The sequence below is a fragment of the Silene latifolia genome, chromosome 4 (genome assembly GCF_048544455.1).
Source record: "Silene latifolia isolate original U9 population chromosome 4, ASM4854445v1, whole genome shotgun sequence".
Lineage (NCBI taxonomy): Eukaryota > Viridiplantae > Streptophyta > Magnoliopsida > Caryophyllales > Caryophyllaceae > Silene > Silene latifolia.
Genome location: NC_133529.1, coordinates 88920031 through 88992119, shown reverse-complemented (window position 1 = coordinate 88992119; position 72089 = coordinate 88920031). Strand labels below are relative to the sequence as shown.

Sequence of the window (72089 nt, the reverse complement as noted above, 5' to 3'; positions counted from 1 at the left end):
GCCCATAGTTACTTACATGAGGTGACGTCTCGAAGTGACTAGAGTGTGATGCGATTGATGGCAAGTTCAAGTGCCATAGAGTCATGTGAGATGACTAGTCGATCATATAGGCAGACTGTTAGGAATATTTTGTCGGGCTTTATGACCGCTTATAGAGTTCTGGCAAATTTATATAGCCTGGTCGTGGCAAGAGCTGCTATAGTATTCAAATGAGTCGATTCTTTTGACTAAAGACTATTCGCCTAAAATGGCACAGTTTCAGATTAACTTTGATTTGTGTTACTACGACCTTCGTAAATGGGGTCAAATGGGCATATTTTGGGTTATGATGGCTGTGGCTAGTTGAAGGGAATGAGTGCGATAAGAATTGTCCACCCCTAGTCAGGGTTATAACAATATCTCAGGGCCACTCGAGGAGTAATGAACTGAAAATGCGTGGCCACGCTCGGAATGTATCCATGGTGGATAAATCCGGTCAATCAGTTGTTCTCCAGATCGAGAAAACCACTCTCGATATGATCACTTGCAAGTACGACCTGAAAGACACCTTGCATTGAGTGGGAGATAGTAATAGGACAAGAGAATTGGTGACGCACACTTGTCGAGGACAAGTGGGAGATTGTTGGAATATGTGTCCTCCGACAATAATGCGATCACGACTGTTGATCATGATGATCACATGTTTAAGTCCCATTATAAAGAATACAATTGGGAAGTAATATTTTACTGTCAACTGGTCCACACATATCGGTAATGATTGGCTTACTAGAGTTTGACATTACTGTTGTGCGACGGTGGTGATCAGTTGATCCCCTAGGTCATACCTATATGGCAACACTCTTAATTGAACATTTAATTGATCGTATAAAGTTACGAGTCAATTAAATTATTTAAAATTGACGGACGATTTTGGAAGTAATATTTATGTATCTCATTGAAATTTGATTAAATGAGATACGGTCTGAGTAATCGAATTGTATCATTACTCAGATGAAATTATTGTTTAAGGAAACAATTGAATTTGAATGAATTATTATAAATACAATTTGTTGTGATTTATAATTGGTAAAATATTTTGCTACAAGTAATTCCGAATTACTAAGTCGATTTTTGTATATGACGTATTTTTATTAATACGTTGATTTTTAATATGTTAAAAATACATAACAAATTTATGTAACATATGACATGTGACATAAGACAAATTGACATTTTGACAAAGATAATATAGAGTCCATATTATCTAAGTGGACCAAAATTAAGGGAGAATTAGGATAATATTGTGTTTATTGTTTGAGTGGTAAACATGATGATTGCCCTAATTGTCTAGCCATGCACACCTAGTGTTCATTGTGAAGAACAACTCAAGCATGCATTGGCTCCCTTTGCCCCCCTCTTCCATCTGGTTTTTGGAGAGGAAAAACCACTTTGGTTTTTCCTCCTATTTTACCTAATATACACAAAATGCATTTTGTTGTATCATTCATTCATTCATTCACCAAAAATATTTTAGAGAGATAAAATATTTCTCCTTTCTTCCTCTCTTCCTCCTAACCGGTTTTGGGAGATAAAACCAAATTATTTTGGGTCAATTTTTCCTACAAAATTAATATTGTCTAGTATACATAATATTAATTTTATTAAGAGTGTGTCTTGGGTATAAATCCTTGGGAGAGATCCTATACTTGGGTCTTTGTTCATCCATTGAGGAAAGCACAAGAACAAGAGAGAAGGAGATCTCTCTTGTGCCCTAAGTAAACCGAAAATCCAATGTAAGATAAAGATTTCTTCTTTATATTGTTTATTGTTTGCATGCATAAGATCACCAATTAATTTTATGATTAAATTAACATAAAACATATATGAATATGTTGAGTATATAGATCTACTTTTCCTTCAAATCCAATGGGTAAAGTAATTATTCACATGGAGCCACTAAACCATCATCTAACCATCAAATCTCCGTTCCCCATTACCCATGTCCCTAGAGCCGTCTATACACCCAAAACCGGCTACACCCACCTTCCTCTCAACCAATCAAATAAAAAAGCCTAAAACATTATTCACTCACCTCATTTACTACATGTACAATTTTTCAACTCTTAAATGGTGACCTCCTTACTCACTTTCAAAATATTCAAAAAATTACATCTTCCCCAAATATTCTCCGAAACCGTCCTACATATCCCTCTACCAACTGCCACTTTTACTTTCACTATAAAAATCATACCTCCAAAATCAACTAAACCGAAAACCTTGAAGGAAATCTGAGACTCCTACAAGCCGAAAACTGCATCGGTTAAACCACAAATCGAAAGTCTTGGATCAAAAACTGCCCAAATTCAAAAACCACCAAAGAAACCTAGAGTTTTTGTGTCTAACACCCCAATGACAAGAAAGAAATCAGTTGCTAATCGTCCAAAAACAGTTGCCGAGGCTAGGAGATTCTCAAGTCGGGTGTTCAATCAAAAATTCGATTTGAATATGCCGCATGCAACCGAAACCGAGGGTGAAGAAGGAAGCTCAAAGGTTGTTGGTGAGGTTGATGATGATGGAAATCCAATCATTCAATAAGTTGAGGAAGTTGATGTTGGTGTTGGTAAGAAAAGTGAAAAAGATGAGGAGATTGTTGATGAGGATGTCGAGAAGGAAGGAGAGAAAAACAGTGAGGAAAAGAAAAATGAAAGTGAAGAGGAGAATGAAGAAAACAATGAGAATGAAAAAGAAAAGAGTGTGGAAAAATCAATTGAAAAAAGTGAGGAAAAAGAAAAGAGTGTTGAGAAAAGTGTGGAGGAATCGGTTGAGAAGAGCAATGGGAAATCGAAATCAAAATCGAAATCGAAGGGAAGTGTTGGTAGTGATGAAATTTTGAAAGATATGGTTGGAAATAAAAGGCGAAAAAGAAAAGGCAAAACCGTGAGTAAGGCAACGGTTGTGGAAACGGAAATTGACACGGAGAAATTGAATGCCGTCTTCAATGATGACGAGTTATTCAAGGAGGAAACCGTTCTCAAAACGAAAGGCAAAGCTAAGAGAGTGTCCACTCGGTTGAACTCAAAGAAAAGGAAAGTGGAGGAAATGGCAAAGGAGGTTGATGAATCGAATAGTGATATGATTGCTATTGAGCAACCTCTTGATGAGAACAAGTCCAAGGCACTCGAGATTCTTTATGGGTATCGCTTTCCAAAGGAAATATTTGATTGTTGCAAGCATGTCATTCAAGGAAACTTTAAGTCGGGCCGTCGCTATGAACTCGAATGGTATGATTCGTCTCCCGCTTATAAATTAATTAAAGATGCAATTCATGCACAAAAGTGGGAGAGTCTTCTTAATCTCTATAACCGAGTTTATTTAGTGGAGATTGTTCAATTTTATACTACGGTCAAAGTCGATGTCCAATCGGGTAGTCTTACCGCCGTTATCAATAACAAACCCTTGTGTCTCAATGTTGAAATTGTTGGAAATTTACTCGGTATTCCTACAACCGGGTTATCCTCATTTCCTAAGGGTGGTTGTCCGACTATTGATGGTATAAGTTCCTTGACCGTAACAAATTTTCTAAGTCCCAAAACTACGTCCCCTATCACACTCAAACCCAGAGAAATCAAAATAAACCACCGGTTCTTTTTCAATTTCATTTATCGAACCTTGATTCCATGTAATGAGAGCCGTGGTGTGTGTGGTGTGCTAGACATGTGGTTGATTTATTATCTTGCTAAACACCTTCAAATTAACCTACCCGCTTTGATGTTCTTTCACATTGATCATCTTGCTAAGATAGTAGAGAAGCGTAAGGTTGATAGTTCCACCGTGTTAGCATATGGGATGTGGTTATCGGTCATTTTCGAGAAAATGGATATTGTGGACTCGACTAGTTTCGGTGTGGATCACATGTGTGACACTCTGACCTCGGGAGTTTTATCACAAATGTACTTGAAAATTGATGGTGATAAACTTGCTCGTATTTGGTCGGGTATGAAGGCTACGGATGTCGCCTCCTCCTCTATGCAATCGTCTTCTATGACACGTCTCACTAAGGATGTTAAAGCTTTGTTGGATATCCAACATGCTCAAATGAGTGAGATTGCGGGTCTTCGTTTAGAAGTGTCGGGTTTGCGTAAGGAACTCAAGGAGGTTAAGGGTCAAAATGAAGAGCTTATGGAGATGGTTCACGGGTTGGTTTGAGAAGATGAAACCGAAGAAGCCGATGATTGATCTCTTGCTCTATGTCGTACCTAGCCTATGCCGTATGTCGTACCAAACCTTTTGCCATAACCCTGCCTAATGCCTAATCAAAACAAAAGCCTTTCTAATCCCTTTTTACCTTGGCTTTGTGTTTGTGATTTATTTTACTAATATTGGTTATGTTGTTAGTTGTTGAACAATTTGTTTTGTATAACTCTAATCCTTATTTAGACTTGTGTTCTTCCTACTTGATGATGTCAAGAGGGGGAAGTTGTTTAAAATTGCAGGTGGTGATTCAATGACTCTTAGGCTTGCGTACACCGTATCTATGTTAACTTGGCGATTAAATGTTCTACCTAGGCTAACGAAAAATTTGAATAATTTTCAATGACCATGTATTTATGCATCTTATTTTGATCATGTTTTGACTTGTTAACCTTGACCATGGATTAAGGGGGAATTGCACACTGAATTTTATTTGTCTTGCCATCATCAAAGGGGGAAATTGAAGAGACCCAATTTTATTAAGCTAGTGTTGATGATGCCTTAAGACAAATTAATCTCATTTGTTATTTAATTGTGTGCCTCTTAAGTTTAACCATGTAGCATGAAGCTCCAATTGTCAATTCAAGGTTATCAAGAATGTCATCATGAAGATCAAAGATGAAGATTGTCATTAGTGCTAATGTCATGTGTTGTAAGGTGATCGTTTAACACGAATTTACGTTTAGGTGCAAAAACAACAGTTGAGTCAACAGTTAATTAAGGCTCGTCTTTGAAAGAAATATTTCGAAAATATTTGAATCTTTGTTAAAATGCTTTCAATGTTCACAAATGTTTTCTGGAAATATTTTGAAGTCTTTTAAAGAAAATTGAGCTTTCAATTACTTGCTAAGGAGTTTGCTTGCACAATAAGACACTTACTATAAATGGGTTGTTTGCTTTTACATTTATGGAAATGTTTATGGTTCCCATAAACACAACCATTTATGCTTGTTTCTTGTTGAAAAACCCAGCCTATTTTTGTGTGTGTGCACAACTTGATTTCTTCCAATCTTAGGCACCGATTTCTTGAGGAAGAATACTCGGTTGCTTGGTGAAGAATTCGGATGGCTTGTGCATGTTGCCCAAGCAAACTACTTACATTATTTTATTCACTTGTGCTTATGAGTGTAAGATATTTTAATGTGTAAAGTATACTACTTGGACATTATAAATAGCTTGCTTAATTCATTTTTACTAGTGTGCAACAAACGAGTTTTAAACTGAAAAAGACATAAGCTTTCAATCGAGTAAATTAACTTTGCAAAACCGTTTATCATTTCAAAATCTTTGAATCTTTTGCAAGTTTGTTTATTTATCTTTTGAGTCTTTTACTTGAGTTTGTTGTTGCACCTAGTCGTTTTAGTCGTGTTCAAGGATCCCGTGTTTTGTACTTAAACTTTATCTCCTCCGTTCAATTGAGTGAACAACATTGAGATAAGTGGTCTTGTAACAAACGGGTAGAACCAAAAAGTCTTAGGATAGAGTTATCCTTAAGCACGAAGTCTTCGAAGCGGAGTAGCTTTTGAGCATGAAGTCTTTCGGTGGAGTAGCCCAAAGCAAAAGTCTTATTGCGGAGTAGCTTTAAGCAAGGAGTCTTTCGGCGGATTAGCCCAAAGCAAAAGTCTTGGAAGCGGAGTAGCTTTTAAACATTAGCAACCGGAGTAGGTTGGGGAGTTTTTTTATTATAAGGGGTGGTCTTAGTTTGTATGAGTTTACTTCTGAGACGTTTAATAAAATAGCGCTGGACGTAGGTCGCGGAGTAGTGACCGAACCAGTTTTTAAAAATATCGTTATTCGTGTCTATTTCGTTTTATTTCCGCTGCACACTCTACTCACGTTTTTATCTACAGAATCAATCGTTGAGTACATCAGAACTTTCTCGCTTGAATCATTGTTGAATACTTCTAACTCTCTAGTTCTAAGTTTCGACTTCTCCTTTCATCTAAGCATTGTTTAAAGTGTTTAAGAGTTTTAAAAGAAGCTTTCATTAAGCTTAAATTTTTAAATAGACACCTAATTCACCCCTTAGGTGCCCTCGTCCGTGACTCTTCATTACGCATCACGGCTGGCGAGTCCTCCTCTTGTACGCGCCATGGCTGGCGAGCATTGCTACTTATCACGGCTGGCGAGCCCTCCTCAGGTATGCACCATGGCTGGCGAGCCTTACTACGCATCGCGGCTGGCGAGCCCTCCTCAGGTACGCACCATGGCTGGCGAGCCTTATTACGCATCGCGGCTGTCGAGCCCTCCCCTTGTACGCACCATGGCTGGCAAGCCTTACTACACATCGCGGCTGGCGAGACCTCCTCACATACGCACCACAGTTAGCGAGCCTTTATCCGCAAACGTGCAAGGACGTATCCGAAGATGCCTCAGGTATGACTCCTTCTTATGGTTGGCAAGCCTTTGTACGTAGTCTAACGGACTTTAAACGACCCGCACGGATAGTCGACAGACTCTAAACTGTTCCCGACGACAGGTCCTTGACTCGTACCCTCGAGTCGCCCTTCCCAACGGCAGGTCCTTGGCCCGAATCCTTTCGAGCCGCCTCGACGTCGCTTGGGTCTCCAGGTTGTAATCTTCGATTGACCTGGGGGCTCTACTTTGACTTTCGCCTTGTCCAAGCCTCAGTCAAAGTGGGGCTCAGAGATACCCAAGATCTGGCCGAGACTCCAACAAACACCCGATGATTATCGGACTATAACATACTTTGGAATCGCGACGTTTGATCGACAGTTTGTGTACAACTTTACGTCGGAAAACTTAAAACGATTTCAAAAATAAAACATTTCAAAACGTTTCGAAAGTACCTGGAGTATTTAATGCACGACGACGGGGTCGCAATGACACTAACTAGAGTCAAAACCGACACCGGACCAAAAACCGACTCAAAAATTCAAATCCCGACTCCAACAACGGGTCAAACCGAGTCAACCACAAAAAACAAACCATTTCAAACCTTCTATACTAAGATTTCCCGGATTCATGAATGGTCAAGTACCAAACATGTGACTACAAATCCTAGGATAGAACAAATCATGATTGCACTTGTGTGAAAGTGACAGGACAATTCGAAGACCCGCGACGTGGCTCGCGCCTCTTTGAGCAACCCAGGTGGCCACGTCGCTCAAAACTCACGCAACCACTCATTTTCCTATAAATACCCCTCAAATGCCCCCATTTGAGAACTCACGCGAGTGTCCGCCCCCTCTTTTCTCCCCTAAAATTCTCGACTCGACTTCTTAAGTCACAATCCGACGCGTATTTACGACCTACCGATCGTAAATACAAGCCTTACACATTGTTTGGTACCGTCATCGTGCATTAATTCACTTGACCGACCATTTCGACCACTACACCGCCACTAATCTTAATAAAACACTCTTTTTACTTACCAAAACGTACGGTTTTAAACCGAGTCTTTTTCCGACCAAACGAATTGTTACACTTACATCGGTTTCCCGCCATAACCAAACATGTAAGTATGAGGGTGTAAAAATCCTTCTTTTATCATGTCTTTGCTTATTTTATGACCATAACATGCTAAAACATGCATAACACGATCCAAAACATAGGATAGACGAGCCAAAACTGAGTTTTGGCCTGAGGCAGAAGCCCCTTATTGTGCACATAGGCTCGCGCCTCAATGGGGTGCCCAGGTCAGAACTCAACCGTGTTTGTTCTCGTCTTTCCCCTTTAATGAATTTTCATATTTGTAATCGGTTTTTACCCTTTCAAATATTTTCAAACCCTTTTTTACTTTATTTTATTTGTTTTTAACCATAAAACATTTTTCACCCTTGGTTCTTAATACCATAACGATTAAATCTGTGTTTCGGTGATAATATTTGGTTAATAACATTTAAAAGGTATTTTAAAGCCTTTTATTTCATTTCGTTACATTTTGGAAGGTACTTTAAAGGCTTTCATCATTCCTTTACATTTTCAAAACAAGTATATTAGTCACCAACACAAAGTCATCCTTGGTTCTACATACCATGCCGGATTTTAACCCGGGTACGATGATGAGCATCGACTAATTATATTCAAATGAACTTAAATAAACAATTAGTTCAAAATTATTTTCAAAACTATTCATGTCAAGCTTGTCAAGTCGAACTCGACACCGAATATCATCAAAATAATGATGATTATTCGAGTCTCGTTCTTCAAATCAACAAATACGGTCTAGATGACCCTTTCAAACCAAATCGGGTCAAATACCCATTTTCAATACGTTTTATAAACGTTTTCCAAATGGCCAGAACACGGCATATAACCGTTGGTTGACCCGCGCCTGAACATGCCCCTTTTTCTCTTATTTCCAAAACCAGGGGAGGCCCCCTTACACCGCCGGCATGCTCGCGCCTCATATGGCCGCCTGGCACAGGGCCTGTTCCCTTTCCAGCATTAGTCTAGGACGATCCCGACTCCAGTTAGCTCGGATATAGGACGGATCAGATGACTATTTGCTCATTCAAAAATCATATTTGCAAAATGCTTTACTAAGACAAATGGATCACGTTATGCACCATAAACCTAACACGGTAAACGGATGATTAACTTCCGTCTTGCATGCAAATCAACCAATAATTCAACTCAACATCTTATACTTGATACTTGGATTAAATCAACCGACTTAGAAAGCTCTCACATGTTAGATTTAAATTATTGGATGCGCATTCATGCATTTAAACCGTTTTATCAACTTTTGCATTCAACCAACCAAGATCGATCAAGAGAAGCGCTACTACCGCGGCGGGATTGGGTGTCTGATTAAAAGGCTTCCCAATACGTACCTTCACCTCTTACTCAGAAACTTTGGATAGTGGACGACCTTATCCAGGGCGTACGAGAGTCATTCTAGAGATAGAATGCTAAAGAGGGACGATTCCTTATCTTTAGTACCTATGTCAAACCCTGCTTTGTGCTTCGTTTGACCGAGGTATAAAGTGGATTCGAACGGGTTCCAAGCATCCCAAAAATGCTTGGTGGCGACTCTGAACAACTCTAATCGTTTCGAGACCCTCACAGAGACGAAACCGACCGATCTAAAATGATCCGGTCGAAAGCATTTTTACGCCGCCGAGCGTGGCTTTCAAAAGACCGCTGCCATTGTCCACAGATCGGCTGGGAATATACAGGTGGGCTATGTCCACAACTATGTTAATCCAGTTCACTTAAATAGGGTTCAATATTGTCTCGACAACCTATTTGGAAAATAAAGTATTATAAGAAAAGAGTTTTGAATAAAACTCAAACGATGAATGTATTATCACATATGTAAAATTGATACAATATCAATTACTACATAATCTATAATCCATACTTAATATTGTATACAACTATACATCTCAACTCAATTGAAATGGCATGACTTATCATGCTAAGCCTATGAGAAGGCTTTGGTTAGTAAGTCTTGGCAACACATTGCACTTTCCCTAACCTTATACTTTTTCCCTTGTTATGTATAATCTTTATTATAAAACTTTTGAGTACGTGTCTAAATCCAATCTAGACATAGGCTTCTGAGCCTTGAATAGCTCCCACTGATCTCACAGTGAGTAGGGATAGGACCTTTGGTTATTGGAACGAACTACCATAGTTCCTCCAATTCACAAAACCGAATCCTAATATCATCCCCTCCTTCTTGCATATCTCATTATTGCAAGTGTACTCAATTTATGTTGTATATATCTCATTGTTCAACTGCCTAGGATGTTTCTAGCAGATATCCTCCTTAAATAATATAGCCAAGATGGTTCTCTAACCATCCTTATGTGTTTAGAATATGGTATTTGTGTAACTTCTTGCATACAAATCCATTAATTATTTCTACACACTTATCCTCTCTTATGTATCACTATAGATTTGGAGACTAAAGATGTCTTGCATCTCTTCCTAGTCTCCCAATCACTTCTTCACGGAAGAGAGTATTGATCAGTCATTCTCAATGAATAATATGTTATCTACATATGAGACATAGAAGACATATCATTAGTGCTTCTTGAGTGCTAATGGGTAGACTGTATGGCTATATAGTGATAAGTATAATTTTAGTGTAATTTTTACCCCATATTTAATCATTTATTTGACTCGATTTTGTGAACTTCAATCGACTTAATAGCTCATTTTATTTACTAATTTATAATAATTAGTTGCATTAGTTATATATAATATATAGTCGGGTTTTTATATAATATTAGTAGTTAATAGTTTAATTTTAATTATCGCGAATAAATGTATATTTTTGTCAGAATTTGGGTTTCATATTCGCTATGTGATCTTGTAGGTACGGGTTCGTGAGGAAGGTCATAAACCGAGTCGGGTTCGCGAATAAAGGAAGGGAAATTGAGACAGAAACCGATTGAAGTAAGACGAGTCAAGACGAGTTTTGTGCTAATCAAATGGAACAAAGCTCAGCTGAAACCCAAGTCAACCCCACACATTTTTTGCTCACGGCTGATTCAATTCATTGCATGCTCATATGTAGAGCTGGCAAAAGCTGACCAGATCCGAAGAACCCGACCCGACCCGCCCGAAACCTGACTCGACACAACCCGAAAATTGGGGGAACCGAAACCGAACTGACCCGACCCGAACCGACCCGATAACCGATAGCAGCCATATTTTTTCCAACCTGAACCGACCCGACCCGATCTGTGATCCGATATTTTCTCAACCCGATAGATGACCCGATAATGAACTAGCTTAATAATGGTTTAAATAACACCAAATTGACATTCATCTTAATTATTTTAACTTAAAACTAAAATTAATACACCTACCCATTATTTAAACATAAAATAACAATCTAAAACTAAATATATAAGATAAAATATATGCTGATAACCTGACCCATTAATGACCCGACCCGACTTGCCACCCGTTGATAACCCGACCCGAAAATGAACCGACATGAACCGAACCGACTCGAACCCGTCAATGGCCCGACATGGCCCGACCCGCCTTGACCCGACCCGTAACCGATCCGAGTGACCCGATTGCCACCTCTACTCATATGCAATCACCATTACCCACCAAAAATTCGTATTTCATAATAACAACTCACCATTTTTCATTGCTCTGCATTCTAACATCATTACCAATCCCATGCTCGTGTGCTCACCATTATTAATCAACAACAGAAGCAGAAGCACCCCAGAAACATCACCATCATACTCACCTTCTGTCAACAACAGAGCCCGACACCGACTCCAGCAGCTTCATCTCGACAGTAACCATGGCTGCCCAGGCAAATTCGACACCATACCAGCCATTAATTGTCCACCACAGTCGCCTGAAATCGGAACCTGACATTAACTCTGAATTGAAACCCGAAATCCACACCTACAAACCACCAGCAGCGACACCACCATTTCAACCACGATCACCATCAATTTCACCCCTCATTAACAAACCCGCGACAACCTGCAACAACAATCGTTCACCACCGTCATCTTTTGTCGTGTATCTAAAATCTTTTGGGTACTTGTCGTTAGGAGCACCTAGACCAAAACACAATTTATAACTTCACCAACAACTCTACAATTAGTAAAGAGGCAAGTAAAGGTCGGAGCCCAAGGGACGGGAATTCAGATGAGATTTCTATTGCAACTAGTGGTGTCTTAAGGGTGTCACAATTGGGGTTTGAATAGAAGATCACTAAACTAAATAGCAATGAAAGTAAACAAGCAAGATGAATTAAAAGAGGTGTAAACAATTGATAAAAGGCACTAGGGTGTCATGGGGTCATAGGGGATTCATGGAAATTGATCATACAAACATGTTCTCAAATTATAAGCAAGCAATTATTGTTGTGATGGATCGAGTTGGTTTATATCTTACAATCCTAGGAAAGTTTGGGTCCCGGAGCCGAATCGATTAGATTGTACAACAGCTACAAGTCGACTTAGTCTTCCCTACTCAACAACATGAATGGTCTAATGAGACTCGAGTTGGTTTATGTCTTACAAGTCTCATTGAAAAGATAGGTGATGGATAAAAAATGCAAGGATTCATAGGCTCGCATTTCATCAAACATAACATGTGCATGATTTGAGATCATAACAAGCAAGCAAATAAACCATGAAAGCATATTAATTTAAGCATGAATCATTCCCCATGTTGGTTTCCCCTAATTACCCATTAACCCTAGCTAAGTGACTACTCACTCATTATCATGTTGAACATGCTAGCAAGGTTGTCAATCATACCAACAAAGTGAAACATGATGAATAAATGAAAGTAATTAACAATAATTAAGAAGGGATTAAGAGAATTATACCTACTAATGATTCCAATAATAAAGCAAAGAATAAAAGAAGTACTTGATGCTTGATTGAGAGGTTGTCAATCTCCCAATAATAACCCAAATAATCTTCAATTACCCAAAATAAAGGATGAACAAGAGAGAGATTAAGGAAATAAAACTTGTATGAAAACTTGATTAATTGTTGATTACAAGATTAAAGAGAGATTTGATTGATATTAACTACACTAAATATTGCTAAGAAGAACATGCCCTTCTAATTAGACTAATGGGGTATTTATAGTGGGGATTAGGTGGATGAATTAGGGTTAACTAAGGGCTAAAATGACGATTAAGTCCCTACTTAAGGAAACGCCGGTCTTTTTGGAAAGACTCCGGTCTCTAGGGAGACTCCGATCTCTAGAAAAAGATGTGCATCCTTCCTTGAAGCTTGAAGTAGACGAAATGGGTCTGCCTGGGAATCCGGGCGTCTTTAGCACGGGACGGGCGAATTCGGTGGTTTCTGCCCGGGCGTCTTGTGGAGAAGACGGGCGTCTTCTGGGTCTTTTGCCCGGGCGTCTTGGGGTGAAAACGCACGGATTGTGGTGGTGGACACGGGCGTCTTCTGGGGAAGACGCACGGATTGCTGGGCAGTCTGGTTTCTTCTTCTTTTCTTCCTTTTTCTTCATAAAATCCTTGGGGATTTCCTCGGGGATGCAAGGATCTTTTCTCATCATTGCCCATTTACTATAGTATGTACAAAGGCCTTCTAATCTTGTCTCTCCTTGATGCTTGGTCATTGAATTCAATCAATTTAGTCTCATTTTGCCATGAAAATGCAAGGTTTGCACTCCTTTCCTACCAAGGACACAAAACCTCAAAGAATATGCAAAACAAAGAACTAAGGACAATAAATGACCCAAATATGCACTAAAAAGCATGGGAACAAGGCTAATTCGGGGACTAAATGTGCTCTAATTATGGTCACATCAAATATCCCCAAACCGAACCTTTGCGCGTCCCGAGTAAAGAGGTGACAAAGACCAGGACCATTATTTAACTAACCTAATAACATAGCCGATATGAGACAATTAGCGGGTCTCACTCCGCCCCTTCAACTCACAACAAGACAACCATGAGGTAGGATGCCTTCTTGCAAGGCAAGGTGGGGCTTGCCAAAATGGCGACACATCCAAACATTAAGCACACAAAATCAAGTAATGGATGCATCTACAAAAGAATAGCCACTTTCCTCATCTAAGTGGCGGAAATTATCTACAAGGGAAGCAATTCAAGGGTACACACTCCTTCATAGATGCAATTTCTTCAAACTACTAAGCCTAGAAGGATACCAATAAATCACCTCCAAGTTGTGTCAAGCTAGGGTACCTTTGTCCTCAATCGTTAAATGCTTTTGTCAAGAATAGACTCCCTATGGTGTTAGAAACACTAAAGGATCGCGGAATTCCCCCTCTTACCTAGACAAGAAGAAGGGTCGTCCCCTCTCTACCATGCACAAAAATGGATACGATGGATAAAGGGATCAATAGATATTTGAGTTTCACTTTGGGAGTTTGCTTTTGTTTTCGTTTTTCCCACCGATTTCTTGTGGCATATAACATTTGAGAACTCTTTCTTGCCATTTCTTTTTGATTTTTGGCATTTCAACACCTGACAACTTTCAACTTTTGTATTTTCTTTTGAACATTTTCAAAGTCACCCCATATGTAGTGAGGGTGCCTTATATTTGAAGCTTTAGGAGTTCTATTTTTGCTCCTCTTTTCATTTGATGCATTTTTTTTGCAAACTTTCTTTCACTTTTCATTTCATTGAACTCAAATTGATTTCTTTTTGTGCCCATTCTCTTTGATGACAAAATATATGGTAGAACATGGATGATGGATGCATGGTTTCAAGGGTCACCTTGGAATAAACGGTAGCCAAGGAGTTATCACACCACAAGGTCCTCTTGACTAGGCCTTAATCCATGGGTCAAAGGATACTAGCATGACACATCCTAGGGTGTTTTACAAGTATTCTAACAAGCAAAGTCTTAAGAAGAAAAGGCATCTACTAGGGCCTATATACACTTGTCAAGCTTCCCAAGTAGACGATTTCGCAAAATTTTTCTAACATGCAAACTACATGCCATGATGCAACTAACATATAAACATCCTAATGCAAATGATTCTACCAACTAATATGACATATAAACTAAATGCAAGTCCTAAGTTCACATTGTTATACCGCATCAATCAAAATAAAGCCACATAGTCATTAACATAAAGAGGAAAAAGGAGATTGGAAAGATCATACCATGCGGTCTTCAATTTCCTCATGTCTCGGATGTGGCGTAGTCGATCAATGTGAACAAGGATAAAACAAACACAATATATACAACAATATATACATGACTACACTACAAAGGAAATGAACTTGTTTTTGGTTTTTCAATTTTTTAAATTTTTATGGTTTTTTTTTTTTTTGAAAATTTTCAATTTTTTTGGATTTTTGAATAAAAGTTAAGTTAGAATTCCCCATCCCCACACTAATATGGGCATTGTCCTCAATGGCCAAAATGATGGGAAATTATGCAAGCATGATGCATGAATTCTACACTAAATGCAAGCTACACTAATCTACACTACATGATGCATGGGTTTTTGTTTATGACGGAGAGCGTAATTTAGATTACCTCCCGTTGCGTATGCATTTACTTCCCCAAACCGAGTTAGACATTATTTCTAATGTCCTAAAGTTGGGGTAGTTCATGCACACAGAATGCAATGCATGAAACTAAATTTGTCATTTTGGATTTTCAAAAATGGGAACAATAAAATAAGAACACCTCAATGGGGCCGAGGTGTTAGTCCTCTATGTTGCTAGGACTACTCCAACCATGATCAAGATAAATAAATAAAAACAAAGAAAGAAGTAAACAAACCTCAAGGGGGTAGGAGCCTCCAAAGCTTGCTAATCTTCCACCATATCATCATTATCATCATCTTCCTCAATAAAAGTGGACTCATCACCACTTCCCTCTTCACTTTCTTGTTCACTTTTTTCATCATCCTCTTCTTCTTCTTCACTAGCCTCTTCATCAATGCTATCAACAACCTCATCACCGACAACCTCATCGTCACCCGGAATCTCACCCCTAGATGCACTCGGAAAGAAGACTTCCCTATCCGCCCAACTAGGCAAAGCACATGAAGGATCAAGTAGTCCTTGCCTAGCTAAATGAAGGAGGGGTGGATATTGGGCTAAGTACGCATCTTCCCGATCCTTGAAAGCTTGTTTGTGCATCTCTTGCATAAGTAGAGTCACATAATCATTGCTTGCTTCAACACCTTCGGGTTTGAACTCTTGGTACTTGAAAGGATAGGGTGGTGTGACAATGGAAGAGGAGGGAATTTCAGTTTCATCCCTTTGTTGTCGGATGATGTACTCGGCTTCTTTTGAGAGGGGAAGGAGGTAGTTGGTCCGATGGACACTTAAACGACAAATCTTAGAAGGCAAAGTAAAAGATCTAGCCTCATTGGTGAGCCACGCATACTTGGTGTCAAGAGGGTTATGAGTGACCCACTTGTACTTGTTAATCATAGCATCCAAATCAATGAGATGACCACCCTTTTTCGCCACATACTTGCTATCCTTGTTGAAGTTCGGATCAAAGTACTTAGCTAAAAGAGTGACTAGACCTCCATTCACAATAACGGTGGTGCCTTGCTTCCCACAATCAACATTTAGCCATCTCTCCACCAAAAGCCTCAGAGAATTATAAGGCTTGGTGAATTCCCTTCCAATATTTAAGGCCGACTCAAGAAGAACACAATCGAGCTTGGTAAAGTGGTTGGTGTCTTTTCTTGCAATGAGGGTATTCCCGATGACCTTATGCCACACTCTAATGCCCGGATGGTGGACTAATAGAGCGCGACTAGCATGATAGTTCTCAAATTTCCTTCCGGAAATCGCCTCCCAAAGAGGAGCGGGGTCATACTTGCCGATATTCTTGAAATAACTAGGTGAATCACTAAGACCCAATATATTACCCAATTCCTCAAAGGTGAGGCGCCTACTAACATTAGCAAGGCGGAACTCGATGTTTTCTCTTGTCTCTACCTTAGTGACTTTCAAAGAACTCAAGAATTCTAAGGTAAGGGAGGGGTATGTCAATTCTTTTGTAGCAAACAATTTTCCCAACCCCATGGCTTCAAAGAAGGCTTTAGTTTGTTCAAGGACACCCAACTTATTCAAGGCATCTTCACATATAAACTTGGTGGATAGAAAGGATTTTCTAGCATACTTGGCAAATGTTTCCCTATGGGAGTTAGAAATGAAAATTACCTCCGGATAGTTCGAAAGTTGAGCAATTTCCGGAGTTGTTGATGTTGTTGCTTCCAAGTTTGAACTAGCTACCACCATAGCCAATGAGGCTTTCTTTGCTTGAAGACTCTTTTTTCTTGTTGAGAGTGCCTTTGCCTTAGGTGCCTTTGTTGCTCCTTTTGTCCTTGCCATTGATGATTAAACCAAGAAAAGAGTGAAAATCTTCAATTTCCAAGTATACCCAAATCGATTTTAAGATGAAAGGCTTTGCCTTTATAATTTCAAAAATCGACTCAAAGGTTGAATATTTTGGTGCTTGGTTTGATTTTTGTTGGAAGAGGAGTGATTAATTGTTGTTAAAAGGAAGTTTTGATTTGATTTTGATGAATGTGGTTTAGGAAATCTTGTTTTGGTGATGGAGAGGATGAGGGTTTTGAGTTTTGGGGTTTATGGGTAGTGTTTTGAATGAAGGAATGAAGAAATGAATGGGGGATGGGGTATTTAAAATACCCGAAAAAATTGAAATAGTAGGGGGAGACGGGCGTCTTTCCTTCGGGACGCTCGGATTCTGCCTCTTTTGGTTTGAGAATTCTCGCCTAAAAACGGGCGGCTTCCAGCAAAGACGCTCGGATTCTTCAATTGCGGGACGGGCGTCTTCTGCAGAAGACGGGCGGATTCTCTTCCAATGAGATTCCTTGTTTTTCCCAGCTAAAAAGACGGGCGTCTTTCCTTTCAGGACGGGCGTCTTTCTGAAGACGGGCGGATTCTATACCAGGACGCTCGGATTCTTCAGCAGTCCAAAAATTTCAAATTCTCAGCACAGATGGACGGGCGGATTCTGACAAATATGCCCGGGTTGCCTGAAGACGGGCGGATTCCCTAGAAAACGCTCGGATTCTCCCTGTTTTACCCGGATTCAGTTCCATCCGTGTACTTGCATATCCCTTGTCATTTTTCATTCTTCAAAATCTCGTGTTCTTCATTGTGGGGGCACTACTAAGGCATGAATAGCCTAGGAAATTGCTATCCCCACACTAAGCAAAAGCACTACACATCAATTAAAATCATTAGTCCCTCCCTCACTTCTCTCAAAAATGATAATTATCTTGATCAAAGTATAAAAATCCAAAAATGACAAAAATGCAATGTAAGAATTAAAATGCGAGTTAGGGAGTTAGAAATATTTACAAATGGTGGTTTAGGGAGGACTCCACCAAACTCTCATCCTTAGTGAGATGTCATGGGGGCATGGCCAAGGTGTTGTTGATGTTGCTCAACACCTTGAAGAAGTAATCAAAAGCTTGTTCATTATCATGATAGAGATCTTCAATAGACCTTTGCCCTTGTTGTCGGTCTTGATCGATAGCATTACCAATATAAGGATTGAAAATCCCTTCAAATTCATCGTCCCAAAGACCGCAAACTTCATCTACTTGATCACTAAAGATCTCTTGAGTTGATAGAGACAACTCTCCCAATTTCTTATCTTGGCCAATGAGGCCATCCTCTTCATTGCTTGACTTTGGTGAGCTTTTCAAGCTCTCTTTGTTACAATTCACTTGCTCTTTGAATGGAGCATCTTCAATTTTCTTCTTCCATTGGAATTCCGACTTCTTCCTATCATCCTTCCGGCTATAATGATCAACCATAAAACATGGTCCATGCAAACGGGGAGCTCTCATGGTCTTGTCAAGATTGAAAGTTATGCTCTCATCTCCCACTTCTAGATTGAGCTCTCCATGCTTCACATCAATCACCGCACCCGCGGTGTGTAAGAAAGGTCTTCCTAGAATGATTGGAATGTTGGAGTCTTCTTCCATGTCAACAATGACAAAGTCCACCGAGATGAAAAATTTCCCAATTCTTACGGGAACATCTTCCCATATCCCTAATGGTGTCTTCGTCGATCTATCGGCCATTTGGAGTGTGATATTGGTGCATTTAAGTTCTCCCATCCCCAACCTTTTACTCACCGAGTACGGCATAACACTCACACTAGCCCATAGTCACATAAGGCTTTGTTGATCGTGGTGTCGCCAATGGTACACGGTATTGAGAAGCTTCCCGGATCTTTGAGTTTTGGAGGTGAACTCCCTTGAAGTATTGCACTACTCACCTTAGTGAAGGCGATAGTCTCAAGCTTCCGGATCGACTTCTTCTTTGTGAGGATGTCTTTCATGTATTTTGCATAGGCCGGCACGTGATTGATTAATTCCGTGAAAGGAATCGAGACTTCCAAATTCCTCACAAATTCCATAAATTTTCCAAGTTGGTCATCAAATTTGGGCTTGGCTTGACGACTTGGAAAAGGAAGTCTAATCCCAATGGGCTCCTTCTCCTTGACCTTGTCTTCATTTTTCTTTGAAATTTCTTCTTTTGATGGTTCTCCATCCTTGGAGTTTTGCACAATTTCTTCTTTGTCACTAGCTTCCACAACTTCATCCTCAACTTGCTTCTTCGGTGCTTCATACCTTGTACCACTTCTCAAGTGAATGGCACTAACCGTTTCATGTCTTGGGGGGTTACTTTGAGGTGGTAATTGCCCCTTTTGTCTTTGTGAGCTTGAAGATGCTAGTTGAGTCAATTGGGTTTCCAACATTTTGGTGTGAGATTTCCTTTGCTTGACTATCCTTTTGCATTTGAGTGAAAAACTCTTGTTGATTCTTTTGCATTTGGAGGACCGCTTTTTGAACATCAAAACCTTGGTCATTTTGTTTATTGTATGGAGTTTGATTTTGGTAACCTTGGTTTTTGGTTGTAAAAGGGTCTTTGATTTTGGTTTCTCATGGGAGGTGGGGTGTATGTTGTTTAAGGGTTTTGAACATTTTGGCTTTTGTATGAGAGATTTGGATGGAATTTGGTGTTTTCATTGTAATAGTTGGAATAAGGGGTACCACTCTTGTATGCTTGGAAAGCATTCACTTGTTCATTTGTTCCCCTACATTCACTTTGGTCATGTCCCAAAGTTCCACAATTCTCACATATCCCACTTGGGATTGATGAAGATGCCGTCATGGCATTAACATGATGCTTTGGTGATTTTGAGGCTTCTTCAAGTCTAGCCATAGCTTTTTCAAACTTCAAATTGATGGTATCAATGTGAGCACTAAGTTGAGCACCCAATTGAGTAACGGAGTCCACTTCATGCTTTCCTCCTCTAGTAGCCTTGCGAGGTCTACTCTATTGTGAGTTATGGACCGCCATTTCCTCAATTTTGTTCCAAGTTTGATTGTCATCAACTTCGGTGAACATTCCATTTGATCCCATGTTGAGAATGTTCCTTGAATCTTCATATAGACCGTTTCAAAATTGTTGTACCAAGAACCACTCGCTAAGTCCATGATGAGGACATGAGCGACAAATTCCTTTGAATCGCTCCCAAGCTTCATACAAAGATTCTTCATCCCTTTGCTTAAAACCCGTAATTTGAGCTCTTAGCATGTTAGTCTTTTCCGGTGGAGAGAACTTTTTGTAGAAAGCTAGAGCCAACTTCTTCCAAGAATCAATTCCGAGAGTAGCCTTATCAAGGCTTTTCAACCATTGTTTCGCGGTGCCAATTAGAGAAAAAGGAAATAAGACCCATCGAATTTGGTCTTGAGTTACACCGGTTTGAGAAATCGCATCACAATAATCGCAAAAAGCCTCCATATGAGAATGAGGGTCTTCACTAGGCATCCCCCCAAATTGGCTTCTTTCGACTAATTGAATAAATGCGGATTTGGCAATAAAATTTCCGGTTAGATGTTGTGGTGTGGGAGTACCATTGGGTAGGTTCTCCTCGGTGGGTACGGAATGTGATGAAAACTTAGGCATTGTGGGTTGATTTTGTGTTGGATTTTGTGTTGGGTTCTCCTCACCTTCTCTTGAAAAAGGGTTGATGAACTCAATAGTATTTGGTTGAATAACCTCACTAACACCTCTAAAAGTTCTCCTATCAAGTCTTCTATTGGTTGTCAAAGTTCTTTCAATTTCACGATCAAAGGGTAACAAGTCACCTTGTGACCTTCTAGACATGCAAATTATCAAACAACTCGAAAACAATTAGAACAAACCTTGAGGAGTTTTGCTTCCCCAAGGCAAAGAAAGACACAACTAATAACAATATAAGAAAATCTAAATCAAGTTAACACCGTCCCCGGCAACGGCGCCATTTTTGGTCGTGTATCTAAAATCTTTCGGTTACTTGTCGTTAGGAGCACCTAGACCAAAACACAATTTATAACTTCACCAACAACTCTACAATTAGTAAAGAGGCAAGTAAAGGTCGGATCCCAAGGGACGGGAATTGAGATGAGATTTCTATTGCAACTAGTGGTGTCTTAAGGGTGTCACAATTGGGGTTTGAATAGAAGATCACTAAACTAAATAGCAATGACAGTAAACAAGCAAGATGAATTAAAAGAGGTGTAAACAATTGATAAAAGGCACTAGGGTGTCATGGGGTCATAGGGGATTCATGGGAATTGATCATACAAACATGTTCTCAAATTATAAGCAAGCAATTATTTTTGTGATGGATCGAGTTGGTTTATATCTTACAATCCTAGGAAAGTTTGGGTCCCGGAGCCGAATCGATTAGATTGTACAACACCTACAAGTCGACTTAGTCTTCCCTACTCAACAACATGCATGGTCTAATGAGACTCGAGTTGGTTTATGTCTTACAAGTCTCATTGAAAAGATAGGTGATGGATAAAAAATGCAAGGATTCATAGGCTCGCATTTCATCAAACATAACATGTGCATGAGTTGAGATCATAAAAACCAAGCAAATAAACCATGAAAGCATATTAATTTAAGCATGAATCATTCCCCATGTTGGTTTCCCCTAATTACCCATTAACCCTAGCTAAGTGACTACTCACTCATTATCATGTTGAACATGCTAGCAAGGTTGTCAATCATACCAACAAAGTGAAACATGATGAATAAATGAAAGTAATTAACAATAATTAAGAAGGGATTAAGAGAATTATACCTACTAATGATTCCAATAATAAAGCAAATAATAAAAGAAGTACTTGATGCTTGATTGAGAGGTTGTCAATCTCCCAATAATAACCCAAATAATCTTCAATTACCCAAAATAAAGGATGAACAAGAGAGAGATTAAGGAAATAAAACTTGTATTAAAACTTGATTAATTGTTGATTACAAGATTAAAGAGAGATTTGATTGATATTAACTACACTAAAGATTGCTAAGAAGAACATGCCCTTCTAATTAGACTAATGGGGTATTTATAGTGGGGATTAGGTGGATGAATTAGGGTTAACTAAGGGCTAAAATGACGATTAAGTCCCTACTTAAGGAAACGCCGGTCTTTTTGGAAAGACTCCGGTCTCTAGGGAGACTCCGATCTCTAGAAAAAGATGTGCATCCTTCCTTGAAGCTTGAAGTAGACGAAATGGGTCTGCCTGGGAATCCGGGCGTCTTTAGCACGGGACGGGCGAATTCGGTGGTTTCTGCCCGGGCGTCTTGTGGAGAAGACGGGCGTCTTCTGGGTCTTTTGCCCGGGCGTCTTGGGGTGAAAACGCACGGATTGTGGTGGTGGACACGGGCGTCTTCTGGGGAAGACGCACGGATTGCTGGGCAGTCTTGTTTCTTCTTCTTTTTTTCCTTTTTCTTCATAAAATCCTTGGGGATTTCCTCGGGGATGCAAGGATCTTTTCTCATCATTGCCCATTTACTATAGTATGTACAAAGGCCTTCTAATCTTGTCTCTCCTTGATGCTTGGTCATTGAATTCAATTATCCATCATCGAAGACTGCCATGCTCCGAAATGAGATCCATACTTTCCAACAAGAGGATGGAGAATCCTTGGGGGAGGCATGGGATAGATATCAAGACCTTATCGCTAGTTGCCCTCACCATGGGATTCCGGATTGGTATGTCACCCAAACCTTCTTCCAAACCTTGTTGCCAAGAACAAAAGAAATGGTGAATGCTTCCGCGGGAGGGGGATTTAATCATTTGGGTGATGAGGAGGGCACTACTCTAATCAAAAAAATGGCGGACTCCGAGGTAAACTATGGCACAAGAGTTAATATCTTGAGAAGAATTAAGCACCCTCCCGAATTCTTAGTGAATGTGGAAACCAATGCTAAGCTTGATATGCTCACCAAGAAGCTTGAAGAGTTGAGTAAGAAGAAGCAAGTGAACCAAGTGAGCCAAACTACCACATCTCATGGACCATCCATGGAAGAAGTGACGCATAGATCAACTTGTGAGTCATGTGGAGGGATGGGTCACACTTATGAAGTATGTGCAAATAACTACCTTAACAACTTTGATGGGAACAATGTGCAAGAGGTGAATGCTTTCCAAGCATTTAACAATTTCTCCAACCGTCCACCTAGGCCCTCATTCAACAACAACAACCAAGGATCCAACCAAAACTTTGCCAACCAATCTCAAGCATACCAAAATTATGGAGGTAACCAAGGGAACCAAGGTAATCAAAACTTTTACCAAGGAAACCAAGCCAACCAAGGGTTTAATTTGGTCAAGGATTCAATCAATGGAACAACAACAATTAGAACAATCAAGGCTACAACAATAATCAAAGGTACAACTAAGGGCAAAATCAAGGGTTTAATCAAGGGTACCAAGGGAACAACCAAAATTCCAACTTTAGAGATCAAGGATATGGCTTTCCTCTTCCAATTTTCAACCAACCTTTCAATTAAGAGCCACCACCCCAAGCTATTAATTCCATGGGAGATGATAAATATGACAACTTGGTGAAGTTGATAGGGGATTTAGCAAGTAATACCCAACAACAAATCAAGAGTCTTGAAGCTAAAGTGGCTTCCCAAGCTCTCATGAGTTCTCAAAAACCACCGGGTGTATTCCTAAGACAAGGGCAAATCCAAGGGATCCTATGAAGGCAAAGGAAGTTAATGCTATCATGGTTGGAGTTGAAGAGGAAAAAGAAGAGTCATTTGATTTGTCAAGTCAAGAGGAGTTATCATACACTACTCCCTTTTCCATGACTATGGAAACATTCCAAGAAGTTGACCATGAGCCCGAAAAAGAGAGCATGGGAGGATATGTGCTTGAAGAAATAATGACAATTCATGGTACAAGCTTGGATGTTGAAGTCGGCCCGGATAAGCGAGAGATGGTTATGACTACACCAACCACTATGAGTGAAGAATTTGTGCTTGAAGAAATTGTGGAAGCAACAAATGTGATGGTAGAAGTTGAGGAGAACCCGGAAGAAGAAGATATGGTGATGGTAGAAGAACACTCTTTGGCCAAGCAAGAAGGGGCCAATGATACTTCAAGGTATGACAAATTTATGGACTTGGTAATGAAAATGGAGACCTCCAATCCACCTTTGGTGGAGATGCCTTGTTACTCCGAATTCCTTGAAGAAGTCATTTCTAGAAGAGTGGACATTAGTGGCCATGAGATTGATGCCTCAAGTGAGGAGTGAAATGTGGTCAAATCTAAAGAAATCCCCGTCAAACTTGATGACCCCAGGAGTTTCTCAATTCCTTGTACCCTAGGTGACCAAAAGGTGGATAGTGCTTTGTGTGACTTAGGGGCAAGTATGAGTGTCATACCACTTGCCCTTGTGAGGAGGTTGAATGTTTCAAGTTTAGCCCGCACTTCCATTACAATCAAGCTTGTCGACGGGACAATCAAATCTCCAAATGGGATTCTCAAGGATATCATGGTTCAAATTGGTAAGCTTTCAATTCCTACCGATTATGTTGTGTTGGACATCCCTATGGGAAGACGCTCTCGTGTCATTCTTAGTAGGCCATTCTTGGCCACGTGAGGGGCTCCCATAGATGTCAAAGAAGGACTATTCTCATTCAAAGTTGGGAAGGAAAATGTTGAATTTAAGCTACCACATGCTTCAAAGAAAACCGTGGTTCAAAACATGTTTGCCATGGAAACTTTAGAACTCCATGAGAATGAAGATGAGAACATGGAACTCTTAATTGCTTGTGAGCCGAAAGTTGATGATGAGTCCCCGGCTAAGTTCCTTGAAGAATAAGTGAATGCTAAAGATAAGTGTGGGGAAATGGGCAAGACTTGGGAAACCGAGTTCAATTCTAGCACCAATGCCCCTCCAAGATCAAAATCGGGAATTGAAAAGAAGAAGCCAAAAAGATGGAGGAAGAGATCGAAAGGAAAGAGGGTATGTGACCCTAGTGTTGACAAAGAGACTAAGGAAAAGCTTGAAGAAGAAATGAACCGAAAATGGTAAGAAGTTCAAGATGCCATGAGTAAGTTGCATGATTTGATGATGAGGACCAAGGGTTCGTGTGTTGTTGATTCTTGTGTTGAAGGTGGAAGGTTGTTGGGATCTCGGGATATTGATCCCGGTTTAATGAAGTCTTTGAATGAAGAGGTTTGGTGGAGTTACTTAAAAACCACCGCAATGTATATATTCTATTTCTCTTTAATTAAATTTTTACCGCATTTTGCACTTAGTAACATGATTCGAAAAGGAGTTAATCTAAATTAGCTCTCTTTGCATTTATATAGTATAGCTTGCATCGTATTTCAATATTGCATATAGATTAGATCATGCATTGCATGCTTATTTGAAAATCACTAAAAATTTGAAAAATCAAAAATCAACAAAAACATGTATTCATTTCCGAATTTCCTCCACACATTTATTTCCATTGTAAATATGTAAATAAATAAGTTTGGGGAGGAAATTCCATCAAACAAAAATACAAAAAACATGTTATTTATTTTCAAATATTCACAAAATCCAAAAACATGTTCTTTAATTTCGAAAAATTCAAAAACGACCAAAAATATGTTGTTTATTTTCCTTATTCTCTTCCTATACTTTGTTCCATTGAGGACAATGTAAATTTCAAGTGTGGGGAAGGAAATATCCACTTTGTGCATATTGTCTATATTTGTATGTATATTTACTTGTTAATTTGAAAAATTAAAAAAAATGCCTAAAAATTGAAAAAATTCAAAAAGACCAAAAATATTGCATTGTATATATATACTTGCTGTCGGCTAACCTTTGGCATAGACATTGACCATTTGAGGCATAAAGGAGCTAGAAGACCCGCTTGGTAAACTCGTTCTAATCTCTTGCTCCTTTACCGTTCTTTCTTTACATATCTTGTATATTTAAAGGAGGATAGGATTTGTGCCTTGGATGTTCCCTTGGGGAACTTTTGGATTGTTGGTGTTGATGTGTTGCTAGGATTACTCAAACTTGTTGCACGTTTCAATTCATGTTTGTTTAATTTCCGCATGCATTGTGGCTTGTATATATTTGTTTGTACTTAATTTGCGTTTGCATTGAGTTTATGAATACATGTTTTCAAAAAAAAAAATGTGGTCTAAGGAGGGATTATGATACCCCAATGATGAGTTATGTCTTGACCATGCCTTCCCCCTCCCCATGGCTCACACCCGTGTCACATGGTTAGCATATGGGAAAAAGGGCATGACCACCAAGTTTTGGCCGCCTTGTAGGATCGAGAGGACCGTAGGCTAGACCTAGACCTCGACCAAACTACTCAAATGTGAGGATTAGAGCCTCCTAGGGTCGGTGTATTCACACCCGACCCCGTTTCGGAAGGTGAGTAGGTCTCCTCGCGATACGTGTTATGTCTAGACGCATAAGTGTGTCATTCCATCCTTAGACCGTGAGTTGTTTTCTTTTTTATGCACATTTATTGAAACGAATTTATTCACATATACTTGAACCTCACATAGCCTAAATAAGCCTTGTTTCGACCCTTGCATTAGTTCCTCTTTTGATTCACCCCTTTTGAGCCTTAGCCTATTTCACTTGGCATAACCACAAAATGAACTACATCCTATAAATGACCTTCCTTGATCAAGAATGAGTCATGTTTATAGTAGTGAGCTAGGTGGTGTCTTGGGTCCTATTGGGTCGGAGTATTGGTTTCTTTTAGCATTTGCACATAAATAAGAGGTTTTGAAAAAGAAATGAAAAATAAAATAGAAAATTAGAAAAGTTTTGAATAATTCCAAAAAAAAGTTAGTTTGTGATTGTAAATATTTGTTCTAGAAAGAAAGAAAGAGCAAGCAACACCCCCTACTCATCATTTACGGGGGTAGAAAAAGCCGTTGCTAGAATAAGAGGTCTTAAGATGTTTTTCCAAGTGAGTCGGGTTTACACAATTTTTGCAGGAATTTGGGATACAAATTCTTTGTTAGGGTGTAGATGTTATTCATTGTGTTCAAATAAGGGCCGAGTTGAAAGGTTTGTATAAAGGTTCTAACATTTTTCCAATTTGAGTCGGGTTTATATAATTTTTGCATAGTCTTGGGTAATCAATTCTATGTTACGGTATAGACGTGTCTCATGTGTTGCAATAAGAGATCGAAAAAGCGATATTTTGGCTATTCTTAATTTGAACCTCACGTAACCAAATGTTGCTTGCAACAATCCCGTTTCGTCCTTCTCCCTAGCCCCGATACAACCCTTGTTTTATATTATGTGCATTTTCCCCTTTTTTGCATCTCACTTGGTCATAGGATTTTCTAACACTCTAGATTGCGGACACGTTCTCACGAGTCGTAGTAGTTGAGTGTTTCGAGTACTTTTTGTACACATAAAAACACCCGTTCTTTAAATGACTGACGAGTGAAATCCGTGAGGTTGTCGATGGTCTAAGTCGCCTTAGCCATGGGTCTCTTTTGGTTGAATCTTGCGCGTGTCGTGTCATTCTTGGAGGACTAGCCTTGCTTCCCCTTTTCCCCGCCTTAGAATGTGTTTCTTTGGCTTGTGTGAACATATTTGGGTTGCTCGTGCCACGTTTAGAGAGTTGGCACCTCGTTGAGGTTTTGAGACGGTTTCACCTATCCTAGACCTTTCAATTGTTCAAAGCAAAACCCTTCGCTTAGATGAGGAAAGCGGTTGACTTTTTGATTGATGCATCGTATGATTGATTACGTGCTTAAATGTTGGATGTGTCTAGATTTTCCGCAAGCCCCCACTTGCCTTGCATCGGAATGAATACCTCATTGTTGTTTCGGTGTGAGTTGAAGGGACGAAGAAGGCCCGTTAATTGCCTTTCATCGGATATTATTACTTTAGCTAGTCTTTTATATTATGGGTCTCTGTTTAGTTTAAATGAGCTTACTCGAGGACGAGTAAGATTTAAGTGTGGGAGATTTGATAAGTATAATTTTAGTGTCATTTCTACCCCATATTTAATCATTTATTTGACTCGATTTTGTGCACTTCAATCGACTTAATAGCTCATTTTATTTACTAATTTATAATAACTAGTATAGATCCCGCTCAAATGCGCGGTTTTTTAAATAGGAATATTAAAGAAAATAACAATTATACAACTGATATTTAACTCAATTTGAAATTCAATTGTAAAATTTATTATTATTATTAATGTTTTGTATTAATGGGTGAAAACGAAAAGTTCACTATTGTAACACCCCCTCATACCAAGGTACCTTACCAAGGACTACCCTAGCATGAAAGGCTGTTACCATCTCGGTTTCCCGAGGTTAGTATATCAAAGTTACAAATTCCAAACAACATTTATTAAAGTATAAAAGTTAAAGATTACATTATCTCAGACCAACTCAAAATAAACGTACAAGGTCTCAATACAAATGAAATCCAAGACATCTAAACTCATAACAACGGAAGCTAGACTTGACGTGATGACTCCCCATGACTGTCCCATAGCTAAACATCCGCATTACATCACACAATCGCTCACCATCCCCGAATGGATCACCGCAGTTTTACAAAACAACAACACGGGGTCGATCTACTCAATCAATATAAGACAACAACAATACAACCAGTGATCATCGATCTCACACGAAGAACCGCCTACACACCGAAGTGTGTAGCCCCGCCAGATTACCCATCGCAACAGGTAATCCTCGCCGCCGGTGGGTGACCGCAGCCCATCCCCACCTAGTCCACTCATCAACGAGCGACCGACAATCCCTGTCCCCTTAATGTGCACATCCCCTCCCGTGACGGGTTCCACGTAGGGCGAACTAGGGTGTGAAGCCACTCCCAAGTGACTCCACCACAATCACACACACAAAGATCATCACAGTGTCACACACCACAATCGTCACAAAGACAACCACACCAATACCGTCACCACAACACCCAACCTCCGATGATCGCCAGATAACAACAATTACAAAACATATGCAATCTCAATCAATTAACAAGATCTTGAGTAGGAGAAACCCTACCTTTTCGCAATCCGCTACGCTGCAATCAATCATACAAATGCACAACTAGTAACACATCATCACCTACAACAGTGATAATCAACAATCAACGACATATGATGACTAAAACCCTAAATCCCCAAATTAACCAAATTAGGGTTTGTTAACTTATAAGAATGACAATAGATGAACAAGTATAAGACACTTACTACGGCGATTGACACGGAATGAGATGCTAGAACCCACAATCGACAACCTTTGACTTGGAATTGATGAAGATGATTAGAGGATAATGAACGTAGTTTATGTTTTTGGGGAGAAATGATTTTAGAAACTGACGAACGATGATATATAACCTCTAATCATTATAACCAAAATCGCGGAAATAATACCGTCGGGCCGGATACTCGGTCGAGTAAGGTGTATACTCGGCCGAGTATCCTCTACTCGGTCGAGTATTCACCATACTCGGCAGTATTCCTCAAATAGAACCCAAACAAACTACACTCCTGACACTACTCGGCCGAGTAGGCTCTACTCGGTCGAGTACTTAGCTTATAAAAATCCATAGTGTTACAATCTTCCCCCCTTAAAAAGAACTTCGTCCCCGAAGTTCCAACCCAACCTATAAAACATGGACACCTAACACCAGCTCCACTAACCACGCTTACTAGATAACATATCCTCTCGATATTGACTCCATAACATTATCGAATAACCACAAAATAATGTTTCCAATCTTGTCTCACTTCCATAACACTCAATAGCACTCAATACCAAGACAATCCACAAAAGAAGATCAACCATCAAAACGGAATGTTACATTCTACCACTCTTAAAAATGAACTTCGTCCTCGAAGTTTACTCACACTCATCAACATCATCATCCAAACCAAAACTCTCGAACTCATAAATATCATCATCCACTTTTATCAACACTATCGAAAAATTCTCACACTCCTAAACATCGAACTACTACAAGCACAAATGCATGGCCTTTTAACACTATCAAACACTATATGTACCCATCCATTCCTTATGCTACACTACACTCTACGTCCAATAATATTACGACATGCACAACCCTCAAAACTCTCTTTGCCGCATCCTACTCCTCTTAAGACATATGTTACGTCCCCGTAACTCACTAATACTAGATCCTTAGCTATACCTCTCATTATCTTCATCACCACCACATGTGAAAGATACCCGCCTATAATCTAAACACTTACTATTCCTATATCCAAGGCTCTCTTACTTAAACAGTTCTCATACCTCAACTCATTCTGCACTCCGTCTAACCAATACCACACAATCTTGATCATAACAAACACTCTAACTCTTCAACATTACCGCAACACGACATACCTCTCTATATAAGCTATATAAAACTCTTATCGCCGAAAGCATAACTCACGATCCACACTTGTTACGTACACTCATACTAGATCCTCAAGTTCCTTTCTTTCATTACCGCAAGACTCATACATAACATAACACGACACTAATTACCCAACACCCTACACTCACTGTCTCAACAAAGGATTATGAACCACCTGCATATATCAGATCATTACCACACATGTTCTACGAATCACTTGCCAATACCCTGTCTACCAATGCCTCATCTAGAACAAGATAAAATTACTGTAACAACCTATCACAACTGTGTCCCATCAACAGAATATCACTATACCATGATAACAACGAAAACATATACAACTCTCTTTCATATCATATTCTACCCTCATTCCCAACTGAAACTGGTAAGAAACATCAACAAACAAAAACAACAGTCTTTATGTTCAACCAAAACTCACAAGGAACAAAAAAAACAAAACAACAATCTATGTTTAACTGGTATGCACTTTCGAAAACTCGTATCATAGTCATCTCACCTACTCCACACAACCGGTGACGGCATCGCAACACCGCCACCAACAGCCGCACCGCAGTGCGAAAATACCCGCATCACAAGAGTAAGTACCGTGCCCGGATCACCACCCGAGGCACAACAACCACATCGATAAACATCACGCCCACATATAATTCCCACAAACACTGACTCAGTATAACTCTCCGGACAAGAGAACTTACTCAAAACTGCTTTACTCGACCATAACACAACATTTTATACGGAATAAACATACAAGAATCTCATGCATATCATCCATACCTTTTCACGGAATATACATGTATCATCAATACACCTACGATTTTAACTATCCATGCCAGATCAATCAAATTATGACCTTTTTAACCTCATTCCATTAGATTGGCGTACCCAACATATATCACAAACATTCATATAACAACTTTATGACTATCACACCATACCGCTTCTCGTGAGGTCAGAACCTCACACAAACATTTATACACATCATAGACCCATAATCACATCTAACTAGTCAACCCTGATCACGTAAGTTACCACCTGTTAAAAGTTACCTCTCACCTGAGCTTAACTCGTACACCCCTCTTATCATATTCTCCCATCCGCATAACCATCACCCCCTGCCAAATGTAACCATACCATTAATACTCAACTACTAACAACCGCCTCATATAACCACATCTTATACTCTCTCACAGCCATACATATCTATCTGGTCTCTACAAAATCAACCTCATTATATCAACTAGCTTCCCTAAAGTAACATCATCCTCAACCACTAGTGACAATACTATGGCACCAACATCCTTCATGTGACTACTCTCTTACTATCACTTCTTAATATCACAATCCGTTTTCTCTCTTTGGTTATCATCCCAAATAACGAACATCCAATCCATCAACAAGATTTACCTCAACACTATTCCCAATTCTATCCTTTATCATATCGTTACCTAACTCTCCACCAAAATCTCAGATCGTGCAAACACTCTACAAGCTCCTTATTCCCTTAATACCTCGAAACTCACGGCTAACATGTCGTCCTACTCTCTTATATAATCATTAACTCACACCCTCTAGTGAGACTATCGTACATTTCCATAATTTCTTACCTTCATGCTCCTTAACTCCGGTCAACATTCTCTCAACCTACTTCCATCCTTATTTCCCCCTTTTTACTCAATAATACCAATTAATAATTCATCTCCTTTCTCTTCCTACCTAACTCTTTACTAATTTATTTATTTTTCCATAGCTCCACAACTCTAATTCCCTTAATTCATATCAATATCTTATCATTCTTCTTATCATTTATCCTCTCTTATCTTTCTTCTCACTTCCCTTGTCACCATCAAGTCCACACACTAACAGTTACTCTTCAATTAGTCGTATCTCCCTTTCGTATCTCTAGAAACCAAAATTCACTTCATACCGTTTGTCCAAAGAATTACACACTAGGCTCACCCCTTGATATTCCAACTTCCCAAACTTAGCCACTATCTACAAATCCACATCGCGACATAACTTCCTTTAAGTTCACTATATACCTCTCTTTCCTATCTTCTTACAACAACCTTCCATTACATATATCCTTAAGCAACCCTATCCTAGCTGTCTTCCTCCATAAATCCTTACACATCCAAATATGCCATTATTCGTATCCCTTATCTCAATCTTTCATTCTCATGCTTCTTTACACTCATCACCCTTGCCCATATACACTTACTTTTATACTATTCAACACACGACTATATCACTCATCATATCTCACAAAACATGCTCGTTACCTCGATTAGCTCATCATTCTTCCCTTTTCTTGTTCCACTATCCTTCACAACCACTTTAACACATGTCTTCCTTACCCCAACACATGTCCCTCATAAGCCGTCATTCTCCATGTCATAACTTCCGGTAACTTACGTATCAAGACCGTCTCACATATAAAAGAATGCATTAAGACTCAAAACATACATGTGTATATACCCTACGACTCAAAACACTGTAAAAACATAGCCACCGGCTCAAAACAAAAGTAAGAACATAGCCACCGACTCAAAGTGGCCGCCCAGTGAGGTACTCAGTCGAGTACATAACATACTAGGTCGAGTACAACTATAATCCAATTGTAGATATAATATAATGAAAGCCCAATTACAGATATGATATAATAAAAGCCCAATAACAGATATGATATAGTGAAAGCCCAAATATAGTCAAATTCATTTAGGCGGAAAATTTTTAGAGTTTCTTATTCTTTTAGTATAAGGGGGATTAGTTGCATTAGTTATATTTAATATATAGTCGGGTTTTTATATAATATTAGTATTTAATAGTTTAATGTTAATTATCGCGAATAGATGTATATTTTTGTCGGAATTTGGGTTTCACATTCGCTATGTGATCTTGTAGGTACGAGTTCGTGAGGAAGGTCATAAACCGAGTCGGGTTCGCGAATAAAGGAAGGGAAATTGAGACAGAAACCGATTGAAGTAAGACGAGTCAAGACGAGTTTTGTGCTAATCAAATGGAACAAAGCTCAGCTGAAACCCAAGTCAACCCCACACATTTTTTTGCTCACGGCTGATTCAATTCATTGCATGCTCATATGCCATCACCATTACCCACCAAAAATCCGTATTTCATCATCACAACTCACCATTTTTCATTGCTCTGTATTCCATCATCATCACCAATCCCCTGCTTGTGTGCTCACCATCATTAATCAACAACAGCAGCAGCAGCACCCCAGAAACATCACCATCATACTCACCTTCCGTCAACAACAGAGCCCGACACCGACTCCAGCAGCTTCATCTCGACAGTAACCATGGCTGCCCGTGCAAATTCGACACCATACCAGGCCATTAATTGTCCACCACAGTTGCTCGAAATCGGAACCCGACATTACCTCCGAATCAAAACCCAAACCCGCACCTGCAAACCACTAGCAGCGACACCACTATTTCAACCACGATCACCATCAATTTCACCCTCCATTAAGAAACCCGCGACAACCTGCTGTTAAGAATATTCAACAACCAAATACTCTTCCCTAGTCTTACGTCTTCTGTTCCTATGCTTTAGCTATTTGTTGTTGACTCCTTATTGTTAGCTTATACATCCTAGTTTCCAGCCTTTAGTTATTAGGTTTAGTTAAATGCTCCTCTTTGCTAACTTTACTATATATACATGTAATCTGTATATCCTCCTTACTTCATTAATATAATTCTTTTTCATACTTTACATGGTATCAAGAGACTTTCGATCCTCACGATCATAAACACCCGTTTCCCGCATCTTGCGTTGTGTATCCGTCCCTCAGTCAGGCATCCTCTATCTCTCGCAATGGCCAACAACCAACTTCAAATCCCCAACGCTGCCCAACCAAACGCACCTCTCACCCTTGTTACCCTTCCTAATTGTATCCAACTTAAGGACACCATGACCTTCCGACAATGGCGCTTCCAAATCCGTGCCATCATGAACGGACTCCACCTTTTCTCGTACCTTGATGGCTCTAACCCCGAACCACCCAAAACCATAACCGTGGCTGCTGTAGCCCCTGCCACCGAACCCACCATTGAAGATAATCCTGCTCACTCGACTTGGTACCGTCAGGACCAACTAATCCTTGGTGCTCTCACAGGTACCTTGTCGTCTCCCATTGTCGGTCTCATTGTGAATGACAACACGTCACATGAGGCTTGGACCACACTCACTAGGACCTTTGCCAATTCCTCACGTGGTCATCGACGACAAATAAAAGACCGCCTCGACAATATTAGTCATACCGACAATATGACCATTACCGAATACATGACATCCGTCAAAGCCTGCACCGATGACCTTGCCCAACTCGAACACCCGATGGACATTGACGATATTACTAATAAAATTCTCAATGGCCTTGACCAAGAAAAATACCGTTCTGTTATTGATGTTGTTCGTGCTCGAGATACCCCGATTTCTTTCGAATCTCTACACGAAAAGCTCATCCAACATGAACTCCGTATCAAGCATGCTAAGTCCGCCACCAATCCCACCGACTTCCAGCCCTCTGCCCACGCAGCCACCCACTCTCGTCATACCTATCAAAATCACAATCAAAATCGCTCATACTCGAAACCCGCCTACAACAGTAACAACTATCAAAATTCGAACCGTACCCCTCCTACTGGTTCCAACTCAAACCAGTCATACCCGAAACCCTACCGTGGTCGATGTCACTTTTGTGACGAAGTCGGTCACGTTGCCTCTGCTTGTCCTCTCCTTCAAAAACTCTACCCGAATGTTGTTTTTCGTACCCGTCCAAAAGGCCTCCGTCCCCAAGCCAATAGCACAACCCAATCTAGCAATATGCCTCGCTCTTGGATTGTTGATAGTGGCGCATCTCACCATATCACGGATGATTTGAATACACTGTCCCTTCATAACCCATATGAAGGACCAGATGATCTTCTAATTGGTGATGGATCGCCTCTCACAATCACTCATACTGGTTCTTTTTCTTTCTCTTTATCTCCTCGCTCCCTGTTATTTACTAATGTTTTAGTCGTTCCCAAAATTTCTCACAAATTGTTTTCCGTCTCTCAATTTTGTCGCGATAATCATGCTTATGCCAAATTCTTACCCGATTCCTTTTCTTTGCATGATATTCAGACGGGCTCCCTTCTTCTTCAAGGTCGTCTCATTGACGGCATGTATTATTGGACTCCGCCTTCGCCTCACGCGCACTCTGCTAAAGCTTCCGACTCCTCCTTGTGGCATCATCGTTTAGGACACCCATCACTTAAAATTATGCAGCTTTTCAATTCTAGGTTTAATTTAAAAATTTCCAACTCCGATTATTGTAATTCATGTTATCTTAATAAAAGTCACAAGCTTCCCTTTTCCGTCTCTACATTGCGTTCCTCTGCTCCACTTGACTTAATATTTTCCGACCTTTGGACATCCCCCGTCCTTTCCCCCGACTCCTTCAAATATTATGTTATATTCGTGGATCACTTTACCCACTATGTTTGGTTATACCCGTTAAAACACAAATCCGACATTGCATCCACATTTATCAAATTCCGAGCTATTGTTGAAAAATACTTCAATAAACCTATCCGACAATTTTACTCCGACAATGGAGGTGAATTCGTTAAACTTACTCACCATCTTCACACTAATGGCATCAATTTTCTCACTTCTCCTCCACATACTCCCGAGCATAATGGGTTTTCCGAACGACGTCATCGTCACATAGTTGAAACGGGACTATCTCTTCTTACTCATGCTCAACTTCCATCTTCATTGTGGCCCTATGCCTTTTCTACGGCTGTCTATTTAATTAATAGGATGCCCACACCGACTCTTCAAAATAATTCTCCATACTCCATTCTCTTTAAATCCGAACCAAATATTTCTAAACTTCATAGTTTCGGGTGCTTATGTTACCCGTGGCTTCGTCCCTACACCCGTCACAAACTCGAAACTCGGTCCCTTCAATGTGTCTTTCTTGGGTATTCGCAAACTCGAAGCGCTTATTTGTGTCTTGACCCGCTCACGTCTCGGATCTACACCTCCAGGAATGTTCGTTTTCTGGATCATATTTTTCCATACTCTGATCTCCTCAAACTATCTCCATCTTCTTCCTCTATCACACCCTCTGACTGGTGTTCTGTCTCTCTCCCTGTTCTGAATCCGTCACCCACACCTGCCACGGCCTCCCCTTCCATTCCCACCACTGCCACGATTACTCCCTCCCCTGCTCCTTCCCCAAACTCGCCTTCCTCCCCTGCCCCTTCCCCTTCCCCGAACCCCGCTACCTCCCCTGCTGATCACCCACCCGACCCAATACCCGCCTCAACCTCTGCTTCTTCCTCTGCTACTGTACCTACAACGGCACCACAACCGCCTCCACCTTCTACCTCCCATCACAACACCCGTCTCTCCAATAACATTATTAAACCCAATCCCAAATATGCTAAACCTAACCCGAAACACGCTAAATTATCATCCGTACCCTCTGCCTATATTACTCCCACAACCGTCAAACAAGCTCTCGTTGATCCGCGATGGAGAGCTGCAATGCAGTCCGAATATGATGCTCTTCTTCGCAATCGTACCTGGTCCCTCGTCCCTCCTGATCAAGCCCAAAACATCATCGGTTGTAAGTGGGTTTTTCGAATTAAGTATAATCCCGATGGCTCTCTCAAGCAACACAAAGCTCGTCTTGTTGCTAAAGGGTTCCATCAACGACCCGGCCTTGACTATACCGAAACCTTTAGCCCAGTTATTAAACCCATTACGATCCGACTCATTCTTTCCCTTGCTGTCTCACACGGTTGGTCCTTGCGACAAATTTACATTAATAATGCCTTTCTCCAAGGAACTCTGACTGAGTCCGTATACATGATTCAACCTCTGGGATTCGCAAATACTGACACTCCAAATCACGTTTGTAAGTTAAGTAAAGCTATTTACGGATTAAAACAGGCACCGCGTGCTTGGTACACTGAATTGAAGAATTATTTTTTATCTTACGGTTTTCGAAATTCTATTTCGGACTCCTCACTGTTTATTTTTGATCACACTGACATCCGATTATATGCTCTCGTCTACATTGATGATATTGTTATTATAGGTCCGAATTCCAATGATGTTGATCGGTTTATTACAGCCATTTCAGCTCGGTTTTCATTAAAAGATTTGGGCCCTTTATCTTATTTTCTTGGCATGGAAGTCACTCCTACGACAAACGGTATACATATTAATCAGTCCAAGTATATCTCTGACATTCTTGTTCGATTTAATATGCTCGATTGCAGTCCCTCGACGACTCCCATGCTCTCGCATCCTTACTTAATCCGTGAAGATGACTTACCAATGGTTGACGCCACGAATTACAGGGCAGCCGTTGGTAGCTTACAATATCTGTCCTTAACACGACCTGATATCGCTTATCCGGTTAATAAATTGGCACAATTCCTTACTCATCCGACATCCACACATTGGGGAGCTCTGAAGCGCCTCCTTCGCTTCTTAAAGGGCACTATTCACAAGGGTATTTCGTTTGACAAAAGCAATCATTTTAATTTTCATGCCTATTGTGATGCGGACCTAGCTGGTGATCATAATGATTATTTATCTACTACTGGTTTTCTTGTTTTTATTGGCAAGCATCCCATCTCGTGGTCCTCAAAGAAGCAACGTGCATTATCTCGATCCTCCACCGAGGCTGAATTTCGTGCTATAGCTGATACTACGTCTGAAGTTTTATGGTTAAAGTCGCTCTTTAGTGAACTACGTATTTCATTGCCTAAAGCTCCAGTTATATTTTGTGATAATCTAAGTGCTACAAATTACTCGGCCAATCCTATCTTTCATTCACGAATGAAGCATCTAGCCTTGGCCTTCCATTTTGTCCGAGAGCAGGTTCATCTCGGTCACATACGGGTTCAACATATTAATGGGGATGATCAACTTGCTGATACGTTAACTAAGCCCTTGTCAAGACCACGGTTTGACTTACTTGCATCCAAGATCGGTCTTACACTCCGTCCGTCCGTCTTGCGGGAGTGTGTTAAGAATATTCAACAACCAAATACTCTTCCCTAGTCTTACGTCTTCTGTTCCTATGCTTTAGCTATTTGTTGTTGACTCCTCATTGTTAGCTTATACATCCTAGTTTCCAGCCTTTAGTTATTAGGTTTAGTTAAATGCTCCTCTTTGCTAACTTTACTATATATACATGTAATCTGTATATCCTCCTTACTTCATTAATATAATTCTTATTCATACTTTACACCTGCAACAACAATCGTTCACCACCTTCATCTCGCCTCACCACCATTCACACAGCACCTACATTACACGACAACCAGCAGCCCCGAATCGAAACCCGATTCGAAGCATCATCAACGCAGCAACATCCCCACATCAAAGCCCGACATCGGAACCGGGTCAACAATTCAACCACCGTCAATCCCGACTCCGTTTCCGCCCCCTAGCCGCCATCAACAGTTCATTCCCTGCATTAACCCAGAACCGATCATCAACCCCGCATCAATTTAATCTTGCAAACAAGACGCCCTGAGCCGGCCCACCGGCTGCCGCCTCACCGGCTCTCATTCCGCAACAAAATCTCACTATGGCTCTCAACTGGTCAACCGTCTGCCGACACCCTCACCGGCTCTAAATCCTATAAATTTCACCTCAATTTTCCAGCGGGTTTTGTGCCGGTGCACAGGCGGCGGCCGGTGAGCCGGCTGGCACCCCTTTTTGGCAATTTCAGATCTCGTTATTCATTTTTCTTGTTTTCTCCTTTTTGTTTTGTTTGAACGACGTTTCCCCTTTCCCCCTTAGTTTCTTTTTTTGACCGTGTATATGTGTTTAGAGGGTTAGGTGAGATTATTATTATTATTATTATTATTATTATTATTATTATTATTATTATTATTATTATTATTATTATTATTATTATTATTAGTAAATTATTATTATTATTATTATTATTATTATTATTATTATTATTATTATTATTATTATTATTATTATTTAGTGATATTATTATGAGACTAGTATAAATGAACACCATACTACTATTTAGAATAGAATTATTTTACCTTAGATTATTTTCCTCTCAAATATTTGTAGAACCCTAGTAAAATATTTCTCTTCTCTTCAATTTTTCTAGACTAAGTTGTAATCTTTATTAGAAATTAATGCAATTGCTCTTTAGTTTATGCAAGTTCTTCAATTCTCATTAGTTTACATTAGTCATTTGGGTTGTATTTTGAAGATTAGAAGAAATTAATCTTCCATTATTATCCAAGTTTGTTCCTTTCTTCTTAGTTGGTATAATTCTCACCTTTTATTTACATTTATTTTCATTTGTTTACATTTATGTTCTTTACTTAATGTTTTCATTCAAAGTTTCCATCTTTATTATGTTTAGCATATTTGTGTGTGTATTGTTCCATCTTATTGTTAGTTTTTCATCCTTAAACATGTGTGGGTAGTTCTCATCTAGGGCTTATGGGGATCTCGGGTCTATAATGGGTATGATTTTGTGTTAGAATTATAAGGATTTGGGTGTTTTAATGGTTGTCACTTTCTTGCACATGAAGTATTTGTAGAATTGCTCCAATGAAAGTTTGAGTATTTTCTCACATGTTTGGTTATCTTGGTGTCTATACTAGTGGATGGACAATCTTGGTGTGTAGACTATTGGATGATCTTTGTGTATGTGTGTGACGAGTTTTAGTTAATCATATGAAGGTTGGTTAATGAACTCTAGGTGTCCTAAGACATTAGGCATAATTCCTTGACTATTTGTCTCCCATTTCCCATATTTACCTTGTTTTATGCCCAATGACCCGAGTGAACCCGAAAGCTCTAGTCTTTCTCATATTGATCAATTACAAAATCATTTAGTTTAATTTTATTCCTTAACTGCATCTTAGTTTACCATTAATCAAACCTCCTTCATTTATTTGACTAAAATTGGACTTAAACGACTAAGTATACACCCCCGCCATCTTTGTGTTCGACACCCTAATTATACTACTTAATTTGGGTTCTTTATAAATTGTTTTTGATAAGGGTATGACGACTTTAGCCTTCTATCATATAGTGACTTTCACATAAATTCGATCTATAACCTTTCGTCATACTCTAAGTATACGAATTATAAGAATGGCGATAAATCTTAGCTTAATGAATTAATCCCGCAGCGAAAGCAAGTGGATTCAATTTCTACATGTAAAATACCTTTGAACTTGTCTAGACTCTTATCAATATAAGAATATTCATTTAACGCTAATATCCTCTTAGAACTATCTTTATAGGTCTGGATAACTTAGAGATGTTTTATTCCTCCCCTAAGTCTTTCATCATTCGCAATGATCAATATGTCCCTTACATATAAGACTATTAACACCACATTACTCCCACTAAACTTCATGTATAAACAGAACTACTCGACAATTTGAGACATGTTTATCACATCATCAAAACATACAATTCAACTCCTTAACATCTACTTAAGATTTCTTTTTATGTTTCTATCCTACCTTAGGATAGTTGCGATTTACAAAACTCATGCAAGATGATTTTAAAATCCAACTATATCAAATCATATCCGAATACAATGAAGCGTTGTTGTTGTGTGCAAAACCTTTGCCACCAACTAACCAAGCTAAATAAACATTTTCATGTTTATGCTTGCTTCGAACTTTTGCAGAGTTGAAACTAGATAAAGCATCTTAATAAGTTACAGGTTTGTTATTTTCAAAAATAACATGATTCCTGTCTACTTAGATTTCGAAGAAATATTTACTGATTTTGACCAAGAAGGAACATCTTCCCACGTCTTTTTCTCAGTTTGTGGCTCTTGAACATTTTCTCCCACTCTGTCTATAAGAAATGATCCTCTTTTGTCTAATAGACAGCATCACGAGCCACAAACCCTTTGTTCTCGTTATCATGTAGGAAGAGAGACTACGCATGTTCATTATCGAAACAAGCTACAATTTAGGTACCATGCCTAACCATATCACATATGAAATGTAGATGATTGCTTTAATTATGTTTTGTTTTAGTGGATGATGTGACCATAATTGGCGCATATTTAGCCCCCGAATTACCATTGTTTCCATGCTTTTTAGTGCCTATTTGGGTCATTTCTTATCTTTAGTTCATTATTTTGCATATTCTTTGAGATTTTGATCCCTTGGTAGGAAAGGAGTAAGAATCTTGCATTTTCATGGCAAAACGAGGCTAAATTGATTGTATTCAATGACCAAGCATCAAGAAGAGACAAGACTAGAAGGCCTTTGTACATATCATAGTAGAAGAACAATGTTGAGAAAAGGATCCTTGCGTCCCCAAGGAAATCCCCAAGGAATTTATGAAGAAAAGGGAAGAAAAGAAGAAGAATTGACGCTGAACTACAATCCGAACGGATTGTACCAAATCCGCCCGTCCGTCCAGCCCAATCCGAGCGTCCCACCTTGAATCCGCTCGGATTCCCCAAAGACAATCCGAGCGTCCCTCTCCTGAATCCGCTCGGATTCCTCAGCCTGAGATCCGGCCGTCCCGACTCTAATCCGCACGGATTTCAGTACAGCACGATTTTCATTCTTCAAGCTACGAAAAGAGAAGCCCTTCTCTCGGAAAATACCGGGTCCTCCTTGCTCAACTTAAAAGTGTAATTACTAGTTTAGCCCTTAGTTAACCCTAATGCATCCTCCCTAATTTTCACTATAAATACCCCATTAGGCTAATTAGAGGAGCATGTTCTTCTTATCAATAATTAGTGTAGTTAATATCAATCAAATCTCTCTTTAATATTGTAATCAAGTATTAATCAAGTTTTAATCCAAGTTTTAGTTCTTTAATCTCTCTCTTGTTCTTCCTTTATTTTGGGTAATTGAAGATTATTTGGGTTATTATTGGGAGATTGACAACCTCTCAATCTAGGATTCAAGTACTTCTATTATTCTTGCTTTATTATTGGAATCATTAGTAGGTATAATCTCTTAATCCCTTTTTAATTATTGTTAATTACTTTCATTTATTCATCATGTTTCATTATGTTAGTATGATTGACAACCTTTCTAGCATGATCAATATGATAATGAGTGAGTAGTCTCTTAGCTAGGGTTTAATGGGTGATTAGGGGAAACCAACATGGGGAATGATTCATGCTTAAATTAATATGCTTTCATGTTTTATTTGCTTGCTTGTTTTGATCTTAACTCATGCACATGTTATATTTGATGAAATGCTAAGCCTATGAATCCTTGCATTTACTATCATCTTCTATCCTTTCAACTTGACTTGTAAGACATAACCCAACTCGAGTCTTGTTAGACCATGCATGTGTTGAGTAGGAAAGATTAAGTCGACTTGTAGGTGTTGTACAATCTAATCGATTCGGCTCCGGGACCCAAACTTTCCTAGGATTGTAAGATATAACCCAACTCAATCCATCACAACAATAATTGCTTGCTTATAATTTGAGAACATGTTTGTATGATCATATCCCATGATTCCCCTATGAACCCATGACACCCTAGTGCTTTTAATCAATTGTTTACACCCCTTATTTTATTCATCTTGCTAGTTTATTTTCATTGCTATTTTAGTTTAGTAACCTTCTACATCAACCCAATTTGTGACACCCCCTAGACACTACTAGTTACAATAGAATTCTCATTTCAATACCCGTCCCTTGGGATCCGACCTTTACTTGCCTCTTTACTAATTGTAGAGTTGTTTGTGAAGTATAAATTGTGTTTTGTATCGACCATTGACCAACGACCACATATACTTAATTGTGAACACGAAATGGACCCGATCAAAAATGGCGCCGTTGCCGGGGACGGTGTTTAATTGATTTAAGATTTCTTTTATTGTTATTAGTTGTGTCTTTTTCACCTTGGGGAAGTAAAACTCCTCAAGGTTTGTTCTAATTGTTTTTGAGTTGTTTGATATTTTGCATGTCTAGAAGGTTACAAAGAGATTTGTTACCTTTTGACCGTGAAATCGAAAGAACCTTGACGAATAATAGGAGACTTGTTAGGAGGAATTTGGGAGGTGTTGGTGAAGTTGTTCAACCCACTAGTGAGTTTGTCAATCCTTTCGCAATAGAAGGAGAAGAGAACCCATTAAACAATATCCCACAAAATCCACCTACAATGCCTAAATTCTCGTCACACTCTATACCCACCGAGGAGAATCTACCAAATGGTACTCCTACACTGCAACATCTCACCGGTAATTTTATTGCCAAGTCCGCCTTCATCCAACTAGTTGAGAGGAGCCAATTCGGGGGAATGCCTAGTGAGGACCCACATTCTCATATGGAAACCTTTTGCGATTATTGTGATGCTATCTCTCAAACGGGCGTGACTCAAGACCAAATAAGATGGGTCTTATTTCCTTTTTCGTTAATCGGCACCGCAAAGCAATGGTTGAAGGGCCTTGATAAGGCCACCCTTGGAATAGATTCTTGGAAGAAGTTGGCTCTAGCTTTCTACAAAAATTCTACCCACCGGAAAAGACTAACATGCTAAGAGCTCAAATTACGGGTTTTAAGCAAAGGGATGAAGAATCTTTGTATGAAGCTTGGGAGCGGTTCAAAGGTATTTGTCGCTCATGTCCTCACCATGGACTTAGCGAATGGTTTTTAGTGCAACAATTTTGGAATGGTTTATATGAAGATTCAAGGAACATTCTCAATATGGGATCAAATGGAATGTTCACCGAAGTTGATGACAATCAAACATGGAACAAGATTGAGGAAATGGCGGTCCATAATTCACAATATAGTAGACCTCGCAAGGCTACTAGAGGAGGAAAGCATGAAGTGGACTCCGTTACTCAATTGGGTGCTCAACTTAGTGCTCACATTGACACAATCAACTTGAAGTTTGAACAAGCTATGGCTAGACTTGAGGAAAACTCAAAAACATCAAAGCATCATGTCAATGCCATGACGGCATCCTCATCAATCCCAAGTGGGATATGTGAGAATTGTGGAACTTTGGGTCATGACCCAAGTGAGTGTAGGGGAACAACCGAACAAGTTAATGCTTTCCAAGCTTACAAAAGTGGTACCCCTTATTCAAATTTTTACAATGAAAACACCAAGTTCCATCCAAATCTCTCATACAAAAGCCAAAATGTTCAAAACCCTCAAACAACATACACTCCACCACCCATGAGAAATCAAAATCAAAGACCCTTTTACAATCAAAACCAAGGTTACCAAAATCAAAATCCATACAATCACCAAAATGACCAAGGTTTTGATGTCCAAAAAGCGGTTCTCCAAATGCAAAAGATTCAACAAGAATTTTTCAGCCAAATGCAAAAAGATAGCCAAGCAAAGGATACCACCATCAACAACATTCTAGCTCACACCAAGATGTTGGAAACACAATTGACCCAACTAGCATCTTCAAGCTCACAAAGACAAAAGGGGCAATTACCACCTCAAAGTAATCCCCCTAGACATGAAACGGTTAGTGCCATTCACTTGAGAAGTGGTACAAGATATGAAGCACCGAAGAAGCAAGTTGAGGATGAAGTTGTGGAAGCTAGTGAAAAGGAAGAAATTGTGCAAAACTCCAAAGATGGAGAATCATCAAAAGAAGAAAGTTCAAAGAAAAATGAAGACAAGGCCAAAGAGAAGGAGCCCATTGTGATTAGACTTCCTTTTCCAAGTCGTCAAGCCAAGCCCAAATTTGATGATTAACTTGGAAAGTTCATGGAAATTGTGAAGAATTTAGAAGTCTCAATTCCTTTCACGGAATTAATCAATCACGTACCGGCCTATGCAAAGTACATGAAAGATATCCTCACAAAGAAGAAGTCGATCCGGAAACTTGAGACTATCGCCTTTACTAAGGTGAGTAGTGCAATACTTCAAGGGAGTTCACCTCCAAAGTTAAAGGATCCGGGAAGCTTCTCAATACCGTGTACCATTGGCGACACGACGATCAACAAAGCCTTATGTGATCTAGGGGCTAGTGTGAGTGTCATGCCATACTCGGTAAGTAAAAGGTTGGGAATGGGAGAGCTTAAATGCACTAATATCACACTCCAAATGGCTGATAGATCGACGAAGACACCATTAGGGATATGGGAAGATGTCCCCGTGCGAATTGGGAAGTTTTTCATCCCGGTGGACTTTGTCATTGTTGATATGGAGGAAGATTCCAACATCCCAATCATCTTAGGAAGACCTTTCCTACACACCGCGGGTGCGGTGATTGATGTGAAACATGGAGAGCTCACTCTAGAAGTGGGAGATGAAAGCATAACTTTTAATCTTGACAAAACCATGAGAGCTCCTCGTTTGCATGAGCCATGTTTCATGATTGATCATTATAGCCGGAAAGATGAAAATAAGAAATCGGAACTCCAATGGAGGAAGAAAGTTGAAGATGCTCCATTCAAAGAGCAAGTGAATTGTGACAAGGAGAGCTTGCAAAGCTCATCAAAACCAACCAAGGAAGAAGAAGATGGCCTTATTGGCCAAGAGAAGAAATTGGGAGAGTTGTCTCCATCTAAGCAAGAGATTTTCAATGATCAACTCAATGAAGTTTGTGGTCTTTGGGACGACGAATTTGAAGGGATCTTTAATCCCTACATTGGGCATGCCATCGATCATGATCAACAACAAGGGGCACGGTCTATTGAGGACCTCTACCATAACAATGAACAAGCTTTTGATTACTTTTTCAAGGTGTTGAGCAACATCAACAACACCTTGAACATGCCCCCTTGACATCTCATCAAGAATGAGAGTTTGGTGGAGTCCTCCCTAAACCACCACTTGTAAATATTTCTAACTCCCTAACTTACATTTCAATTCTTGTATTGCATTTTTGCCATTTTTGGATTTTTATTTACTTTGATCAAAATAATTGTCATGTAAGAGAGAAGTAAGGGAGGGACTAACGATTTTAATTGATGTGTAGTGCTTTACCTTAGTGTGGGGATGGGAATTGCCTAGGCTATTCATGCCTTAGTAATGCCCCCACAATGAAGAACACAAGAAATGAAGAAGAATGGAAGAATGGTAAAGGGAAATGCATTGTGCGCGAATGAAGTGAATCCGGGTACAAAGGACCAGAATCCGAGCGGATTACTGCTAATCCACCCGTCTTCAACAAATCCGAGCGTCTTATTGAGAAGACGCCCGTCCTGACCTGAGCTGAAATTGAAGAATTCTTGACTGTTGAAGAATCCGAGGGTATTTCTGGAAAGACGCCCGTCTCACAGAATCCGTCCGTCTTTTATACAAGACGCCCGTCTTGCAGCTGAAGAAAACAAAGAAAAATCTCTGGACTGAAATCCGTCCGTCCTGCACCAAATCCGCCCGTCCCTCAACAGAAGAATCCGAGCGGATTCCCCAGAATCCGCCCGTCTCTAGGCGGGATTTTGAAAATTTTGAAGCTGCAGAATCCGCACGGATTGTCCCTGCGTTCTGAAATTGTCGACTTCTTTATAACCCACCCCACCTTCATTCATTCATTCATTCATTCATTCACAAACACTACCCTAAACATCAAAACCCTCATCCTCTCCATCACAAAAACAAAAACCCTCAACAAAATCCACCAAAATCAAATCAAACCATCCTTCAAACAACAAATCAATCACTCCATCTTCAATAACAATCAAAACCAAGAACAAATTCTTCAACCTTTGAGTCGATTTTTGATTTCATAAAGGCAAAGCCTTTCACCTTCAAATCGATTTGGGCATTCTACAAATTGAAGATTTTTGATTCTTTTCTTGGCTAGTTCATCAAATGGCAAGGACAAAGGGAGCAACAAAGGCACCAAAGGCAAAGGCTCTCTCTCAAAGGCAAAAAGCTCTCCAAACAAAGAAAGCTTTGGCAATGGTAGTATCAACACCAAATTTGGAAGTGCAACAACAACAACAACAAACTTCTATGGGAGCATCACCTTCTACTCCGTGTCGATCAACTCTTGCATTATCCGGAGGTAACTTTTATTTCCGATACCCATAGAAAGACATTTGCCAAGTTTGCTATGAAATCAATTCAATCCACCAAATTCATATGTAAAGATGCTTTGGAGAAATTGGGTGTTCTTGAACAAACAAAAGCCTTTTTCAATGCCATAGGTTTGAAGAAATTGTTTGAAACAAAGGAATTGACATACCCCTCCCTTGTCTTAGAATTCTTAAGTTCTTTAAAAGTGACAAAAGTTGAGAATAGGGAAAATCTTGAGTTTCGTCTAGCTAACACTAGTAGACGCATTACCTTTTCGGAATTGGGTGAAATTTTGGGTCTTAGCGATGAAGAGAAATATCATAAGCAATATGGGAAGTATGACCCCGAGCCTCTTTGGGAGGCAATCTCCGGGAAGAAATTTGATGATTTTCATGCTTGTCGTGCTCTTTTGGTCCATCATCCGGGCATAAGAGTATGGCACAAAGTTGTGGGAAATACCATAATTGCTAGGAAAGACACCAATCATTTCACAAGACTTGATTTTATTCTCCTTGAATCGGCTTTCAATATTGGAAGAATTCATACCAAGCCTTATAATTCTTTGAGGCTATTGGTTGATAGATGGCTCCATGTTGATAGTGGGAAGAAGGGTACAACCGTTATTGTTAATGGCGGCCTAGTCACGGTCCTCGCCAAGCACTTTGATCCTAATTTCAATAAGGATAGCAAGTACAAGGCAAAGGAAGGTGGCCATCTTATTGATATGTCTATCATGATTAACAAGTTCAAGTGGGTTGCTCACAATCCCCTTGACACCAAGTATGGGTGGCTTACTAGTGAGGCTCGATCATTCACTTTACCCGCGAAGATTTGTCGTCTAAGTGTCCACCGGACCAACTATCTACTTCCCTTATCCGAAGAGGCCGAGTACATCATTCAACAACAAAAGGGTGATCATGAAACCCCTCCTCTTCCATTGTTATACCGCCTTACCCCTTTGTGTATGAAGAGTTCAAACCGCAAGGAGTTGAAATTGGGAAAGACTATGTCACTCTTCTTATGCAAGCCATGCACAAGCAAGCTTATGAAGATCGGAAGAATGCATATTTGGCTCAATATCCTCCCCTCTTACATCTAGCTAGGCAAGGACTCCTTGATCCATCTTGTCCTTTGCCTAGTTGGGCGGATAAAGAAGCCTTGTTTCCGGGTGCATCAAGGGACGTGGTGGAAGACAATGAGGTTGTTGGAAATGGTGAAGAAATTGATGATAATATTGAGGAAGAAGCAAGTGGAGATGAAGAAAGAGATGGTGAAGATGATGATGAGGAAGAAGAAAGTGCCAAGGAAAGTGGCAATGTGACCACTTCTCATGAGGGAAGTGGTGATGACGATAGCATGATGGAGGACTAGCAAGCCTTGGAGATTCCTACTCTCCCACGGTTTGTCTATATCTCTTTGTATTTTATTTCATTTTGATCATTGTTGGTTTAGTCCTAGCAACATCAAAGGACTCACACCTCGGTACCATTGAGGTGTTCTAATTTGTTCCCATTTGTAAAATCCAAAATGACAAATCTAGTTTCATGCATAGCATAGTGTGTGCATGAACTATACCCATCCTTTGACATTAGCAATAGTGTCTTATTTGGTTTGGGGAAGTTAATGCATACACAACGGGAGGTAATCTAAATTATCTTCTCCGTCATAACAAAAACCATGCATCATGTAGTGTAATTTAGTATAGAATTGCATTTAGTATAGAAATCATGCATCATCTTTGCATAATTTCCATCATTTTGGCCATTGAGGACAATGCCCATATTAGTGTGGGGATGGGAATTCTAACATTTAACTCTTATTCAAAAAAAACCATAAAAATTGAAAAATTTCAAAAATCATAAAAATTTGAAAATTGAAAAACCAAAAACAAGTTCATTTCCTTTGTATATATTGTCTTGTATATATTGTGTTTGTTTTATCCTTGTTCACTTTGATTGACTACGCCACATCCGAGACATGAGGATATTGAAGACCGCATGGTATGATCTTTCCAATCTCCTTTTTCCTCTTTATGTTAATGACTATGTGGCTTTATTTTGATTAATGCGGTACAACAATGTGAACTTAGGACTTGCATTTAGTTTATATGACATATTAGTTGGTAGAAGCATATACATTAGGATGTATATATGCTAGTTGCATCATGGCATGTAGTTTGCATGTTAGAAAAATTTTGCGAAACCGTCTATTTGGGAAGCTTGACAAGTGTATATAGGCCCTAGTAGATGCTTTTTCTTCTTAAGACTTTGCTTGTTAGAATACTTGTAAAACACCCTAGGATGTGTCATGCTAGTATCCTTTGACCCATGGTTTAAGGCCTAGTCAAGAGTACCTTGTGGTGTGATAACTCCTTGGCTACCGTTTATTCCAAGGTGACCCTTGAAACCATGCATACATCTATCATTCATCCATGTTCTACCATACATTTTTGTCATCAAAGGGAATGGGCACAAAAAGAAATCAATTTGAGTTCAATGAATTGAAAAGTGAAAGAAAGTTTGCAAAAATGCATCAAATGAAAAGAGGAGCAAAAATAGAACTCCTAAGCTTCAAATACAAGGCACCCTCGTTACTAATTGGGGTGACTTTGAAAATGTTCAAAAGAAAATGCAAAAAGTTGAAAAAATTGTCAAGTATTGAAATGCCAAAAAATCAAAAAGAAATGGCAAGAAAGTGTTCTCAAATGTCAAATGCCACAAGAAATTGGGGGGAAAAACAAAAATGAAAGCAAACTCCCAAAATGAAACTCAAATACTATCGATCCCTTTTCCATCTCATCCATTTTTGTGCATGGTAGAGAGGGGACGACCCTTCTTCTTGTCTAGGCAAGAGGGGGAATTCCGCGATCCTCCAGTGTTTCTAACACCATAGGGAGTCTACTCTTGACAAAAGCATTTAACGATTGAGGACAAAGGTACCCTAGCTTGACACAACTTGGAGGTGATTTATTGGTATCCTTCTAGGCTTAGTAGTTTGAACAAATTGCATCTATGAAGGATTGTGTACCCTTGAATTGCTTCCCTTGTAGATAATTTCCGCCACTTAGATGAGGAAAGTGGCTATTCTTTTTGTAGATGCATCCATTATATGATTTTTATGTGCTTAATGTTTGGATGTGTCGCCATTTTGGCAAGACCCACCTTGCCTTGCAAGAAGGCATCCTACCTCATGGTTGTCTTGTTGTGAGTTCAAGGGGCGGAGTGAGACCCGCTAATTGTCTCATATCGGCTATTATTATTAGGTTAGGTTAGTATTGGTCCTAGTCTTTGTCACCTCTTTACTCGGGACGAGCAAAGGTTCGGTTTGGGGATATTTGATGTGACCATAATTGGCGCATATTTAGCCCCCGAATTACCATTGTTTCCATGCTTTTTAGTGCCTATTTAGGTCATTTCTTATCTTTAGTTCTTTGTTTTGCATATTCTTTGAGATTTTGATCCCTTGGTAGGAAAGGAGTAAGAATCTTGCATTTTCATGGCAAAACGAGGCTAAATTGATTGTATTCAATGACCAAGCATCAAGAAGAGACAAGACTAGAAGGCCTTTGTACATATCATAGTAGAAGAACAATGTTGAGAAAAGGATCCTTGCGTCCCCAAGGAAATCCCCAAGGAATTTATGAAGAAAAGGGAAGAAAAGAAGAAGAATTGACGCTGAACTACAATCCGAACGGATTGTACCAAATCCGCCCGTCCGTCCAGCCCAATCCGAGCGTCCCACCTTGGAATCCGCTCGGATTCCCCCAGCACAATCCGAGCGTCCCTCTCCTGAATCCGCTCGGATTCCTCAGCCCAGATCCGGCCGTCCCGACTCTAATCCGCACGGATTTCAGTACAGCACGATTTTCATTCTTCAAGCTACGAAAAGAGAAGCCCTTCTCTCAGAAAATACCGGGTCCTCCTTGCTCAACTTAAAAAGTGTAATTACTAGTTTAGCCCTTAGTTAACCCTAATGCATCCTCCCTAATTTTCACTATAAATACCCCATTAGGCTAATTAGAGGAGCATGTTCTTCTTATCAATAATTAGTGTAGTTAATATCAATCAAATCTCTCTTTAATATTGTAATCAAGTATTAATCAAGTTTTAATCCAAGTTTTAGTTCTTTAATCTCTCTCTTGTTCTTCCTTTATTTTGGGTAATTGAAGATTATTTGGGTTATTATTGGGAGATTGACAACCTCTCAATCTAGGATTCAAGTACTTCTATTATTCTTGCTTTATTATTGGAATCATTAGTAGGTATAATCTCTTAATCCCTTTTTAATTATTGTTAATTACTTTCATTTATTCATCATGTTTCATTATGTTAGTATGATTGACAACCTTTCTAGCATGATCAATATGATAATGAGTGAGTAGTCTCTTAGCTAGGGTTTAATGGGTGATTAGGGGAAACCAACATGGGGAATGATTCATGCTTAAATTAATATGCTTTCATGTTTTATTTGCTTGCTTGTTTTGATCTCAACTCATGCACATGTTATATTTGATGAAATGCTAAGCCTATGAATCCTTGCATTTACTATCATCTTCTATCCTTTCAACTTGACTTGTAAGACATAACCCAACTCGAGTCTTGTTAGACCATGCATGTGTTGAGTAGGAAAGATTAAGTCGACTTGTAGGTGTTGTACAATCTAATCGATTCGGCTCCGGGACCCAAACTTTCCTAGGATTGTAAGATATAACCCAACTCAATCCATCACAACAATAATTGCTTGCTTATAATTTGAGAACATGTTTGTATGATCATATCCCATGATTCCCCTATGAACCCATGACACCCTAGTGCTTTTAATCAATTGTTTACACCCCTTATTTTATTCATCTTGCTAGTTTATTTTCATTGCTATTTTAGTTTAGTAACCTTCTACACCAACTCAATTTGTGACACCCCTAGACACTACTAGTTACAATAGAATTCTCATTTCAATACCCGTCCCTTGGGATCCGACCTTTACTTGCCTCTTTACTAATTGTAGAGTTGTTTGTGAAGTATAAATTGTGTTTTGTATCGACCATTGACCAACGACCACATATACTTAATTGTGAACACGAAATGGACCCGATCAGTGGAATAAATAAATACTAGACAAATTGTGATAGAAACTACTTCCAACTTTATAGTAAAGATTCAATCATATCGTATAGGATTCTTTGTCACTTTCTAATATTATGAAGGTGAACTTGTGATACCATATCACACTCTTTTTGGTGTATATAAAAGTCTTTACTTTATTGTTCCCTATTTTAACAAAGTACTAATACTTTGGTTTTATAATCTCTAGGTTTTGATACTTTTAAACATTCATTGAACTTGTTCAAAGAATCTCTCTTCTTACCTCATTAAGTGGATATCTAGTATCTACCTAGCTCGTTGGTAGAAGAGATGAAGAAGTAATAACCTTTTCTGATTGAAATTGTATTCGACCATACACTTCAAAGTGTAAATAGGGCGAATATCTTGCTCTATTCATAATCCTTCTCTAGAAAGAAGTCATGAATTAATCTTGCTTTGAATACAAGATTCGTACACACCAAGAGAGTCCCAATCAAATGGTTTGGGACACTAGTCAAAACTAGTTTTTAAATGCAATTTTCAATCAAGAATTGAGAAATGATTGGGGTCACCAACTTGAGTCTTATATAATATATATCGGATTTTCTAACATGTGCCCTAAGGGCACATGATAATAAGCTAATTAGGGAAGGTTTGTTGGGAATATATCATGACAAATTAGAGATAAAACTCATATTTACCATAATTAGTAATATAATGTTGAAAATCATTCCATAATTAACTTATTAACATGTGCCCTTAGGGCACATGTTAGAAAAACCCAATATATATATATATTAAATTTATTTTTAGTTTGAATATAATTACCTTGATTTTTATGGTTTCACCATAAACTTAATCGTGGTATATAAGGGCACAACGCTTATTTTAATTGCACAATATTGAAACCCTTTTCGTTTTTCTACAAAAACTTGAATTATATTCTTATTTAGACTTAGTGTACATCATAACAATTATTGAGATACAATTCTAAATACAAAACTAAAATGAATACACTATAACACTTATATGGATGAAATGGCAACTACCCTAGTTCCATTAATGTAAACTTCTGAATTTATTCTTTCTAGTCGTCGTACGATTATTCAATGTTAGGATTCTAAGGATTTACAAACCCTCGGATTGTGTTATGAACACATCCTCCTTTAAATACCAATTTAGAAAGGTGGTTTTGACATCCTTTTGCCATATTTTATAATCATGAAATGTGGCAATTTCTAACATGATTCAGAGATTTGTATCAAATACTCATGACGTGATAATTTGCAAGAATACAATGTCAATGTCATTGATATTCAAGAAAGAATATGTTGGAGTCACACAACCAACTTCCTTGATCTTTACTTATTTGGGGTTTGTATCTAATTTAGTGTCTAACACTTTCTCTTTCGAGCCTAGTTCTATCCTTACCTATTTAAGATTGGTACTTACTTCTTATTGCTCTCACTAAATTTAAGAATTTCCATTTGATGAAGACTTATCTTTATATAAATTCCTAGTTAATCCTTCACAAGGGTTATCTTTATTGTGGTATTTGGTTAATCAAAATTTCTAACAAATTAATTTACCAATTTTACATTGTCATGTTATTAACAACTTAAGTGCTTGATGACAAGTGTTTAGGTTGAGCAATAAGATTTTTGAACCATGGATGCATAGAAGATATTATCAAAACATATTTTAATCAAGTACTACTTCTATTCATATTCTTCATAAGAAATCATAGGTATGTAAGGAATTTTAGGATGCTAATCTTATATTTGCATAGGACGATTCCTATCGAGTTCTATGAAATAGAACGATTCCTATGGATCTAGTCCACAGCCTATGATACGGTTCATATGAAGATTTAGAAAGAGATTCTATTTGTCATTAGTAATAGTGTTTTAGCGGAAACTCGTGTTACAAACGAATTGATATCATATATAAATAGGAGCGATAATAAAGAACAATATAAATCAACAAAATAATGGGAAAAAACAACATTCATCGTAAATAATGAAAACATTTTAGCATGTTTTAGCATTTATATAATGACCTTCACCCAATTATATAAATGATTCCGAGATCCAAATCCATATTAACTCCGGCACGGGAAACCGATACATCCCTCACTAATATAACTCGGTGGGTTAACTCTTTAACCGATTATACAATTAGAACTCTCGGTCGATGAAATTACGTTAAATTCATCTCTAGCCTCGGAACATAAGACTAGTCTTCATGTCCCGTTGAGACCAACCAAATTTCGCGTGTAATAACTTGTTATTACCCCACTTACCCGATGAAAAATGAAAGTACCCCCGGAAACGGAATCTACCCCAAATGTCAAAGGGATTCATGGGTCCTACTATTTGGAAAGGCTAATCTCAATTTTAAATATGTGAGAGGTCTTGTCGATTTATTATCTATCACCTTTTATGTGAACTATATTAATTAGTGAACTACGATAATTATAATCGACACGGTCGAAAAACGATATATATAAAAATGCATGTGATGTAATGACGATTTGGCAATGCATGTAACATATAAAGAAAAATGCAAAGTAATAAATAAATTTCCTAGTATGGCCTTCCTAAAATAGAAATTCTAATTTTCTATTACAAATTCGGAAACCAACTCCAATGGTCCCTTGAACTTTAAGTGACACGCCTCGCAAGGAAACACCGTCTTGATCAAAACTCCTTTCCGAATGGATCCGTCTTTAGGAAACACCGGAATTACAAAATAATAATAAAAATATATAGCTATTCCTATTATAAATTTGTAATAAAAATTTAAATCTATTAAATTACAAGACGGTGATGCGAGATCACATTAAAATTACAACCGAATCGATATTCCCTTTCATTATGGGTAATACCAATTAAAAAACTAAGGCCATACTAAGATAAAATTACATAATTCAAAAATTATATAAATAAACTATGACATTCATCAAAGAAAAATGCAGCATTATAATATGTATATAACATGCCAAATTACGTGCCAAATCGCCCTATTTAAACTTATATCTTAAATATAAGCCGGTTTTATGGATATTCGTAATTTTAACTTATTAAAATTACACAAAATATTACTAAAATCTAATTTTAGTCCAAGTTAATTATCCTAAAACCTTAGGACTCAAAAATTAGTCATCACTTAATTTTTGACAATAATTCAACTTGATATAACATTTATGCTCATATAGACCTTAAAAAATCATAACTTTTTATGAAATAAATCCAAATTTAATTACAATAATTTCAAAATTTAAATTTTAAATTTTTGAATATTCTGGAAAAATTGCATGACACTCATAATGTCAAAAATCAAGGTTAAAAAGTTTCGAATTTAAATCGAGAAAATTATAGTTGCTTTTTATCGGTTTTATCAAATAAAACATCTAAAACATACGAAAATTAATCCAATCAATATTCCAACTTTAGATCTGAAATGTGGGATAATTATGCAACCTAAAATAATTTTCTCATACCATTTAATTCATTTTAGATATTTATGCTAAAATGGTCACTCTTTATGTCATTTTACATTAAAAATTCATAAATCATGCAAAATGAATCAAGTTCATCTAAAATTTTACACACAGTGAGTAAAATGTTCATGTGACAACATATTAAAACTTCATGGCATGTTTCGAAGTTTAACTAATTTTAACCAATTTACCTCGATATATCTCATTTTTATCTCATAAAAAATATAAATCATGCAAAATAAATAAAATTTATACGAAATTTTACGTACAATAAGTAAAATATAAATGTGAGGTCATATAAAAATTTCAAGGTCAGAAACAAGGTTTAACTATTTTTAGCATTTTAAACACCATTTTATACATTAAAATGTAATAAAATTACTAAAAATCATTAAAATGAGCCAAAAATTACCATAAATCATCAAAATGACCTAAATTCATTTTAGGACCAGAATATATAACATGCAAAAAAATTTTGTGGCTCTATCTTCATAAATCACAAATTTTAGTTTTAATTAAGTTACAAATAACTCGGAAAAACCAAACCGATTATGTATGCAACAACCATTTGCTCTGATACCACTTGAAAAGGATACTATACCCTCTAATTAAACTTATTTAATTATAGATCTAAATAACTCTTTTAATTAGATGTTGATCTTATGCATGCATAACATAAAGAAAATTAGAAGTAAGAATAAAATTCCTTACAATATGGAAATTGGATATAAGGGCACAAGTAAGAACACCTTTCTTACTTGTTCTTGAGCTTAAATATTGGATGATTCCTTTTGTCCCAAATGTATGAGAACCTCCTTTCGAATGCACCAAGACAACCCCCTTAAAACTACTAAATAATTAACTAGATTAATTTAGTAGTTGACCTTAAAAATGATCTAATATTATTTCTTATTACTACTATAGTAATCTTTAAATTAGATCTTTGAATAATAATTTTCTCAAAAATATTTTTAGAGAAAATGAGAAGAGTAAGTAGTAAAAGTGTAAGAATGAATTGAAATGAATAAAAACAATTCTTATTATTGAAAGGGGGAGTGAAAACCGGTTGGGAGGGAGAGGATTATTGAGCCAATGCATGCCCATGTACTTTTTCCATTGTTCTTCTCCATATAAACTAGGGTGTAGTCTATTATAGGATGGTAATCATTATGTTTTTAACAGTTAAAAACAATTAACCATTTAATCCTATACTACCCTAAAACCGATGCCCCTTTTGTAATGTGGACTCCATTTTATTTTTGTCAATTTGTCAATTTGTCATATAATGTGTGACATGTGACATGTAACATGTTATTAATAATATTGATGCATATTTAACAATTAAATATCATTACATATATTAATTTAATTATATACTACAATTGACTAGTAATTCACAATTACAAGTAAATAAAATGGTTCATGTTAATATAATCTACAACATATTGTAATTATAATTAACCGTTCATTCTTAATTTAATTGTTTCATAAACAATATTTTAGTAATATAACATCTTAATTACTAAAATGAATCGAATTTAATCGAATTACAATAAGATTCATATTCTTACTCACATACGTGAATTGTTCAATTTTAACGAATTAATTAATATGTATCAATATACAATTAATTAATTTTATCTATTAAGGGAATCGTCCTTTAGGTGTGACCTTAAGGGATCAACGAACTGATCACCACCGTATAAACGACACTAATGTCAAACTCTAGTCAGCCAATCATTACCGATTAATGTTGACCAGTTGACTTATAAAATGAATCATCCATTTACATATTCTTATTATGATTTTCAATAATGTGATCTCACTATTGTTGAGGACACATACTCCAACACACTCCTCCTGATTAACTCTTTCTCCATCACCTCAATGTTCACATCAAATGTCACACCCTCATACTCACAAAGGCTACGAGTATTTGGTTTACTCAACGTTATATCTTCTTCATTAAATACCATACTTTCATATTAAGAGCTCAAGGAAATTGGCTCTTCCAACTTCACATCTTCCACATCAAAGGTTATTCCTTCATATTCACATTCACGATCAATGCTTAAAAATTGGTGAGGAATGGTTGGTTGGGTGGTTGCTTGGGTTGCCTTCATTTGGGCAATTCGAATTGCCAACTCCTCACCATGGGTAACAATGCTTTGGAGAACATTGTTTCTATTTTGGCTCTCTTCTAGCACTTGTGTTAAGAAATTTTGTTGGTCCCATCATTTGGAGAACCATATTTTGAATGTCAAAGCCATGCTCATCTTCTTGTTGTGTGTGGGTGTGAAAGTGGTCATATTGTGGCATTTGGAATTGGTTGTAAAGTGAGTCTTGGGTGGTTGGTTGTTGTGGATATTAGATGTGGTGATTTTGGTAGGAAAGGTTGGGGTAGTAGTTAGGACTTTCATTGTATGAGTTATAAGGTAGGTTTGTGTTGACTTGCTCCTCAAACTCCCAATACCCATTGTAGTCATACTTAAAAGATCCACCACATACTCCATGTGTCAAGTCTTAAGCCATCATCATAGCTAAGACAAGGAAACAACTACAAACACGTAAACTACAATAAAACGGTAAGAACGAGCTTGAGGAAGAATTTCCTTAAGGTTAAAGCAAAATTAAAATAGACAAACAAACAAGAACTTAATCGCAAAACACCGTCCCTGGCAATGACGCCATTTTGATGGTTAGCGAGTCGTTGTTCACTCAATCAAACACATTTATATTCTCAACAAACAACTAGTAAGTGGTTAAGTCGAGGTCGATCCACGGGACGGTGTGATTTGGGTTCTAAGTCTATCTATCTCAATTTAGGCTAGTGTCAATATTATTGGGGTTTGAGGTTTTGTTCTAAACTACGACAAAGAAATGTAAACAATTGAAGAACAAGGGAAGTGAATAGAAATGGGATGTAAACAAATGATTAAAGACACTAGGGTGTCATGGGATCATAGGAGAATCATGGTAAGATAACATAAACGAGTCACATAGATGCAAGTAATTATTATTGTTGGAATCGAGTTAGCTTTTTAGGTCCCGGAGCTAAGTCGATCAAGACTTTACAACACCTACATCGACTTAGTCCTCCCTATTCAACTATATGCATGGTCTAACAAGCCTTGAGTTAGTTTATATCTTACAAGTCTTGTTGAAAAGATAAGAGAATCATGGTAGGTTGTCAATCAAGCATTTCATTAAACATAATGTGGACACAGCCACCCGCGCCGTGCACACACGCGCGTTGATTTCGAGGCGGCGTCAATTCTCCCACGGAACTACGGCGCGAGGCACGTCATAGGCCGTTACTGATTTGAAAGGCATCAAAACCACTGAAACATTTGACAAGCCTGCATTTGTGGAGTCGCCACCAATTTTTATGGAAAATTGAAACCGTTCGAATACTTCTCGTCATGTCAAGATACAAAGTAGTGACATGAACACTAAGACGTTCGTTACCCTTAGCATTCTATGTCTAGAATGACTCTCGAGATGCCAATGGACACGGATGTCCAGAGATAACTGGAGTAAGGGGTGAGGGTACGTATTAGGAAGCTTGTTTATTTGAACACCTAATCCCGCCCGCCTCGATAGCGGCCTCTACTAATGATCAGGGAAGTGGTTTATACTCGATAAGTTGTCAATTGTATGCATGCTATGAAACATCCAATGTTTTAGACCTAACATGTGAGATTAGACTAAGTCGGTGAACAAACAATTTAGCACTCAATTGGGTCGAAGTTGGAAGTTAGATTAATTACATGTGAATGCCAAGTAAATAGATCATACAAGATAATAAGTAAAGAACAAACAAATAAATAAATAAGTTACAATTGATAAACTTGAATTTACATCATAAATATACTCAAAATATTTTGAAAAGAAAAGAAAATAAAAGAGATAAAGGAAAATAGAAGAAATAAGGAAATTAAAAGAAATAGGAAATAAAAAATAAAATAAAAAAATATAAATAAAAAATATGAATTATATGAATTATATGGAAAATAGTCGAATTATGGAAAATATGTCGAATTATGGTGATAATAAGAATAATAGTTGATTAAAATCCTAATTAGAAAAGCTATGTCAAAACGAGAAGAGCTCGGAGGCAGAAGCCATCCCAGAACAGGCGCAGCAACAACTGCGTCCTCTGGAAGAGGCTCATCACTTGTTGCGACTGTTCTTGAGTTGGGTTCTGACTGGGAAAGTCAGACCCGCGGGTTAGTTATTGTTCGTTGGTTGATTTACGTCGATTATTAGCATACAACTCAAGTAGAAGTGTTTTAATCAGATTATATGCATCTAAGATTGTCGTAAAGTGAAAGGAAAAAAAACGAATTAAAACGAAGGTTTATAAATTAAAGTTATTCACGACGTCGGAATCGATTTATATACAAGACTTTTAAAGACGGTTGAAAGCAAAAAGAACAAAGTCTGAAGAATAAAGAGAAATATGTACAAAAGAAGAATTTCAGGGACATGATATGAATGAATCGAGTCTCTTAAATCCGGGTTTGAATAACATGACGAAAATCCGAAAATATTTAATTATATGGGATTTAAGTAGAAAATTATTGAAAAGGATTTTATGAAATAAATAAAAACTGTAAACAACAAAGGTTCGAAGAAATAAAGAAGAAAAAACGAAAGATGAAAACAAACAGTGGCACAAGGAAGAAGAAGAAGAGCGGCAACGGATAAGCAGCCCCTGGAAGAGGCGCAACAGATGCTGCGACCATTCCAGAAGGCGCATCAGTTGATGCGTTTCTTCAAGACGTCATATCGCTGCTGTTTTTATTAAAACGGTTTGAAACTTGACTTTTGAAAACAGTTTGATCATATTTATGATATGAAATCTTATGTTAATTATAATACAGAAATAAAATAAAGAAAATTGGGATTTTACACCCTCAGACTTACATGTTAGCGTCGCAAGATTTAACTAAATCGATTTTTTAGTGGTAACTCGACTCGATCTATGCAAATAAGAAAGTGCCCTTGAAAAAGGATTTAGAACAAATTGATTTAATTGATTGTGTAGTGGTCAAATTGGTCGGTGATGCAAACGTGACTGGTACTCAGAATGATATGAGCTTACGTGGTCGATTGATCAAGCACGTAGGCGTCGAAAGGCAATAGTGTGGTCTTAGAATGCAAAGGGAGAAGAGAAGGGCGGACACTCGCGTGAAAAATATGTGACGCGAAGGCCTCTATTTATACTAATCACACGGAGGAATTATGGTAAGGCTAGAATTTGGAAAGGAATAGGAAAGAAAGATCCGGAAACAACCGACTTAGGTTGAAACACGGAAACTTGGACAAAAAGAAAGCCTTGAGAAAAGGCTCAGTAAGAGCTGCGCTCCCCAGAAGGGGCGCATCATTTGGTGCGTCCTTTCTCGGGTAGTATTCTTTTGCGCAAGAAAACGCGTTTGACAGCCTGTCGTATTTTAGACATAACTTTCTCTACAAGACTCGGATCAAGTTGGCTTTGGTGGCCTTGGAATGCCAAGAGAAAGATCTAGAACTTTCTTTGAAGTAGGCCAGACCCAAAAAAGTCGTTATCACCTCGTAAAACGGGCCTAAATGTCGAGTTGTCATTTTAGCTAAATGAAATGCACATTTTGTAATGTAAACTTTAAGTTTAGCCCAAAGAAGTGATATGAGACTACAAAATGAGATATAATTACAACATTTTATGACATCCTAACCTTAGGCAGACAAACACATTGCTTTCGACTCGGGATTTGACGGTTTTAGGAAATGAAGACGGTTTTTGACCCGGACTCCAAATGTACTCTAATTACTGCCAAAACGACCGTAATGACACCTAGATGACAACCAAGGGGTAGACACAAGTTTACAAGTTACCTTTTATTAACGGATTTACGAAACGTCATAAAATCGCGACATATACTAAACATGCGGCCCAATCATCACTGGGTGTTTGGCGGGAGGTGCAGAAATGAGGTGTCTACAGAGCCCCCACTTTGACTGAGGCTTGGACAAGGCAAAAGTCAAAGTATAGCCCTCAGGTCAATCGAAGATTACAACCGGAAGACTATGGCGACGCGAGGCGGCTCAAGGGGTCTGAGCCAAGGACCTGTCGTCGGGAACATTTTAGAGTCTGTCGACTTCCGGGGAGGGTCGTTTAAAGTCCATTAGACTACGTAAGGAAGCTCGCCAACCATAAGAAGAAACCATACCTGAGACACCCCTGGGTGAAACGAGACTGAAGGCGCTTCGGCAAAACACTTTGGTCTGAAGATAACTTGGTGTCTGAAGGCATTAGGGGTTATAGGGATTCTGAAAAAACTTCTTAACACTTCTGAAGGCTAACTCTGAAGGCTATCTCTAAAGGAAAGGTTGAATGACTGAACATGAGGACTTAACTGAAAAGAACTTCTGGAATTTTACTGAAAAAGGGGGTTATCGGAAGGTTACTGAAAGGATTATCTGAGGGTTGTCTGAAGGAAGAACATATGAAGGTTATCCTGAAGGAATGACTGTGAAGGATTAAGGCAAGTTTCTGAAAGATCTGAAGGATTAAGGCAAGTTTCTGAAAGATCTGTAGGATAGAACTCTTCGGGAGTTGTTTCTCTTGAACTCCGTAAGAAACCATATGAGGGTCAGCAGGACGTTGGAAGAAACTGCTGGGGAATCTGCTCGCGTCGGTCTCAAGCGAACTCTGTTTCTGAGAAATACGTGGGCTGTAAGCGGCAATGAACTCTCGCTGGGGAACATATTGATGATTCCGCTGGGGAAGAATCATATGTTGAGTTGACAACGGCGCGCCCTTGGCACCGCTGAGGAGAAAATAATAGGTCGACAACGATGCGTCCTTGGCATCGCTGAGGAAAAGTGTTTGATCGACAATGGCGCGTCCTTGGCACCGCTTAGGAGAAAATCTGCTCGGGTCGTCGCAACCGAAATTCCAATAAAGAGGAGAAGCCCATGAACTGTATTTAGTGATCATGAATTCTTGTAATTTTCTTGATTGTCATGGAAGAAACCTTAAGCAATACTTGCGAATACTGCTGGGGAATATCTTGACTGTCACTGGGGAGAATGAAGACTTGGGCGAAGCTTCCAGTTGGAGCGAGCACTGCTTCTGATACTCACCTACATGGTTAGTAGCCACACAAGAACGTAATCTAATAGGCAAATAGCAGGCAGCACATGAGGAAACAATTAGTACGTGAACCTTAAATGAGGAAGGAAAACACACAAATTTTGAAAGATTTTTTCTTTATAAAATTGTTGCTTGCAATGCGTTATGCATATCCAATGGGCTTTAGATGCATGACTTGACACGACATCGACTCACTAGTACGCAAGACGATATACTGATGCAACGCTGACTTAGATTTAACGCGACACAGGGATGAATTTGACAGACTTTGCTTAAGTATGCGCAACCCCTAGCCAAGTGTGGGTGACGAGGCGTATCAGTTCCAAAGGTAGAAAAATTGCAGGAATGATGACGGCATATAAAGGCAAGGCATGAGCAATGGATCAGCTGTCTGTATAACACTTCATATACTTTAAGTATGATGAATTGTTTCAAATCGAATTTAAGTAATAGTTACCAAGTAAGCCATAAAGATTACCCTTAAGTGCTTGCAGAAGCATTGAGGATGTAAAGCAAAGTGTTTTTGATGCAATTTTGTGTAAGGGTGTTACACAAATGATAATTGACAATTGAGATTGCGCATGGTTTCTGACAAAACCATAATAAAAACACATTAGGACGGTTAAGATACCATTGTGGCTATGTTATTTAAGAAATAGATTTTCTAGAATCATTCTAGGCAATAAAGAACAATGAGAAATATTTACAACGGAAATTGAGTACACTTGCAATCATGAGATGTGCAAGAAGGATGAGTCATGCACACTGTGAAAACAGTGGGAGCTATTCTAAGGCTAGAGGGCCTATGTCTTGATTGGATCTCGACACGTACTCAGAAAGTTTTGTGATGCAAATGTATACATTACAAAGGAAAATAAGTATGTAGTAAGGTTGAGTTAGGTACAAGAAGTTGATAAAACCTACTAACCAAAGCCTTTTCATAGGCTTAACATGATGAGTCATGTCATTTCAATTGGATTGAGATTAATAACTACATAAAAGATCAAATTAGATTATAGAATATGAAATAGTAATCAGGTATTGACTATTCATATGTAATAATCACATTTGTCGTTCGAGTTTTTAAGCTGAAAAACTCCTTTTATACTTTGTTACATCCAAACGGGTTGTAGAGACAACATTGAAGCCCGTTAAAGTGAACCCGGATTAACATGATATTCGCCCATAGTCACTTGTATGAGGTGACGTCTCGAAGTGACTAGAGTGTGATGCGATTGATGGCAAGTTCAAGTGCCATAGAGTCATGTGAGATGACTAGTCGATCACATAGGCAGACTGTTAGGAACACTTTGTCGGACAGTGACCGCTTATAGAGTTCTGGCAAATTTATAAAGCCTGGTCGTGGCGAGAGATACTATAGTATTCTAATGAGTCGATTCTTTTGACTAAAGACTGTTCGCCTAAGATGGCACAGTTTCAGATTAACTTTGATTTATGTTACTACGACCTTCGTAAATGGGGAATAAGTGCAATAGGAATTGTCCACCCCCTTGTCAGGGTTAAAACAATATCTCAGGGCCACTCGAGGAGTAATGAACTGGAAATGCGTGGCCACGCTCGAAAGTTTTTTATGGTAGAAAATTCCAGTCAATCAGTTATTCTCCAGATCGAGGAAACCACTCTCGATATGATCACTTGCAAGTACGACCCGAAAGACACCTTGCATTGAGTGGGAGATAGTAATAGGACAAGAGAATTGGTGACGCACACTTGTCGAGGACAAGTGGGAGATTGTTGGAATATGTGTCCTCTGACAATAATGCGATCACAATTGTCGATCATATTGATCACATATTTAAATCTCATAACAAGAATACGAAAGGGATGATACATTAAATATATAGTCAACTGGTCCACACATATCGGTAATGATTGGCTGGCTAGAGTTTGACATTACTGTCGTGCGACGGTGGTGATCAGTTGATCCCTTGAGGTCACACCTAAAGGACGATTCCCTTAATTGAAAAAGGTTAATTAATTGTATGTCGATACAGATTAATTAATTCCTTAAAATTGAACAAATTATCATCATAAGAGAGAAAATGACATCTTATTATAATGTGATTAAATAAAATTTTATTTAGTAATTTAAGAAGTTATATTACTAAAATTAATCGGTGTTTGCGAAACACGCGAGATGAGAATGATAAGTTAGTTATAATTACAAGATGTTGTGAATTATACTAACTAGTAATTAAATGACCATTTTATGTGAAAGTAATTTTGAATTACTAGTCAATTTGTTAAATGTGATTTATTTAATTTGTAAATGATATTTAATTTGTTAAATATGCATTTTAAATTAAAACATGACATAAGACATGTCACATGTCACACAACATACAATTGTACAATTGACAAAAATAAAATGGACTCCATATTACACATCAAAACCGAAATTGGTGGGCAAATTTTAGAAGTTTTGTCTTATTCATTTGTCTTATTCATTTGTCTATGACACTTGATAGTGACATGACTATGGACAAAGGCTTACACAATTTATCTTGTGAAGACAAAAAGGAAAAAGAAAAATGGTCCATAAACCATCAAGACCAACCGGTTTTATGGGTATACATTGAGAGATTTTTCTCAATAATTCATTCTCTTATGTTTTGTGAAAACCCAACAACCTTCTCTCTCTTGTTCTTCATAAAATCAAGTTTTATGAATCAAATTTGTACAAATCAAACACTAATAATACTAGTAGTAGTATATGAGTATTAGTAACCGATTTTAAGGTAAACCACATTACAAATATCTAGTACATGTTAGTTTGTGGGATTTTGGGATAGTCTTGGGTGCTACTTATTGGAGGGCTTCTATTTTGAAGTCATGAATGTTCATCCATTATTGGAAAGCTCAAGAACTAACAAGAAGGAGATCTTGTTGGTGCCCATAAGACCGAAATCACATAGTAAGGAACATGATTTCTTCTTTACATTTTATTTATGTTTGCATGCATAAGATCTAAATTTAATTTTATGACTAAATTAATTGTAACATATATGAATATGTTAAATAATGGGATTATTAATTTCCAACAAGAGGTATCATGAGCCTTAGGTTGTTTGCATGCAAATCGGTTATTGTTTTTCCGAGTTATAAGATTAACAAACAAAACTTATAAATTTGTGTTTATTATGATATATCACGAAATTTATTATGCATGTTAACGTTTCTGGTCCTAAAATGTTTTAGGATATTTTGGTTTAATTTATGGATTTTATTGTTCATTTTATATAATAATGGCATTAAAATGTGATTTTTATGATAAAAATGTCATTTTTGGACGAAAAATATCTAAACTTCGATTTTTCTAGTGGTTTTTGGTTATGTTTTCACATATATTATATACTGATGGCCTGTAAATTTTCATAATTTTATGAGTTGTTATGCTCGAAATATGGATTTTTCATGTTAAATTCGAATTTAAATGAGAAAATAGGTTAATATGAGTTATATTTTGAATCTGGTCATAGAAATTTAGTATGTTGTCACATGCAATTTTACAAGATGTTTGTAAAATATTTAGCTATAATGAAGTCTTTATGCATGATTTATGAATTTTTGATGAAAAATCACATAAATAATGACTTTAATTAGTAAAAATGCTAAAACATACTTCATGACTAAGGAAAAACGTCACATGTTGCATTTTATCATATATTTCAGATCTAAAAGTTAAAAGTTAAGAAAAATAATTTTTCTCATATTTTTTATGATTATAATTGATAAATCCGATAAACCGCAACATTGTTTTTCTCGATAAATTTCGAAATTTTTAACCTAAGTTTTTGAACATTATGAGTGTCATGGTATTTTTACAGAATGTTCATGAGTTTAAAATTTCAAATTTCAAATTTATTTGAAATTTTTATGATTTAATTTGAAGTTTATGACATAATATTTTATTTTTGAGTCCATTTATGAACAATATTAAGATATATAAGTTAATTATTGTCAATATGTTAGTGGAGACTAATTTTGAGTCCTAAGTTGGTTAGGGTAATTAACTTGTACATAAATATGAATTTATGTAATTATTGTGATTATAAAAGGTTAAATCAAGCAAATCCGTAAAACCCGATTAATATACGATATTGGCTTCTTAAAGGCGATTTAGCATAAAATTGGGCATGTTCATACATATTATAATGCTGCATTTTATTTATGATTGTCATAATTTTATTTTATGTAATTTTTACTTAGTATGGCCTTAGTTTTTTAATTGGTATTACCCGAAATGTATGGGAATATCGATTCGGTTGTAATTTATTGTGATCTCGTATCACCGTTTTGTAATTTAATAGATTTATTTTATTTTAATTACAAATGTATAATAGGAAATTATGTAATTTGTTATGTAATTTATTTATTCCGGAGTTCCTTGAAGACGGTGCCACTCGAGAAGGCGATCCATTAAAGAATGTTGCCTTGAAATGCGTGCCAAGACCGAAGTTCAAGGGACCAAAGGAGTTGGTTTCCGAATATGTAATAGTTTATTAGATTTACTATTCTAGGAAGGCCATACTAGGATTTAATTTATGCTTTGCATTTTATTTATATGTTGCATGCATCGCTAAATCGCCATAACTAAAACATGCATCATCATTTTAAATCGAGTTTATCGACCGTGTCAATTACAATTATCGTAGTTCACCGCTTTAGTTCGCTTAAAACGTGATAGATAATAAATTGACATGACCTCTCGCTAAAATAAACAATTGAGACTTAGCCTTACCAAAAAGTAGAAACCATGAAAACCTATTTCGTGAGGGAGTGCACTCGGTTTTACCGGGGTACAAACCTTGTTACGTAGGGGAAGTGGGTGATAAATGTCTACCCACCGAATTTATAAAGATGAGGGTTATATTCGGCTTTACCGATGCCCAAATTGATGTAAATTTGGATCATGGACACATTTATTCGAAATTTGAGTTAAACTCAACGAAAGTATTCACGACGATTTCCGGATGTGTTTCGGGCTAAAGATAAATATTAATGTAATTTTATCGACCAAGAGTTCTAAAAGTAGAATCGATTAAAGAGTTAATCCACCGAGTTATGTTAATAAAGGGTATTTCGGCACACCGTGCCCCAAGTTAATATGAATTTGGATCTTGGAATCATTTATCATAGTTGGGTAGAGGTCACTATGTAAATGCTTTACTTGTTATTTACAAGTATTATTATAACGATAAATGTTTTGTTTTCATTATTCCGTTATCATATTGTTCTATTTCTTTAGCACAATTCATATACGATATCATTTCGATTTTAGTTCAAATCTCCATTAAAACATCGTAACGAAAGACAAAATTTGAATTTTCTTCTAAAAAAACTCGTATTATCCATTGTAAGGATCTCTTGTGAAGAGTATATATAAAAGTTATTCGTGATCAAAAGGGTTTTTGATTATTGACTAACATGTCTAATTACAATGGATAGTTATTCATATACTTAATTGAATTAAGTACTTTGAAACGTTAAATTGTTTTGGTAATTAGATTTGTAAGAAATCGAAATTGACCAAAATACCGCAACCACTTCAATGAAAGTTTTAAGACTAAACAAATGAATTGAAGAGTAGTCTTCATGAAATTCAATTTTGCTTCTCTAAGCAAAGACTCATTGAAATGAGTGCGAGCATTCTCTTAAACCGTTAAGAAAAGGACGAGGTTCAAAGAAGTAAAATTAGAATGGAATTGATACAAGGTAATGTTAAAAGTAAAGTTATTGAGAATAACGATACTAAACCTACAAATCCCGACCGATAAAGTTTCCATTGTCTTAATTGTTGGACGCTAGAAAGAAAACTACCCCAAGTTGTTAATGAATAAGCAAGTTAGTTGTGGGACATCTAATAAGACTTAGTTCTTTATTTATTTGATTGACATAAGTTTTGCTAGTACAATTTCGTCAATATTAGAAATCAATGATGGTTTTTGTCATTGTATGCGATACATAAGATGATTAGAATATGATGACTAGCATCAAATAATGTCGAGAGATAGAGTCATTGTGTACTCAATCTAGTTTATGGGTTTAAAGTTGTACTTAATTGTGACTATTAAGTGCATAAACTCTAAATAAGAATATAAACTTGTTAAGATACAAAAGAGGTTTCACTTTTGTGACCCTATACACCATGATTTGATGTATGGCTAGCCCATTATCAAGGTGTTTATATTCTAAACCAAACTAGAATGATATATCATGTAGATGATGCAAGACTCAAATTGGTAACCCAAGATTGAACCTTAGATTCTGGAATGATGAACGCAAAGTGTTATCGAGTACTCTTGAAACCATTAGATCTTATGGTATATGCGTATCTTGTATTCAAAGCAAGATGTCTCGTGCCTTTTGGTTGAAAGGAAATCGAGGTTGTAAATCATTGATCCAGAATAGTTTGATCATTTTCTTTTACCAACGATTTAAGTTAACACCAATGTGTTCACTTAATAAGGTAAATAGAGAAATCTTTGAAGAAGTTCAAAGAGTTCAAGAAATCACGATTTAGTGGTGATGGGATTATCAAAGTGAAGACTTTGATATAAGCCAAATGAAATGTGATATAGTATCACAAATTAATCTCTCTTAGCACGTATTATGGGATAATGTGTGGTTGGATAAAGAAATCAAACGCTATTCGATATGGTTTGGACTTCAATCAAGTTACTTTGAGTTACTTGATTCTTTGGGGATTTTATCATTTTGTCTAAATTATTTTTTTTTCCACTAAATCTAAAACGAATCATATGAGATATGAAATGGTACGGTACCATGCTTGTAAGTTTTCACAAGAAATAAATGCTCATTTTTCCCTTTCAATTATCACGAGTACAACGGGTTTGCGGCTCGTGAAGCTGTCTTTCTAAAATACAAGTTTATTTCTAGAAGACAGAGTGGGAGAAATTATTCAAGAGCCACAAAGAATTAGCCACAAAGAATGTTATGTCCCAAGAAACTGGTCTTTCTTGACTACATGAGACGTTTTGTGTGTGACATTGTTTCTTCAAAACCTAGGAGGTTAAAATCATCACTCATTGAAGATGATGAATTAGTGTTACTTTTAGAAAGTAAAGAGCTTATAACTTACAAAGAAATAGTTTGATTCAAGTTGATTACTTCTAGAAAGTAATGAACATATGACTTGCATGAGAATATTTAAGTCACAACTCAATACAAGGCTTAGAGCCATGAAAATCCGAAATAAAAGGCTTGATTAGTGACAAAGGGTTTTGCACTAATAAAGAGAGATATCAAAGCTTGATTGGTAGCAAAGGGTTTTGCACTAGTTGAAATGCTTAAGTCTATTTGGATCTTCTTAGGGATTGTGTTTCATTATGATGATATACATATAGCAAGTGAATCTAAAACCCACTTCTTCAATTAGAAGGAATGTATTCAATACATGTCTTGAGTTTTGTAGATTCTTGCAATCCTGGGATAATGTGCAACTTAAGAGAGGGTCTTGAGTAGGACATCAATGAGTTGGAATCAATGATTTGATCATGGTATAAAACTTTTCTCGATAAGTCGAGAAGTTGTGTTTATACATGGAGTTTAGTGGGAGTTACGGAAATTTTAATTAGTCTTATATGTGGATGACATATTGATCATTGGGAATGATTTGACACTTATGGATTATTATAATACATCTTTAATATCCGGATTTATGGAGATAAATCCACATGATATTAGAATCAAGTAAGAAGTCTTATGTTGATAAGATTCATGATTAGTTCAATCGAGTTGAACATATTTGATTGATTCCATTTGTTTCCGCTGCCGAATCAATTAAATAGGAAATGATGTATAACACTTCATATACTTTAAGTATGATGAATTGTTTCAAATCGAATTTAAGTAATAGTTACCAAGTAAGCCATTAAGATTACCCTTAAGTGCTTGCAGAAGCATTGAGGATGTAAAGCAAAGTGTTTTTGATGCAATTTTGTGTAAGGGTGTTACACAAATGACAATTGACAATTGAGATTGCGCATGGTTTCTGACAAAACCATAATAAAAACACATTAGGATGATTAAGATACCATTGTGGCTATGTTATTTAAGAAATAGATTTTCTAGAATCATTCTAGGCAATAAAGAACAATGAGAAATATTTACAACGGAAATTGAGTACACTTGCAATCATGAGATGTGCAAGAAGGATGAGTCCCGCACACTGTGAAAACAGTGGGAGCTATTCTAAGGCTAGAGGGCCTATGTCTTGATTGGATCTCGACACGTACTCAGAAAGTTTTGTGATGCAAATGTATACATTACAAAGGAAAACAAGTATGTAGTAAGGTTGACTTAGGTACAAGAAGTTGATAAAACCTACTAACCAAAGCCTTTTCATAGGCTTAACATGATGAGTCATGTCATTTCAATTGGATTGAGATTAATAACTACATAAAAGATCAAATTAGATTATAGAATATGAAATAGTAATCAGGTATTGACTATTCATATGTGATAATCACAGTTGTCGTTCGAGTTTTTAAGCTGAAAAACTCCTTTTATACTTTGTTACATCCAAACGGGTTGTAGAGACAACATTGAACCCCGTTAAAGTGAACCCGGATTAACATGGTATTCGCCTATAGTCACTTGTATGAGGTGACGTCTCGAAGTGACTAGAGTGTGATGCGATTGATGGCAAGTTCAAGTGCCATAGAGTCATGTGAGATGACTAGTCGATCACATAGGCAGACTGTTAGGAACACTTTGTCGGGCAGTGACCGCTTATAGAGTTCTGGCAAATTTATATAGCCTGGTCGTGGCGAGAGCTACTATATTATTCTAATGAGTCGATTCTTTTGACTAAAGACTGTTCGCCTAAGATGGCACAGTTTCAGATTAACTTTGATTTATGTTACTACGACCTTCGTAAATGGGGTCAAATGGGCATATTTTGGGTTATGATGG

At 37.8% G+C, this 72089-nt stretch overlaps 3 non-coding genes across 3 annotated transcripts; 1 reads left to right on the top strand and 2 right to left on the bottom strand.

The window, feature by feature from the left end:
- Positions 1 to 20141: 20141 nt before the first annotated feature.
- On the top strand, positions 20142 to 20248 carry LOC141654194 (small nucleolar RNA R71). Its single transcript, XR_012547758.1, has one exon. It is a non-coding gene; the product is annotated as a small nucleolar RNA R71 (small nucleolar RNA).
- Positions 20249 to 22580: 2332 nt separating this feature from the next.
- LOC141654449 (small nucleolar RNA R71) lies at positions 22581 to 22687 on the bottom strand. The gene has a single exon (XR_012548008.1). It is a non-coding gene; the product is annotated as a small nucleolar RNA R71 (small nucleolar RNA).
- Positions 22688 to 43948: 21261 nt separating this feature from the next.
- Positions 43949 to 44055, bottom strand: LOC141654257 (small nucleolar RNA R71). The gene has a single exon (XR_012547819.1). It is a non-coding gene; the product is annotated as a small nucleolar RNA R71 (small nucleolar RNA).
- Positions 44056 to 72089: the final 28034 nt, after the last annotated feature.